Consider the following 68,111-nt stretch of genomic DNA (forward strand, 5'->3'; position numbering starts at 1 on the left):
GGTGCTGTGTTATCATGGCTCCCCTTCACACAGCTGTTCTTGAGTCTGGAAATGCAACATGTCCTAGCAGAATATTAAGTGGAGGGGAGGCCAGCATGCCTGTGTATGATCTCATGTTGGGGATGACCGTTTCACTCAGCCTGCAATTGCATCAGACTGGACCCTCCCTCTCAATTCTCAAAGAAAATCTATTCTGTCATTTTTACATGAGAACAGTATAAAGTCCCTATAAGGTTTTAGTTCTGAAGGCGGATACACCACAGTTGGCCTTTAGTTTTTAAAACAGCATAGTAACTGCTACTCAGCAGAACTATATTCAGCTTTATTGGTCCTGTGTTTCCTCCCTGTTAAAAGAATGATCCGGGCTCCAGCTCACTGTAAAACACAGAAAAGTTGTGTGTTTCCTTACAAGTGAAACAAATCATTTGTTACTCTCTTAATTTGCTGCTGTCACCTCTTGGTATCAACTTGTACAAGAAGTGGTTTATATGGAGAGTTTGCCCTGGCTCACACTCCTTTCAGGAGTACAGACACTTCAGGAAAGGAGCAAGAGCTTTTCATTTGTATGAAACAATGGAGTGAGCTAAGGGGGAAGGTGCAAACAAAGGGTCATGCACAGCATTAGTACTGAACTTTGAGCTGTGCTGGTTAGAATTAGGCACCAAGTTACTGTCTGTGCAATCATGCAGCCGCTCTCTGCGTCTTTTCACAAATCCCTAAAAGCCTTTTCCCAGCTGCCCACAGTGATTTCTCTTACTGGACTCCAGAACTAATGGCATCCCCTACCAACTAGCAAGGGCAAGTAGAGCTCAACTGCTAATTCTTACAGCTGCAGAACAAATGCCAGGCACTCAAGTACATTCCAATTAGACTTTGTATGTTCCAATATCCTAGTAAGTCAAAAGGTCCATTACAAATGAAAGGAGCTGTTACATACTGCTTAATTACACAGTACCAAAACTGGACTATTCCACCACTTACATCGCCAGTATTATAGCTAATAAGCCCTCATGAAAGGATTGTGTACTACATTTTGTCGTACAGGAAATCCTGACTCATAGCATGTAGGTAGAAGAAGACTGACCATTAGTCATGCACAACGTAGAATGGAGTGCCCCAAGGTTTCAGAGTAACAGCCGTGTTAGTCTGTATTCGCAAAAAGAAAAGGAGTACTTGTGGCACCTTAGAGACTAACCAATTTATTTGAGCATAAGCTTTTGTGAGCTACAGCTCACTTCATCGGATAAATACTGTGGAAAGTGTAAAAGATCTTTTTATATACACACAAAGCATGAAAAAATACCTCCTCCCACCCATTTGTGCTGGAAATGGCCCAACTTGATCATCATACACATTGTAAGGAGAGTGATCACTTTAGATAAGCTATTACCAGCAGGAGAGTGGGGTGGGAGGAGGTATTTTTTCATGCTTTGTGTGTATATAAAAAGATCTTCTACACTTTCCACAGTATGCATCCGATGAAGTGAGCTGTAGCTCATGAAAGCTTATGCTCAAATAAATTGGTTAGTCTCTAAGATGCCACAAGTACTCCTTTTCTTTTTGCTCCAAGAAGGGTTCTGAATGCACATAGTCAGTTTGTGGGGCAACAAGAATTCATCTAGAAAATGCTGGTCAAGAACAAAAGGTGCTTTTTGGCTCATCATTCCATTACTATAGAAGTGATGTGAACACAAAATGAATCACACCTGAGAAGTGATTAAACAAGAAAATACATACTTTATTAAGGGCAGTGTGAGAACAAGGGCACTTCTGGAATCCATGCATCATTTTCTTTATGTTTATTTTTGTCCTGCACGCCAACTAAAGATGCTTAAAGATGAGGGGCCCAGTTCAGTGGAGTTGTTCCAGTGCAGAATCTGGCTCAACATCTCACCACAACTCTAATTACATCTGCTAAACAGGTGCAAGATATGGCTGTGCATTTCACAGATATGCACATGAAGGCAAGGATTAGCAGAACTGAAGAAGCCATGTGCTTCTGGTTTAGCAAATCACGGTGAGAATTTTTATTTCCTGTTTGCTTTCTCTGTTGTGATCATTTGCTTTGTCAGATGAGACAGATTTGTAAAACTAGTAGCACTGCACAGAGCAAAACCAATTGTAAAAATCAAAGCAATGAAACTTCTAGTATTACATTAGTAAGGGAGTCAAAGCGAATCCAAACTACAAATAGGAATCCAATTTTGAGATCAGAAAAAGAGGGGAGTTGACTGAATTTTGAAATGGTGGACCAAATAGCTAATTGTCTTTTCTTGCATGATTCTTTAAAACAAGATAACTCTGCTAGCATAGTTATCACTGGAACACAGAAATGTTTAATTTGTACCACACATACACTGCACTAAGATTAACAAGACAAAATGTAAAAGGTTATGAAATCTTCACATAGTATGCAATCACAACTGTAAGTGTTAAATGTCAAATGTTGCTTTTTTGCAGAAAACACATAAAAATAGCCAAAAATTTCCTCTACCGGACAGAAAAGCTGTGTATAGATCTTTTATAAAAAATGAAGTACAAGACTTTAAAATTACCTTATCTGCAAGAGATGCAAGTCTTAGGACTAACATATAGCACTTCGAATTGTTTACAAGCATATTTAAAATCAAGACCAAAATGGCTACTTATTTACAAATGAAACTCAGAATTTTTTTTTTTAAAAAGGAACATTCCTTGAAAAAGAGGATGCACAAATAAAGGCAGATCCAGAGACATTTTAAGTGCTTTAAAAAAAGGCATTAATCAATAGACAGCCACACAAACTGTGATACATGGATAGAAACGTATCCATAACTATAGTGTGCTCATACCTTTTCTGCTGTTATAGGGGTGGAAAGTTTCATTTCAGCAGTGCTGGCAAACTGCTGCATCTTGCAAGAGGGAAGACTCCATTTTAAGAAGCCACTGACCTGATTTTCAGAGATATTGAGTATACACATTGTTTTACTTGAGCAAATGGGAAGAACTGAAGGAGCAGTCTGTGTGGCTTCCAAGAGATTCCAACTTACAAAGCTATTGGCCACAAAGCAAGTGGTAAGGGGCCATTTTCCCTGCACACCCAGTGCCAGGGACCCTTTTCTCTAAAGGGAACATCACCTCAGAGAGTGTGTGTGACTGATGAGAGGTAACCACTTCTCTGGTGAGTGATAATCTCACAGCCCTTCCAAAACTGAGCTTGTCACACAAAGTGGTCATACCATTTGCAAACAGGATGTGTGTGCAGGTAACAAAAGCTTGTGATCCACAGGAACATTAAAATAAGCATCTATTTTAAATTAAGAGTAGAGTTTGTTTATATAAATTGCAGAAGATTTTGATCAGTCACATTCACATACACACTCAAGTATCACACACAAAAAAGGCCCCCTTAAAGATCCCCTCTGCGAACATTGCTTTAAGCTTTAACAGCTAATTTGGTTTCACAGATCAGCCCTGCTGGGGAAGATCCCTCTTCCACTACATCCCAACAAGTTTAGCATTTTGCACCTATGATGCCCTGCAGCATGTCTATGGGCAGGGGGAAGACTATGGTGGAGTTCTTCTCTGCAGCGATTGTGGTCAGAGTCTGAAGGTAGCGAAGCTGAAGGGCAGCAGGGGACTCTGAAATAACTATAGAGGCTTCTTTCAGGGCCCTGGAGGCGTTCATTTCACCCTCAGCCGCAATTACCTGAGGAAGAAAAATGCATGAAACAGCAGGTCTACCACAGTGTAAAATGGAGGCTAGTTTGACTATTTCAGTCTCTTCAGTTGTAAGACAAGACAGTGCTAAAAAGGGGGAGAGTTTCAAACAAAAGTTTTGGGCACCCTTTGTGCAAATTTGGTTTACAACCTAAGAGATTTGTACCTTATGAATAGGGCCCTACCAAATTCACGGTCCATTTTGGTCAATTTCATGGTCATGGGATTTTAAAAAATAAAAAATTTCATGATTTCAGCTTTTTAAATCTGAAATTTCACAGTGTTGTAGGGGTCCTGACCCCAAAAGGAGTTGTGTGTGTGTGTGTGTGGGGGGGCGTTTGCAGTACTGCTACCCTCACACTGCCTTCGGAGCTGGGCAGCTGGAGAGCGGCGGCTGCTGGCCGGGAGCCCAGCTCTGAAGGCAGAGTCACGGCCAGCTCAACGCAGGAGTAAGGATGGCCTGGTGTGGTATTGCAACGCTTACTTCTGCGCTGCTGCCTGCAGAGCTGGGCCCTCAGTCAGCCCTGCAGAGCTGGGCCCTCAGTCAGCAGCCGCCACTCTCCGGCTGCTCAGCTCTGAAGGCAGCGGCACAGAAGTAAGGGTGGTGTGGTATGGTGTCGCCACCCTTCCTTCTGCGCTGCTGCTGCTGGCAGGGTGCTGCCTTCAGAGCTCGGGACCCGGCCAACAGCTGCCGCTCCCTGGCCACCCGGCTCTGAAGGCAGCGCAGAAGTAAGGGTGGCCATACCCATGACCCCCCACTAATATAACCTTGCAACTCCCTTTTTGAGAACACTGGTCTCCCCCGTGAACTCTGTATAGTATAGGGTAAACGCACACAAAAGACCAGATTTCATGAGGGGAGACCAGACTTCACAGTCTGTGATGCATTTTTCATGGCCGTGAATTTAGTAGGGCCCTACTTATGAAACAGCTGCCAGGACCCTGCCAAACAACCCCCTTCAGCATCCAGCAGAAGGGACTATAACACACGCTGCTGCACCTTGTAGGCACTTTTTGTGGAAATTGTACTACAGAAACCTAAGCAGAGGAACCAGGAGGGGCCAATTAAACCTGAATCCACTGCAATAAAGTTATACATTAAACATGACTCCTACTGTAAGCTAAATCAAAGCAGCATGTTCATGGACTTTACTGCTAGATGCCCCTGGGAGGGATGGGATGGGATGGGATAGAGAGGAATAAAACTTATCTTCATATTTCAGTGATCTAAGATTCACTTTGAATATCAAGCTACGGAACAAGCTGAGAGGCAGATATAAAGTGGCTGTCCTCAGATTTAAGGGTGATTGCAACATACTAAACAGCTAAACCAACAACATCAGAACTCACGATTATAGACCTCACCAGCTAGTAATCCCACCAGGGGTCCAGATCAGAGACTGTGCATCAATACCAGATCCCTTTAAACCCACAGAAGCCAGACTAGATAGGATAAGGGTGGTGGCATGGTGAATTATAGTGTACTGGTTCCAGAGTGGGGCAAGGTAGGTATGTGGAGGATACTTCTTTCTATATAATCTAGTTCACTCTGATTACTCTTGCAGTGGTTCTCCATCCTTTTAACCATCAAACTAAGTTAAATTATTTGCAGATTGCAAACTGTTTAGTTACCGCAAAACAGGTCTAGGAATCATCGTTTGGAACATACAAGTTATTGCCTAGAACCAAGGTCTTTTTCTAGCTGCCCTCCCAAGTCCATAACTCACAGCACCAGGGTCTAATGAAATACAGATTTGCTTTTCTTTTTATTCCCCCACGGAAACATAAGAGAGTCTGAACAATTTTTAAACAGGAATATACAAGTGGCTCAAGAGGGCTCACTAACTATTTCCCTAGGTGTGAGTCTCTCCTCTGTTTGTATATGATAATTAAGACTGCGATTTAATCATGAGTATTTTTAGTAAAAAAGTCACAGACAGGTCATGGGCTAAAAACCAAAAAATTGCGGCCCCTGACTTGTTCATGATTTATACTAAAAATACTCACCATTGAATCTTGGAGGGGGCTGCTGCGGTGGGAGGGGTCGGGGAAAGCTGGGGGCCTGCTGTGAGGGAGGAACCCCAGGAGGCCCACCGCTGCTCCGGCCCCCACTGGGGTGGGGGGAGGTGACCCGTTGGGGGGGGGGGGGAGTCCCCGCTGCCGCTCTGGCCCATGCCAGGAGGAGGAAGCCCTGGGGGGCCAGCGGCTGCTCTGACTGCACCAGGACCTGGAGTCCCTGGGGCCAGCTGCATCGGCCACTGTCTCAGACTGGAATTCTTAAACACAACCTGCAGTTTCACATTCAAGCTACCTCAGTAAATATAGGTTTCAGAGTAGCAGCCGTTAGTCTGTATTCGCAAAAAGAAAAGGAGGACTTGTGGAGCCTTAGAAACTAAACTAAATTTGTTGGTCTCTAAGGTGCCACAAGTCCTCCTTTTCTTTTCCAGTAAATATAGAGCACACAAAATGCTTTCCGGGTTCCCCAGAGGATCGGGAAACCACCAGAGGGAGCAAGTTCCACAGCACAAGGTCCTTTCAAGTGAGAAAGCTTCCCTGAGGTAGCAACAGGGCTGAGTTCCACCTATCAAAACCAAAAATCTTAGGGGATCTTAAAATGCTTTACATCAGATTTTCCCACCCTGCATTACAAGCAAAAGGGAGTACCACAACCAAATGGATTAAGAGGGCTGCGGAAATGCAGAGGAGTGCACTGTACTTTACAAACATTTAGCCTCATGACCTCCCTAATGCATTATATAAATATATATATTTTTCCAAATGGAGAAATGGAGACAGAATATAAAGGCCTTGCCTAAAGCCACAGTAAGTTAATAGAAGAACTGGAAACAATGCAGAAGTCATGATAGTCTCACACTTCAGCCACTAGATCACATGATCTCTCAAGACTCCATTCTATTTAAGTTTTTCAGAACTTGCTCTTGGGGGGAAGGTAGGGATTTCAGGGTTCACAAAGGTGAGACAGATGGTGTGACCCAGGATGAGTTCTGGCTTCCAAAGACAGCTCTACCAACAAATTTTGCCCTGCATACCCCATGCTAGTCTGGCTGAAGATCTCCATCCTCAGAGAGAGTTTCACGTGAAGTTATTGATGAAAACACAAAGTATGTTGAAGCTACTGTATTACCTTGGCTCTTGCCTCCCGGGCAGCTTCTGCTTCAGCAGCCATTGCTCTCTGTAGCTGGACTGGTAACTTCACATCCTTAATCTCCACACGTTCCACCTTAATCCCCCATTCATCTGTTGCCTCATCGAGTGTGACCTGTTAAAGAGGCAGGACAAAGATGCTAGATTCATTTACTTGGCTACCTTACAAAAATCATAGGTAAAAAAAAATAACATTTTGTTTAAACAAAGACACAGAACACATGACTTGAGAGTCAATAATATTAATACTCGGACTACTCCTTGTATCTGAGGATCTCGATGCGCTTAGCTGATTGTTGTGTCATTGTTGATCCATGTAATAGCAAACATTTTGGGAAGGGTGCACAATCTGGTGGTCATCTCTTCGAACTATAACATAGGCCTAAAATACTGGTGCAACCCACCCTTCAGACAACTGGGATCAGCACAGTGGTCCTCCCTCTGTCCCAAGATTCTGTCTGCACCTAGCTGTGGAGGGTCTTCTCCAGGGTCTATGAACACAATTTAGCATCCCACTGCAGCTGTCTTCACAGCTCAGGGCAGGACCTTTTTATTAAGAGTCAGGCAGTAGTTTTCCCTCTTTGGGATTATTTTTCTTTACTCCACCCTCCCACTTACAATTTTTAAAGCTAAAAACTAGATCTCATTGCATCACTAGCCCATTATTGCCTTATTTGCTCCTTTTAAAATTTGTATGCTGTTGCAACAGCTCTCATGGAAACTTTATACAAAACCCCAAATCCAAGGTTCACCTAGATATGCTCAGCTCTTCTCTGTACTGGTGTACAAGCCTGACCCTGCAAGGGGCTCATAGCCCTATAGTTTAGCTTTTCTGATTTGAGAAGCAATGCACCCAACATTGCTCATACCTGCATGCTGTGTGCAATTTCTTCTCGATCAGACAGGATCTGAGAGAGGTTCTTGGTCCCCAGAACGTTCCTCAGGGTGGTTTGTGCCAGGAGCCGGGTGGCCGAGTCAGCATTTGTGATATTTGCAACAGCCAGGGTGGCATTCTGAACTTTGTAATAAACCACTCCATCCACATTAACTGTCACAGAGTCCTTGGTAAGGATCTATAGGGAGGTAAGAAGGCTAATAATTAAGCAGAACAACAACGACGAATGAAAAAGGCGCCTATTTGAGCGAGGCCTAGTCTATAAGTTTCTATTTTCTTTAGGTTCTGTAAACTTTTTCTTCTTCTTTTAAGCTTAAGTAGGATTTATAGTAATAGAATCTGACAGGTGTTTTGCTTTGAGATGACCTTCATCCAATGAGGTCACCAATTGTTAGCGCTCCAATGCTTTGCCAGCAAAAAGCCCAGAATATTTTAAGGAATACTAAGGGAATGAAATATGGATGAGTCTAAGGCCACATCTACACTACCCGCCGGATTGGCTCCGGAACTCTACCAGGGCGAGAGGCGGAAGCAGAGTCGACGGGGGAGTGGCGGCCATCGATCCCACGCCGCGAGGATGCGAAGTAAGTGATTCTAAGTCGATCTAAGATACGTCGACTTCAGTCACGCTATTCTCGTAGCTGAAATTGCGTATCTTAGATTGATTCCCCCGCTCCCAGTGTAGACCAGGCCTAAGTATAAGTGAAATAAGAAACAAGAAGCTATTACATCACTGTTCACATCAAGAACGTATAGAAACCCAGAGGTACTTGACAATCTGTAACTCCCCAGACAAGGTACCGGGGGCGGAGCCAAAAGCACAGCTGTGGGGTTATCTCCTGTTGATCTGATATTTTTGGAGCATGTCTGGTGACATATATTCTCAGACTGCCCGTATGAGATGGACTTTTCGCACTGGCCAGAGGTCAAGCTGTCCCACCCTCAGCCAGACCTGTAACCCCTGATATACTCTGAAAAGTTCTGGGGAGCTGCCAAGGGGTGGAGCAAGCTATAATCACAACATTTAAGATCCAGATAAATGCAAAAGATGGTGTGATCATCCTTGGCCATCACAACACTAAGAAGGGCGGCTGCTTCTCCTTCTCCCAGGAAGGAAAGGACAGACCATGTCAGCCTGACCAGCCAAGTGCCTGGAGGAGTTGCCAGCCAGTATAAAGTATTGAGCAGCGACAACATCCTCTGGTTCCCTGAACTGCAGTCCTGCCTCTGAAGTTCTGAAGACCAGTGAACTGAAGAGTCACTCTCTGTTTTTTATTTGAACTTTTTCTTTTCCCTATTGTGGTTTGCCAGGGAAGCCTATTACCCCAATTATGATTTTTCCTCTAATGCTTTCTAAGATGTGAATGAGCAAGTATGTGCGTATGTATGCGTGTAAGAAATAGCACATGCATATCCAAATTCTAAGACCTATTTTAAATCACTTTGTGTTAACCTGGACAATACAAATGTGTCTGTGCAAACTATTCTGCTCCCAAAGGGAACTTACAGGCTGTTAATCACTGTGCACCTCAGTAGAAATAAACTGGTCAGGGAATGAGTCAGCTGTAGAAGTCACCTAGTAACAGGGAACCTCCTTAGGTTTCCAGGGAGTGTAGGTATAAAACTGATCATGTGTTACATTAACTTCATGAGTCATGTCTTGATTGTATTCATTCAACGAGCTGGTGAATAGTTGATTCCATTCTAACTGTAATTTTGATTTGATACTTGTGCTGTTTAATCCTTAATTAGTTCAGTAAAAATTATAGTAGGTAGGAGTTTTGATTTTAAGGTTGCCTTTTATTAATTTGTAATAAAATCCATAAAAATAATAAAGCTGTTTTTTGTTCAAAATTGCATCAAGAGTCACAATGTTTCTCCCAAGGTTAAAGGTAATTTAGTAAAGTATTTAACAGCTACTCAGGTCTGTACCTAAATTTATATCTTTATCCCTCACAAGTATATGCTGGTAATACTATGTGGGGAACAATCCAGAGTCTGCTAGGAGGGGGTAGTCCTAAAACTGTAGGTTGTTTCTATCTCAAAAGAATACAATATGTAGGGGCACACATGTGTATGTATATTTATATATACACATATGTGAATGAACCATCTCAGGCTTAAACTCCTTTAGACTAGGAGGAATTTGAGGTCAAGCCGCTTGTCACTGAAAAGTAACTTTTTGCTAGGTTTGCAATAAGGTGTTATTGACCTCAAGATCATGAGGTGTTAAAAATCCCCATATAGGTAAACAAACAAAAAAACCCCACTCATTAAAAAGAGAGATTTACACTAAATATACCTGTCCTGCAGATGGGAAGCTTTGCTAGTTCCAGGATATTTCCCAAAAGCAGAGCAGACTAATCTGTCATAAGCAAAGTTGCAAGATAAAAGGACAGATACCATATATCAGCGTGTGGGCAAAAGCTTATATTAGCACCCTGGACTGAATAGTAGCGTGAGGCAATGTACATCATTGAGTGCCCAAATCCTTACGTCCTTCTGGCAGGGGAGGCTCTGAGAAAATTCAGAAAGCAATAGGGCTGAGAATACTCCAAGGTTTTTATGTTTTTGTTTAAATGCAAAGGTAGGAGTTTGGACCATTCAATTTGCACATGGTTAAGAACTGCTCTCTGGTTAAGAGCAAAAAAGCAGACTATCAAAATAACATATAATGACAGATGACTTGTTTGATATTTGTATATGTGGGGAGGTCACTTACAACATGGATGCCATCTCATAGCAGATATAGGGTGCTTGTGATTCTCACATCCATGGTACATTACTTATGAGACCACACTCATCAGATAAGATGCACCTGACTGTGTGTGTCAATATATAAAACAAGAACAAAGTAGGTGACCTACTTAGTAACCAGATAGGAAAAAAGGAAGTGTTATTTTCACTCTGCTCTTTAAAAGGAATGCCTCAAAACAGTAATTTCCATGTAGGTGTGGGTAAAACAGAAGACAATGCCATTAGTCAGTGCTTATCTGATAAAATGGAAATGGCCATATAAACCAACCTAGCCTGTGACCCTATCTCAGCAGTGGCCAGTGCCAGCTTCTTTAGAGAGAAGTGTCAACCCCCAAATAAGATACCTTGCCTTATAAAGTTATACAACAGAGAGAGGTTTCTGCCAGTCAGTCAATGCCCAAGCCACTGACAATCCTTGCAAGTATTTTGCAACTGCAGATGCTTTTCTTCTGAATAATCCTTTTTGCACTCTTATAGCTGTAGGACATTATGGAGACAAATAGCTCAATTACATGTTGCCTAATCCAACACTCCAAGTATAGCAAGAGGCAACCAATTTACGTCAGTTTATAACACCACTATCACCTACTTTACACAGAGAAAGGACTGGAATACTTGTGGCACCTTAGAGACTAACCAATTTATTTGAGCATAAGCTTTCGTGAGCTACAGCTACATCGGACTTTGACTTTTTCCATTCTACTCTTTAAAGCACGTGTTACAAAAGTGCATACACAGGAAAAGGAAGGCTCAACACAATACCTAACTGTGCTCTTTCCTCTCTGAGCATAAAACAGTTTTGACCTTGGCTGGATGAGGTGGTTTTAAATTGCTCTACCATTCTATGTGCATAAATACAACGTAAATTGCAAGCACTCATACGACAACTTAACCAGACCCGTGGCAGAAGCCCTTTCTCGGCTTCAGGACCAAGTGTTTATATCGCTTCTTAACGGGTTCAAAGGAGAGAGGAAAATACTGTGGTTTGCCAAGAAACACAGAGCTCTGCATTCAGATGCCTCCACAAAGATTAAAAGAGTAGCTGGAATGGTGCTGCTTAAAAACAGCACTTCCCAAGCAGCAGCCAGCCTTAAAAAAAAAAAAAATGCAAGAAAAGAGAAGAGGTAAATATGGCTCTTCAGGGGTTTTGTGGGATCTTTCAGCAGTGTGATCTCTCTGAATAGTAGGAACAAACTGCAGCAAGGTTATGACTTTTTTTTTTTTTTTAATTGTTAAAGCACTGAATTTGGCTCTCCTGGTAAACTGGAGGAATGGGGAAAAACACTCCAAAACTACTCTAGAAAAGCTTGCGAGGAACCATTCCCATCACCTGGCTACTTAAGAAATTAGTTTTGCCAGCAAGAAGTCCCAACGGATTTCATCTGCCTGGCACCAGCTTTATTGATTGCTTTTCTTATGGATGTTGCTAACTGAATGAGACATGGATTTGCTGAGCATCCATTGCTTGCTTTTAATTGGACTAAAAAGTTATATCTGTATTGCAGTGGGAATGGTACGCTGCAGCGACTTTCCAAGCCAAGTTCTAATGATCTATTATGTTTGTATTATTTTTTTAATATTTGTAAGCAGCGCAAGACACACACTTGGCACTTAATTGAGAGAACAAAGATACCTCCTCTCTCCAAGGAGTTTATAGTTAAGGATAGATACAACAAAGTGTGATTTAGGGAGAGATGATCTCTGGCAAGGGAAAATGACATACAAAATAAAGTCATGAGGCTGCTTATAATATTAGTTTATTTTAAGATGATGATAAAAACACATTGCACTGTGCAGGGCTGGGAAAAGTAGAGTCCATGTCTAAGGGATTGTGGCCTTTGGCAAGGGTCATAGAGGAGGAGGGGGCATGTGGTCTGCTTGGCCAGCTTCACTTGCTGCCCTTACACCCCAGAATACATTAGTTACAAACTTGTTGGAGCAGTAACATCATAAGGAAAGAGTTTTGAATGTGTCAGATCACACTGCTCAGAATCCAACACACATAGTTCCATTGGCATGTCTTACAAAACTGATTTGATCAACACCAACAGATTGGTTGGCTGAAAAGGGCGGGAGTTGGGAGTGTTTTGTTTCAGGTGAGCCTGGCTGTTTAAAAAAGCCGGCGCTCCGCAAATCAGCTGAGCGGCGGGGAACCAGCAGGGGACGGCAGAGCAGCAAACAGCAGGAGTTTGCCTGGGGTGAGCCCACGGAGGCTTACACCCTAATGGCTTCTCGGAGTAATTACTGCATCTCCTGAGGAAGCTCGTAGTAGGAAGGTAATATGGATGGGAAGTGTTCAGCTGTTGTGACCTGCACTGGATGTGCCATGTTTGTCTTTCTTCCACAGGACAGAAGCGACTTTGCGTGTACGAAGTGCAAGCTGGTCTCCATATTGGAAGAAAAGGTTCAAGGTCTGCAGCAACAGGTATCGACCCTGCGTTGCAAAAGAGAAACTGAAGATTTCCTGGACAGACGTCAGGATATGCTTCTACGGGCACAAGGTTCTGAAGATTCAGAGCAGGCTGCGCAGCGGGGACAGGAGGACGGTGAAGGAATTTGGCAACATGTGACCTCCAGAAGAAGAAGGGGGAACATCCACATACCAGCAACGCAGATACAGGTAAGTAACCGTTTTCCATGTTCTCTCCACAGGTACCATTGTGGGGAGTGGATACGTCTGGGGGAAGGGAGCAGAAGGAGACTCCACCAGTTGAAAGGCATGAGATGCACTGTCCTAAGGTTGGGGGTTCCACGACCACCACTCCCAAGAGAAGGAGGAGGGTGGTGGTGATCGGGGACTCTCTCCTCAGGGCGACTGAGTCATCTATCTGCCGCCCTGACCGGGAAAACCGAGAAGTCTGCTGCTTGCCAGGGGCTAAGATTCACGATGTGACGGAGAGTCTGCCGAGACTCATCAAGCCCTCAGACCACTACCTCTTCCTGCTTTTCCACGTGGGCACCAATGATACTGCCAAGAATGACCTTGAGTGGATCACTGCAGACTACATGGCTCTGGGAAGGAGGATAAAGGAGTATGAGGTGCAAGTGGTGTTCTCGTCCATCCTCCCCGTGGAAGGAAAAGGCCTGGGTAGAGACCGTCGAATCGTGGAAGTCAATGAATGGCTACGCAGGTGGTGTCAGAGAGAAGGCTTTGGATTCTTCGACCATGGGATGGTGTTCCAAGAAGGAGGAGTGCTAGGCAGAGACGGGCTCTACCTAACGAAAAGAGGGAAGAGCATCTTCGCGAGCAGGCTGGCTAACCTAGTGAGGAGGGCTTTAAACTAGGTTCACCGGGGGAAGGAGACCAAAGCCCTGAGGTAAGTGGGGAAGCGGGATACCGGGAGGAAACACGAGCAGGAGCGTGTGAGAGGGGAGGGCTCCTGCCTCATACTGAGAATGAGGGGCGATCAGCAAGTTATCTCAAGTGCTATATACAAATGCACAAAGCCTGGGAAACAAGCAGGGAGAACTGGAGGTCCTGGCAAAGTCGGGCATTATGATGTGATTGGAATAACAGAGACTTGTTGGGATAACTCGCATGACTGGAGTACTGTCATGGATGGGTATAAACTGTTCAGGAAGGACAGGGAGGCCAGAAAAGGTGGGGGAGTTGCACTGTATGTAAGGGAGCAGTATGACTGCTCAGAGCTCAAGTATGAAACTGCAGAAAAACCTGAGAGTCTCTGGATTAAGTTTAGAAGCGTGAGCAACAAGGGTGATGTCGTGGTGGGAGTCTGCTATGGACCACCAGACCAGGGGGATGAGGTGGACGAGGCTTTCTTCCAGCAACTTGCAGAAGCTACTAGATTGCACGCCCTGGTTCTCATGGGCGACTTCAATCATCCTGATATCTGCTGGGAGAGCAATACAGCATTGCACAGACAATCCAGGAAGTTTTTGGAAACTGTAGGGGACAATTTCCTGGTGCAAGTGCTGGAGGAACCAACTAGGGGCGGAGCTCTTCTTGACCTGCTGCTCACAAACCAGGAAGAATTAGTAGGGGAAGCAAAAGTGGATGGGAACCTGGGAGGCAGTGACCATGAGATGGTCGAGTTCAGGATCCTGACACAAGGAAGAAAGGAAAGCAGCAGAATACGGACCTTGGACTTCAGAAAAGCAGACTTTGACTCCCTCAGGGAACTGATGGGAAGGATCCCCTGGGAGAATAACATGAGGGGGAAAGGAGTCCAGGAGAGCTGGCTGTATTTTAAAGAATCCTTATTGTGGTTACAGGGACAAACCATCCCGATGTGTAGAAAGAATAGTAAATATGGCAGGCGACCAGCTTGGCTTAACAGTGAAATCCTTGCTGATCTTAAACACAAAAAAGAGGCATACAAGAAGTGGAAGATTGGACAAATGACCAGGGATGAGTATATAAATATTGCTCGGGCATGTAGGAATGAAATCTGGAAGGCTAAATCACACCTGGAGTTGCAGCTAGCGAGGGATGTTAAGAGTAACAAGAAGGGTTTCTTCAGGTATGTTGGCAACAAGAAGAAAGCCAAGGAAAGTGTGGGCCCCTTACTGAATGAGGGAGGCAACCTAGTGACAGAGGGTGTGGAAAAAGCTCAATGCTTTTTTTGCCTCTATCTTCACGAACAAGGTCAGCTCCCAGACTACTGCACTGGGCAGCACAGCATGGGGAGGAGGTGACCAGCCTTCTGTGGAGAAAGAAGTGGTTCGGGACTATTTAGAAAAACTGGACGTGCACACGTCCGTGGGACCAGATGCGTTGCATCCGAGAGTGCTAAAGGAATTAGCGGATGTGATTGCAGAGCCATTGGCCATTATCTTTGAAAACTCATGGTGATCGGGGAAAGTCCCGGACGACTGGAAAAAGGCTAATGTAGTGCCCATCTTTAAAAAAGGGAAGAAGGAGGATCCTGGGAACTACAGGCCGGTCAGCCTCACCTCAGTCCCCGGAAAAATCATGGAGCCTGATTTTCATGGTAGTAAGGTCCTCAAGGAATCAATTCTGAAGCACTTAAATGAGAGGAAAGTGATCAGGAACAGTCAGCATAGATTCACCAAGGGAAAGTCATGCCTGACTAATCTAATTGCCTTCTATGATGAGATAACTGGTTCTGTGGATGAAGGGAAAGCAGTGGACGTGTTATTCCTCGACTTTAGCAAAGCTTTTGACACGGTCTCCCACAGTATTCTTGTCAGCAAGTTAAGGAAGTATGGGCTGGATGGATGCACTACAAGGTGGGTAGAAAGTTGGCTAGATTGTCCGGCTCAACGGGTAGTGATCAATGGCTCCATGTCTAGTTGGCAGCCAGTATCTAGCGGAGTGCCACAAGGGTCGGTCCTGGGGCCGGTTTTGTTCAATATCTTCATTAATGACCTGGAGGATGGTGTGGATTGCACTCTCAGCAAATTTGCGGATGATACTAAACTGGGAGGAGTGGTAGATACGCTGGAGGGTAGGGATAGGATACAGAGGGACCTAGACAAATTGGAGGATTGGGCCAAAAGAAATAATGAGGTTCAACCAGGACAAGTGCAGAGTCCTGCACTTAGGACGGAAGAATCCAATGCACCGCTACAGACTAGGGACCGAATGGCTAGGCAGCAGTTCTGAAGAGAAGGACCTAGGGGTGACAGTGGACAAGAAGCTGGATATGAGTCAACAGTGTGCCCTTGTTGCCAAGAAGGCTAATGGCATTTTGGGATGTATAAGTAGGGGCATTGCCAGCAGATCGAGGGACGTGATCGTTCCCCTCTATTCGACATTGGTGAGGCCTCATCTGGAGTACTGTGTCCAGTTTTGGGCCCCACACCACAAGAAGGATGTGGATAAATTGGAGAGAGTCCAGCGAAGGGCAACAAAAATGATTAGGGGACTGGAACACATGCCTTATGAGGAGAGGCTGAGGGAACCGGCGATTGTTTAGTCTACGGAAGAGAAGAATGAGGGGGGATTTGATAGCTGCTTTTAACTACCTGAAAGGTGGATCCAAAGAGGATGGATCTAGACTATTCAGTGATAGCAGATGACAGGACAAGGAGTAATGGTCTCAAGTTGCAGTGGGGGAGATTTAGGTTGGATATTAGGAAAAACTTTTTCACTAGGAGGGTGGTGAAACACTGGAATGCGTTACCTAGGGAGGTGGTGGAATCCTCTTCCTTAGAAGTTTTTAAGGTCAGGCTTGACAAAGCCCTGGCTGGGATTATTTAGTTGGGATTGGTCCTGCTCTGGGCAGTGGCCTGGACTAGGTGACCTCCAGAGGTCCCTTCCAACTGTGATAGTCTATGATTCTGTGATTCTATGATTTTAATAGTGTAATAGCTGGGGAGAATTCCTTGGAAAACATCTCCTAGCAAATCAGGAAGTAGTAAGGGGGTTCAGAGAACCTGAAAGAGAAGAAAGGGGTACAGAGTTTTGAACTCTGTTTACATTTGATAATAAGTAAAGACGACTTAATAAAAGGGAAAACTTACCTCCTGAGGAGGTATATCAAATGAGATTGTCCTCATATCCACCTTGATGAAGCTGTCTGTGCAGGGCAGGATGAAGAATAGACCTGTACACAAAAATCCATCCCACACAATGAGACAGTGGACCATTTATACACGTTCATTTTAGCAGCAATTTGTGATCATCTCATCCTAATTCAACATTTCTAGATAGTGCTGCTATACTTGTCAAGATCCTGGCAGCTTTTGATATTTTTTACTAACAAGGTTTTGTAGAGCAGTTAGTGGATCTTAAATTGGGTTCAGACATTATTAGGGGCCAGATTTTCAAGAGTTTAGCACTCTCACTTAGGATTTTCAAGAGATATCAACAATGTGTGACAATGCATTCAACTCTTCTGCAAATCTGACTCTGGTTTAGGGAGCTGAGCTCTTTTGAAAATCTGGTCCCAAGTGGCTACTTGTAGGAACTAGTTCTTGGAGGCAGGCGTTATTAACATTCTATGGCACCGGGGAGGGGATGTCATTATTTACTTCCAATGTGCCAGACATGGGGAAACATTCCAGAAGCACCAAGATTGTGGGATGATACGACAGGAAATGAGTGCTTCCGCTCCTCATTCCCAGCATTAGGCTTGACAGCTGAAAACAATGTTGTAATCCTTTAAGGTCCTGGCACACTTCTAAAATACACAGATAAAGTTTTCAAAAGTGCCTAAGGGACTTAGGAACCTAAGTCCCATTTTCAAAAGCATCTAGGCTCTTAAGTCATGTAGGCATTTTTGAAAACTTTACCCCACATATTAATTTTCAAAAAAATGCCTTAATTTGATTAGATTGCTTGTTTCATACATTGTTCCCTATTCTCCCCTAAAAATATGCATAGCCCAAGGAGGGCTGGATGAGGCTCACTTCGTAAGGAGGAGACAGGGAAGCTAGGGAGTCACTGCCTGTAACATACTACTCACTGGATAAGCAGAAGCCTTCATTCTCAAGGGCTATGAATCCAGTGCCTTTAATGGAATTAATTTAAGGTTAAACTACAAGGACTCCTATTGTATTACTCCCTACAAAATTACAACAATTTATAATTTTTATGTATTTGTTAGGCAAGTTAGCCCTCAGACCCTGAGCACCCTAAAGGTAGAGCATGTTCCAAAAGAAATTGCACCCATTGTAAAGAGTAGAATTCTATATATCCAAATAGCCTGGGGGACAGGGAATCTCTGTATAAACAAAGAACTATTCAATGTAACCAATGCAAGCTGAAGACCTTAACTCCACTAGATATAATTGGAGCTACTTGATAAGAGGAGTTTTACTGAAATTAGTTTGAAAGACACGTCCAACACCATACAGTCCCTCCAATAAATTAGAGAGGGAAATAAAAATTTCTTCAGTTTTGCTCAGAAAATTACCACCATTAAACTCCAGGGGACCTGACATGTAATATAATTTTGAAATATTTTATTTTCTAGGCAATTAACATTTACTTTAAGCTAAGATAGGCCACCCAATGCCTATTTGTTTGAGTTAAATTTCAAAGAAATCCATTCATTCATTCTGGTGGGTCAATTTAAAAAAAAAAGTATCAAGCTAATAAAGTGCCTTTACATGGCCAATGTGCTTTCATCTTGCAGATCATCCTATAACTGAATTACATGCCTTATACTGGATCCTACACAGGACTGACCTGGTCCTTTTGCTCCCCCCCTTCCGATGCGTCCAAGTCTAAAGATGATGGCTCGCTCATATTCCTTTATGATCTGTAATGAGAAATCAGATGTTTAATACAAAAGTCTCCATCAAGAATTTAGATATAGTATCTTGGATTTCAAATATATTAAGGATAACTCTGAACAGTCTCTGGTCTTGCAGAACATAGCATGCATACTTTTCATGTCCTCACCCCACCTGTTCTAAGCAACATATACTAAAAATATTCTAAAGGATTAAATCTTTTGGGGAGTGGAGTAATTTTCTAAGGATAGAGGTGGCAGCTCTGTCACCTGGAGGGGGACAAAACATTGGAAATACTATCAGGAGCACTATTGCACTGAGGCGGGCAGACGGACTAGATAGGGTCTAATGGCCTTTCCATTTCTAAATTTTCAAGTTGTGTTGTGTTTTTTTCTTTTTAATAAAAGGATTATAATTTCCTCTGCCCCAATTGAAATGCATTCAAAATGCATGGTGGATTTAGATTAAGCCAAAATATAAGCAGAAGTTAGCATTTCCCTAGGGTCCAGAAACCCCAAGCTCAGGGAACTGAGTGATGACACAACCTTGTAAATGCTTGTCATTCCATTATAAATGTAAGGAGTGTATCTTCAAAATTAATACTTGTTCTTGCTATTATTTTGACCCTCCAATGCAGTTTAGACAGGGATGAAAATTTGGGATTCCTCTCTCCTCCTGCAACCTCTCAGCATTTTCCCTCTCCTCTTCCTTCCTACAGAGCAGTAATTGAGATGCCACTGAAATTAGCCTTATGACTGATATTACAGAAACATGGCAATTCTTGTGCTTGAATACCCTGAGATGTTAAGGACTGTCCTAAACCATGTGTTATGGTCAAAGTAAGAGGGATCAGGAACAGCTGGGTTTTGAGACAAAACAGTAAATTGGACAATGTTGTTAAATTATTAGGAAACATCCTGCACCTTTTAAACTTTAGATCAAGCTTTCATGTGAACGTCTTTACCTTTATGCACAGCCAGATTGAGACTGGAAAGGTAATAAGGACGAAGAAGAATGAAAAGATCACTAGCAGCCATCCACACACACCAAGGCCAGGGTTGATCTCTTCTGAAAGAGAAATGTAGATATTTTAATAGTTAAAGCAGAACCATCTTTGTTCTATTACATTATTGCAATTTAAAGATACAACTACATGTTCCATGCTATAAGGCATCATGAGAAACATCCCTTAGGACAAAGCCAAACCCCATTAGAATTAGAGAATGTTGGTCACATTATGGACTTAATTCTGCTTTTGCTTCCAGTGACGTCACTAAAGCTGCATTTGTAATGCTCTGAGATGTAATGCCTTTAATGTAATTCATTTAAGGTTAAACAACAAGGACTCCTATTTTATTACTCCCTATAAAATTTATAAACCTCTGAGATGTAATGCCTTTAATGTAACCTATCTGAGAGCAGAATTTGGGCCAATGAATGAAAACACAGAACTGAAGTATGTTTAATCCACATACCTTAAAGATATAAAGATTAAATTTAAGGCACTGCAATATTTTACCCAAATCAATTTCCTCTCTCTCTGCCAAGAGAGACTGTGGAGTAATAATAGAAACCTGTCTATCAGGCTGATTTAGAGGCAAGATTGCTATGTTTGCCAAAGAAAGGGGTAAACACCAGTTGCTTCTGCAAATAATTTTAGTGATTTACACCACTGAATCCTGAGTAACTTACCACAGAAGGTGCAAAGTGCTGCAGTTGCCCCCCACCCCCAAAATCACTGAAGACCAGAGAAGATGCCCATTCTCAGAGCTGTCCTATCAAAAAATATTCTAGAAAGTAGGATGAGATGCAATGCTTAGGGAGCTATCTTGACCCCTCAGCAAAGGACATGATCCTCCTGCTCAGCACTTTCCTGCTGAAGGGTCCTCATATTAGAGTAATACATGCTAGTCCTCTGCTGTGAAATAGCTGCTCTCTCTCTCACCCACACTTCATGAAGAAGGCTTCCTGGAGCAAAGAAGAACAAGAGCCAGTAGTTCTGAATGGTTCAGGGCTTGAGAAGCGTCTGCCAACTGCCACCAGTGTGATGCTGAGCTGTCCGGTGCAGACAGTGAAAATGGACACTCATTGAAGAGGAAGTTCCCTACCATTCCCAGCTAAGATTCTCAACTAGTGGCCAAAAGTCTCTGTTGCCAACTGTGGAGTTCCCACGGTGAAACTGATCATGGGCAAAGGGTGCATTAATACTAGCAGATTAAAATCACCACCATGCCACTGAAACGCATCCCCACCATCACCCCAACTCCTGAGCCCTTTAAAATCCTTAAAAACAAAAGTTCTGACATGTAGTACAAGAACAGCTATACAAAAATAAATAATGAAATAAAATAAAAAAAAATCATAATGCTAAGATGTCTCTGCTAAGATACACAGAACACAATCCTTTAACATCTAAATCATATGACTTTCCTTTGGACCATGCTTCTGGGTTTTGCTATATTCCACAAACATCAAGATGGTGCATGCTCAACTGTAAAGAAAAAGAAAAGGAGTACTTGTGGCACCTTAGAGACTAACATTTATTTGAGCATGAGCTATAGCTCACGAAAGCTTATGCTCAAATAAATGTGTTAGTCTCTAAGGTGCCACAAGTACTCCTTTTCTTTTTGCGAATACAGACTAACACGGCTGCTACTCTGAAACGTGTAAACAAAAAGTCATTTTATCCTGACATAATTGCCATTCTACACAAACTCCGCTTTTCAATCCATTTCACAGGACCTGGGATTTATTAAGCAATGGAGTGTGCTAATCAGATATTGGAGTTCTAAGAATAGTGGTCAGAGAACCTATCAGCTTCAGCTGGGTTTTATTTGAAGACTTCTGTGTCTTTCCCCTCAAGATACACAAAACTGATTATTGTCTGTACTCAATAAAACTACAATTCCCTACATCAGGGGTGGCCAATCTGTGGCTCCGGAGCCACATGAGGCTCTTCAGAGGTTAATACGCGGCTCCTTGTCTAGGCACTGACTCCGGGACTGGAGCTACAGGCGCCAACTTTCCAGTGTGCTGGTGCGGGTGCTCATTGCTCAACCTCTGGTTCTGCCCCCACTCCACCACTTCCCAGAGCCTGCGATGCCCTCGCTTCTCTCCCCCCCACCCCAGCCTCCTGCACGCCACGAAACAGCTGATCGGGAGGTGCGGGGAGGGAAGGGGAGGCGCTGATCAGCGGGGCTGCCGGTGGACAGGAGGCGCTGGGAGCAGTGGGGGGAGCTGATGTAGGGGCTGCCGATTACTGTGGCTGTTTGGCAATGTACATTGGTAAATTCTGGCTCCTTCTCAGGCTCAGCTTGGCCACCCCTGCCCTATATATAGTTCCTACAGCAAAGTAACTCAACAGCTTCACAACGGATTAACCCGCATGTTCCCTGCTCCCCGCTCTATCAAATCCTGCAGGTAAGTATGGTTCCCTTTCATAGATCGGGGCCCTCTTAGAGAGGTTAAAGTGTATATTTTCAAGTGTGTCCACTGATTTTGGGCACTTAACTTTAGACAACTAGGGCCCGCTTGTTAGAGGGGCTGAGCACCCAGAACCCCAATTGAAATCAGTAAGAGCTGCATCTATTCAGTGCCTCCAAAAAATCATGCTCCAACAGTCTCAAAAATTGAGACACCAAAAATTTGAAAATTTAGGCCTAAACTGATCTGACCAACCTCACACAGGAAGTCAGTAAAAGAAGCCCTGAGGCTTAGTTTCTACCTTCAGTCAACAGATCAGCTCTGAGGTATTCTTTGGCCTTTCAGCTAAGACCATGTAACTAGCTTGCTCTTGATGGGGGATGGACGTCACAATCCAGTATTACTCAGAAAGGTGGGATGAACTGATTAGCCTCCTGTCCTTAGCCAAGAATGAAAAGAAACATCAAAGACAAGTTTGCTCAAGCTCAAGAATGTGCTCACAATACCAATTCAGGGCTTCTTGAAGGAAAGATCACATGACCTGTTGCTTAGTAGCTCTGAGTAATAAGGTTATTTGTGGGTAATGGGGACATATAGAGGACAAAGAAACTATTGCTGCAGTTTGGTAATCAAGGAAATGATAAACGACTGTGCACAAAACTATTAAGCAACAAGCTGTCAAAAACTGGCCATTCAGGGTGTGTTCACAATGCAATTAATAATGCACAGCTGGCCCATGCCAGCTAACTCAGGTTCACAATTCTCAGGCTCAGGGGTTGTGTTTCATTGCAGTGTAGGTGGTCAGGCTCGGACTGGGTCTCTGGGACAGCGATTTCAATACCAATTGGTGGCACTAAAGTCACAGGGGGAAAAAAAAAGAAAGATGATATTGTGATATGTTTGGTGCCCCGTCTCAGCCCTGTGCCTTTTGCTTGGACAGACTCTACATGTCCTGAGATCAAGTAGATTTAAAAAAAAAAGACTTCACACAGCTTTATATACACCATTCACTCCTGGACTCAGTCCACCTCCCACACACTTTTAACAGATTCTAACAACAGTAACATAGTGCTTGGCAGAGGGTGACAAAGAACAAATCATTCTTTTCACTAAATGCCCACCAAATAATCGACAACAGAACTGCTAAGAAAAAAGGCATGCAGCATACTAGGTTCCAGGATGAAAGCAGCAGCAGATGAATAAAGACACATGTTTTGGTTTCAGCACAGGTAACTGTAGAATGGAGTTCCAGTTCCACTGGAACAAGAGAATCGGATCAAGACAGATTAATGGAATGAGCTAGAAATGGGCAGAGAGGAAGAATGGTTTGTGAACTGGACCAGGATTCTGAGAACTGGGTTCTGCTCGTTGTCCTACCACAGCCTCCCTGGTGCGACTGAAGCTGCCTCACTTTCATATCTGTAAAATGACACTCCTCCCATCCCAGAGGCATATTGTGAGGATTAACCTGTGGGTCCATGAGATCATCTAATACTGCAGCAGTGAGCACCATATAAAAGCTCATCAAAAACAAATTATTATTAGTTGTATTAATGTAGGGCCTAGGAGTCTTAGTCATGGACCAAGACCCCATTGTGTTAGGTGCTGTACAAATACAATAAACCTCTCTGCCCCAAGAAGCTTACAATCTAAGCATAAAATAAAAGTCAACAGATGGATACAGACAGGGGAGCAGAAGGAAACAATATTGGTCAATGTGATTGGCAGTGTCCCCAGCACACAGCAATCTAACCTAAAATAAAGGATTTAGCTTTATCATACAAAATATGGAAATCCATACTTTAAACCTCAGTACAAGAGAACCCCATTTATCCAATCTAATTGGGACCGGAGCCAGAATCCAGTAAACTGGAGAATTGGAAAATAAATTGCTGCAGTGCCATCTAGCGGCCACAGGAGAGATCACCTGCTTCTGGCCCTGAAGTCCTGGTTGTCCGGTTAGTGCAGAGATCCGGTTAATGGAGGGTCACATAAATGTATTGGTACAGTAATGGATTTACTGTATCTAGTAAATAAGAGGGAGTCTCTCCCAAATAGAAACAGGTGAGCAGAGAGAGACTGAATTCTGCAAATTCAGAGCAAGTTTATCGTTTTTTTCCACGAAGTAGTTCAGTGAAATCTGGTTTATGCAACCAATCAAAGTGACAAAAATTGGCTGCTTAAACAGGAGGTGGAAAAGAATTTTACTCAGTATATTTTGGGCCACATCTTATACGAAGTAGTTGCCTAATAAGGATGAGTTCCTGTACAGGTGTCACTGTACTGAACTTCAATATTCTGCTCTCCCTACACATTTGGAACTCCTGTGAGGGGAATGCCAACGGGATAGCCACTCTTGCCTGCAGGGAGAGGGGGAGAATACCAAAGGGGAGTATTATCATATAAGATATGAGGAGGATTTTGCCTTAGATTCTTTCCACAAGCTACCACAGTCTCCAAAATCTGACAGAAAACACACACAGCTAGAAGCTGATTTTACAGGTTTGTGGTCCTCGCACCCACACATAATCACTGCCTCAAGTGCATGTTATCTACAACGCTTACTTATTAGATTAACTGATTACATAAATCCCCGCTCACTATGTCAAATTATGCTGAATATCTTAATTTTCAATCAATTTGTAAAGCTGGTGAATTTGATTATCTCTTCTATTAAGACAGGGAAGGTGGGAAAATCAGCTTGTGCAGTTGTTACTCTATTTACTATATTATCACTTTAGTTATATATTGAGAAGTAGGTTACCAAAAACTAACTATAATAGATATCCATATGTTCACAGTCATTTATGTCATCTTACTGGAGATGCAGAACTGGATGTAGATATGATATATGTCAGCAGCTAAAGTGCTGCAATCTGTCCTTCTCAAATTTGGCCCTTCTAGTTTCTAAGAGCCTTCAAAATGTAACATCTGTATCTTCCTCTTCCTTCTCCTCCACAAAGAAATTGTGTATAGTGGACACAAAATGCCTGTATATTCAGGAAGGAAATACAGTTTGCCAAACCTGCAAACAATTTTCTGTAGTTCTTGGGCAATCACTGGGTTATTCAACTGTGTCTTGACCCAGTGTATTTAGTCTTTGCTTGTGAGTTCAGATTTTGAAAAGGATCATAAAAGGTTTTGGCTTAAACCTACTAAGGAGAAATCTGTTGTTGTATAGAATCAGATTTTTCAATGACTAGACAAGCTTTTACCCTTCCCCAATCCTAGGAAACTTTTCCCACAATCAGACTTCCAGTCCCACTGCTGCTTCTCAGAGCTACCAATAAAGAGGTTATGGAAAGATCTTTTCTGGATGGAAGTTGTTGAACATGTGTTTGAGAGTTCAGCCTTCTTTTTAAAAAGGCATTTAAAAACAGAATGTTTTAATTCACTTATCCAAAGTCAAACCCAATATAAAACTGGGTAGAATACAGCTCTGCAATGCTAATGGAATTCACCTGAACAAACACACTTTTATTGTGAGAGCAGAAAGGTTGTTTTCGTCAGTATTTTATTGCTGTAACAATATTTAATAGCATATTTCAGTGATAGGATGCTCATGAGATTACAAGAGAAGTTGTCAGGATGAGCTCAAGAGGCCATTCAAAAACAGAGATAGTTCATGCCCTGCTTGGCTTTTTATACCCAATTAACGCTCTGGAATTAGCTCATTTAGGAATTCCTACCATTTATCACAGGATTCATCAGGAAAGGAGTGCTCTGACTAGTCAAATATTTCACAATCATACACAAGTTTCAACAGCATTTCATATGAAATATTAGTAGGAATGAACATTTCCATATCACTACACAGTCAAACCTGACAGGACAAATATTGTCCCACTCCATCTCAGGAGAAGAAAAAAATCACACACACTGTATGATCACTATCATTTATTGCTCAGCATACATATTTAAGCTTTAATATACAGGAATCTTTTAGACAACTGCTGAAAAACTGACTTTAATTATAATGAACAAAGAAAAGCTGTAGGATAAAGAAGGATAAAGGAGTTGGAGGCGCAAGTGGTGTTCTCGTCCATCCTCCCCGTGGAAGGAAAAGGCCTAGGTAGGGAGCGTCGAATCGTGGAAGTCAACGAATGGCTACGCAGGTGGTGTCGGAGAGAAGGCTTTGGTTTCTTTGACCATGGGATGGTGTTCCATGAAGGAGGAGTGCTGGGCAGAGACGGGCTCCATCTTACGAAGAGAGGGAAGAGCATCTTTGCTAGCAGGCTGGCTAACCTAGTGAGGAGGGCTTTAAACTAGGTTCACCGGGGGAAGGAGACCAAAGCCCTGAGGTAAGTGGGGAAGCGGGATACCGGGAGGAAGCACAGGCAGGAATGTCTGTGAGGGGAGGGCTCCTGCCTCATACTGGGAATGAGGGGCGATCAACAGGTTATCTCAAGTGCTTATATACAAATGCACAAAGCCTTGGAAACAAGCAGGGAGAACTGGAGGTCCTGGTGATGTCAAGGAACTATGACGTGATCGGAATAACAGAGACTTGGTGGGATAACTCACATGACTGGAGTACTGTCATGGATGGTTATAAACTGTTCAGGAAAGACAGGCAGGGCAGAAAAGGTGGGGGAGTAGCACTGTATGTAAGGGAGCAGTATGACTGCTCAGAGCTCCGGTACGAAACTGCAGAAAAACCTGAGTGTCTCTGGATTAAGTTTAGAAGTGTGTGCAACAAGAGTGATGTAGTGGTGGGAGTCTGCTATAGACCACCGGACCAGGGGGATGAGGTAGATGAGGCTTTCTTCCGACAGCTCACAGAAGCTACTAGATCGCATGCCCTGATTCTCATGGGTGACTTTAATTTTCCTGATATCTGCTGGGAGAGCAATACAGCGGTGCATAGACAATCCAGGAAGTTTTTGGAAAGCGTAGGGGACAATTTCCTGGCGCAAGTGCTAGAGGAGCCAACTAGGGGGGGCGCTTTTCTTGACCTGCTGCTCACAAACCGGGTAGAATTAGTGGGGGAAGCAAAAGTGGATGAGAATCTGGGAGGCAGTGACCATGAGTTGGTTGAGTTCAGGATCCTGACGCAGGGAAGAAAGGTAAGCAGCAGGATACGGACCCTGGACTTCAGGAAAGCAGACTTCGACTCCCTCAGGGAACGGATGGCCAGGATCCCCTGGGGGACTAACTTGAAGGGGAAAGGAGTCCAGGAGAGCTGGCTGTATTTCAAGGAATCCCTGTTCAGGTTACAGGGACAAACCATCCCGATGTGTCGAAAGAATAGTAAATATGGCAGGCGACCAGCTTGGCTTAATGGTGAAATCCTAGCGGATCTTAAACATAAAAAAGAAGCTTACAAGAAGTGGAAGGTTGGACATATGACCAGGGAAGAGTATAAAAATATTGCTCGGGCATGTAGGAATGTTATCAGGAGGGCCAAATCGCACCTGGAGCTGCAGGTAGCCAGAGATGTCAAGAGTAACAAGAAGGGTTTCTTCAGGTATGTTGGCAACAAGAAGAAAGCCAAGGAATCTGTGGGCCCCTTACTGAATGAGGGAGGCAACCTAGTGACAGAGAGTGTGGAAAAAGCTAATGTACTCAATGCTTTTTTTGCCTCTGTTTTCACTAACAAGGTCAGCTCCCAGACTGCTGCGCTGGGCATCACAAAATGGGGAAGAGATGGCCAGCCCTCTGTGGAGATAGAGGTGGTTAGGGACTATTTAGAAAAGCTGGACGTGCACAAGTCCATGGGGCCGGACGAGTTGCATCCGAGAGTGCTGAAGGAATCGGCGGCTGTGATTGCAGAGCCATTGGCCATTATCTTTGAAAACTCGTGGCGAACCGGGGAAGTCCCAGATGACTGGAAAAAGGCTAATGTAGTGCCAATCTTTAAAAAAGGGAAGAAGGAGGATCCTGGGAACTACAGGCCAGTCAGCCTCACCTCAGTCCCTGGAAAAATCATGGAGCAGGTCCTCAAAGAATCAATCCTGAAGCACTTGCATGAGAGGAAAGTGATCAGGAACAGCCAGCATGGATTCACCAAGGGAAGGTCATGCCTGACTAATCTAATCGCCTTTTATGATGAGATTACTGGTTCTGTGGATGAAGGGAAAGCCGTGGATGTATTGTTTCTTGACTTTAGCAAAGCTTTTGACATGGTCTCCCACAGTATTCTTGTCAGCAAGTTAAGGAAGTATGGGCTGGATGAATGCACTATAAGGTGGGTAGAAAGCTGGCTAGATTGTCGGGCTCAACGGGTAGTGATCAATGGCTCCATATCTAGTTGGCAGCCGGTATCAAGTGGAGTACCCCAAGGGTCGGTCCTGGGGCTGGTTTTGTTCAATATCTTCATAAATGATCTGGAGGATGGTGTGGATTGCACTCTCAGCAAATTTGCGGATGATACTAAACTGGGAGGAGTGGTAGATACGCTGGAGGGGAGGGATAGGATACAGAAGGACCTAGTCAAATTGGAGGATTGGGCCAAAAGAAATCTGATGAGGTTCAATAAGGATAAGTGCAGGGTCCTGCACTTAGGACGGAAGAACCCAATGCACAGCTACAGACTAGGGACCGAATGGCTAGGCAGCAGTTCTGCGAAAAAGGACCTAGGGGTGACAGTGGACGAGAAGCTGGATATGAGTCAGCAGTGTGCCCTTGTTGCCAAGAAGGCCAATGGCATTTTGGGATGTATAAGTAGGGGCATAGCGAGCAGATCGAGGGACGTGATCGTTCCCCTCTATTCGACATTGGTGAGGCCTCATCTGGAGTACTGTGTCCAGTTTTGGGCCCCACACTTCAAGAAGGCTGTGGATAAATTGGAGAGAGTCCAGCGAAGGGCAACAAAAATGATTAGGGGACTGGAACACATGAATTATGAGGAGAGGCTGAGGGAGCTGGGATTGTTTAGCCTGCAGAAGAGAAGAATGAGGGGGGATTTGATAGCTGCTTTCAACTACCTGAAAGGGGGTTCCAAAGAGGATGGCTCTAGACTGTTCTCAATGGTAGCAGATGACAGAACGAGGAGTAATGGTCTCAAGTTGCAGTGGGGGAGGTTTAGATTGGATATTAGGAAAAACTTTTTCACTAAGAGGGTGGTGAAACACTGGAATGCGTTACCTAGGGAGGTGGTAGAATCTCCTTCCTTAGAGGTTTTTAAGGTCAGGCTTGACAAAGCCCTGGCTGGGATGATTTAACTGGGAATTGGTCCTGCTTCGAGCAGGGGGTTGGACTAGATGACCTTCTGGGATCCCTTCCAACCCTGATATTCTATGATTCTATGAAAACCTATTAGATAATTCCTCCACAGTAAAAAGAAAAGGAGTACTTGTGGCACCTTAGAGACTAACCAATTTATTTGAGCATAAGCTTTTGTGAGCTACAGCTCACTTCATCGGATTCACTGAATGCATCCGATGAAGTGAGCTGTAGCTCATGAAAGCTTATGCTCAAATAAATGTGTTAGTCTCTAAGGTGCCACAAGTCCTCCTTTTCTTTTTGCGAATACAGACTAACGCGGCTGCTACTCTGAAACCTCCACAGTAAGAGACTCAAAAACTGAGAGTAGTTTTACATGCTGGCAAAAATGCCTGAGTACCATCTGCCACCATGGCTACCGCTTACAGAATTGCATCATTTTTGAGAGCCATAACTCTCTAGAGCGGCCAAGGTCTACAAAAGTCAGTACCTGTATTACAGCAACTACCAGCAATAGTTCAGCTGCACCAGCAACAGCAAGCTGTTTACAACAGTGCTATCAACCTCCTCAGAGCAGAGTTATTCACAGGCAGAAGTACCGGAGTCCCATGTGTGCTAGCAGCTTAGCACAGGTGAAACTTCACCTATTGTTGTAATACAAATTCTAATTCTTCCGTGTAGTTACATCTTCAGCATGTGAAGAGGGGAAAAAAAAAACTTGCTTGTCAAAAGTGCATAATTCTTTGAAAGGCAGATCCTGCATGTCCATTAAACAGCTTCTGGGCCATTTCATACCACAATGGTTCTCAAGCTTTCCAGACCACTGTACCCCTTTCAGGAGTCTGATATGTCTTGCGTACCTCAAGTTTCACCTCACTTAAAAACTACTTGCTTACAAAATCAGACATAAAAATACAAAAGTCTGACAGCACACTGTTACTGACATATTGCTTATTTTCTCATTTTGTCTCTATGAAATTTTAGTTTGTACTGACTTTGGTAATGCTTTTTATGTAGCCTGTTGTAAAACTAGGCAAATATCTAGATGAGTTGATGTACCCCTTAGAAGACCTCTGCATACCCCTGATTGAGAACCACTTCCATACCATATCACTTGTTTAGCATTCTTAGCTTGCTGTTGATGTCTCCTGTAACTTTTCAAAATACATATTATTTACAAACAATACCATTTGTTTTGTATTTTATTTCTGTCTATTGTTTATTAGAAGAGACATTTGCAAGAAAACAAGGTCTGTTTCATTAACAGTTGGTCTTCTGTTGCTTACTCCTTATTTAAAAATCAGTCATCCTCTGTTTGTAACATCACATCTGGGTTTTGTAGAGTTATGGGACCGTAAACATGAGTAAGAAGTCAGGTCAGCATTCAGAGATTTAAGGATCCCCTCAGGATCAGAAATACTCTGACCACTAGACAATATAGCAAGTTTGGCAGTCTCAGTCCAGCTAAGAATAGAGAGTTGTCCATACCACAAAAGCCACCACCACTGGCACCAATTTACCCCCTTAGCAGCAAGGCAGAATAGGAAAGTAAGGACTGAACTATCCACTCATCCCTAAAAGAAAGTCTCTCTATAAGCCAGTGTTGGGGAAGAAACTTACATTTGTATTGCCCATGCTGTACCTGTACTTAAGACAGATGACTTAACTCTCCAAGTAGGTCAGTTCAACACATTTCACGAATATCAATTCTAAAAAAAGTTAAGCGGATGAGGACTGAGTATCTGTCCCTCTAGGATGCTTCCATCCTATTGCGGCACACCCACTGATAACTACTGGGTTTGTTCTTTGTTCCCTTGCGCAAGTTTGTTATTTTGGTCTCTAGTGAACAATTACCACTACTGAGCCTCTCCTAGCCAGTTGGGTATGATCCTGTCAATCAAAAGGACAAAGACAAATTTGTACCCTTAGCGCCAAAAACAGACCTTTTACACAAGCTTCTCTATTTCTCCTTGGTTACAGTTAAGCAATTCTATCTCCTCATAAGCAATTAATACTCCATTCTGCATTAATGGCTGAAGCAACGAATGGATTTAATGATGGCAAATTGTACTGAATCAAAATAATTATAGACATTAGTAAGTTGTAACAATTTACTGTATAAATACTTCATTTATGATGGCAAAAATAATTTACAGCCGGTATCTTAGCCTCCATAAGAACATAAAACATACAGTAACTTCTGAATGATTGATAACTTGGAATATGAAAAGGTAAGAGAGATATTCACTTAATCTTATTCCAGGCATTTATTTAAAATGACTGGTTGAGTTATTAACATCCAAGATACACAAAAAATGATATAGATCCTTTTAGTGGATACCAGAACTAGGCGTTGGTCACATGCCTAACGATACAAACGGGCATGCTGATATTTACACAACACTAACTGCTCAAGTAAACCTTTATATTTAAACAATCTTATGAATAATTCTCTCCACCCCAAACTGGCTACAGTGCAGAACAAACCCATATTTAGTTACATTCTGGCAATCTCAATCTCCATTACATCATGTATTTAATAACAAAATAAACTGGTTTTCAGTAGTCAAATTAGTATTGTAGGATGATAAGACATGGAAAATATCTGTTATATTGAGTTCATCCTCTGAAAACCAACTCTGAGAGGTCATATGAGATGTTAAAGTGATAAGAACAGATAATATATGCCAATGACACCCAAAAGACCAAAGAATGTTGGATATTCTAACTTTTTCTAGTATAGCCCAAACGAATAATATAAAGCACCACTGAGAAACAGAGGAAAAAGGTGGAAATTGAAGAAGACTGATCTGTCTCTAGTGATGCAAGCGTGTATGTGTGTACGTACAAATTAATATTTGGTTAAAATAAAAGTTCTGTGAACTTCCACTATGATTATTTTGAAAATCTTGCTGTCAGAGTTGTTTCACATCCCACCAATCCTGTGGAACCATAAGCCGCTTCCTAAATTATAAGCACGTGATGCTATTTTCACCATCTCATCCTAAATAAAACAGCTTGTTGTTTTAAAATCCACTATTATACTGAATAATCTGGTTAGTCAGTATCATCCATCTAACATTTTGCTAATACCAAACACATTTAATGGCGCAAACAAATCAGTTCTTCTTATTCTCATTTACAGTTAGAATTCCCTACGGGGGAACTAGCTTTGTTGACAAGGATCTTAATTATACATTGTTTCACTTCTTAGTGATGCAGCCATGTTATTTACTATCCAAAAGAAAACTGCAAAACTGGTACATCATTCTACTGGTCATTTGCTAATGACACGAACCCCTTTCCCTACCTTCTTATTCCCATTACTACAAGTTCATAGAATCACAGAATATCAGGGTTGGAAGGGACCTCAGAAGGTCATCTAGACCAACCCCCTGCTCAAAGCAGGACCAATCCCCAAATCCCTAAATGGCCCCCTCAAGGATTGAACCTTGAGGTTTAAACCTTAAACCTTGAGTTTAGCAGGCCAACGCTCAAACCACTGAGCTATCCCTCCCCCGCAAGATATAGTTTATCACCTGACCAGGGATCTGAACCCTGGACCCTCAGATTAAAAGTCTGATGCTTCATCAGCTGAGCTAGCCAGACTCACAAGTTGACACCTCATACGAGGAACTGTGAAAACTTTAGATTTATTAAAAAATTTAACCCAATTTCAAACCTCCGGCTCCTCCATTTTTGCTGTGCACCCCATTCTGAGGCAGCCAGTCTTAGAAGAGGCCTGTGCCACACATTTTGCTCTTGGGCATACAGCAGAACCTCAAAGTCACGAACACTTTGGGACTGGAGGTTGTTCGTAGCTCTGAAAAGTTCGTAACTGAACAAAACATTACAGTTCTCTCAAAAGTTTACAACGGAGCATTGACCTAATACTGCTCTGAAACTTTACTCTGCAGAAGAAAAACGATGCTTTCCCTTTATTTGTTTAACACGGCATTGTACTGTATTTGCCTCCCCCCCCGTCTCTGCTGGGGCCTGAATGGCCGGAGGAAAGTCTCCAGGCTGGCGAGCCGGGGAACCGGACACAGGGCGGCGAGGCCCTGCCCGGGAAGCGTCTGAAGCGAACTTTACCCTGGGTCCGCCCCGCAGGGAGCGGCTACCGGGGGGGGGGCCGCAGGCTCCGCTCGAGACCCCCCCCCGCCGCCCTGGCAAGCGGGGCCCGGGGTCACACGGGCCCCCTCCTGACCGGCCAGCGGGGCAGGCGGCGCCCTGAGGGGAGAAGGGGGCGCGGAGCGCGAGGCCCTGCCAGCACCTGGCTGGGTCCGCAGGGGCCGGTCCCGACTGCGCGGGAAGGGGCGAGCCGCGCGCGCCTCACCGCTGAAAGTGTCCGGGACCTGCCGGCTGCGGTCCGCTCTCGCTCCCTGCTTGTCCGCCATAGCCGCGTCCCCTGCGAACCGCTACCCGCCGCTCCGCTCCGCTCCGCCGGCTGGCCCCACGCCGCCGCTTCCCTCAGCACTGAGCGCCCCGGGGCCGGCCCCGGCGCCAGACCCCGCCCCGAGCCCGGCGGGCTCGGGGCGGAGCTCGGGGCTCCTCTGGATTCAGGCTGCCTTGGCGGGAGCCCCTCATTTTCCCCCTCCGGTGAGGGGGTGTGCGGGGATATGGAGTGAGGCACAGGGGTGTCAGGGATGGGGGGGCAATAGGAGGCGGGGGTATGGGGTGTCAGGGATGGGGGGGCAATAGGAGGCGGGGGTATGGGGTGTCAGGGATGGGGGAAACAGAGATGGGGTTTCAGGGATGGGGGGGCAATAGGAGGCGGGGGTATGGGGTGTCAGGGATGGGGGAGACAGAGATGGGGTTTCAGGGATGGGGGGGCAATAGGAGGCGGGGGTATGGGGTGTCAGGGATGGGGGAGACAGAGATGGGGTGTCAGGGATGGGGGGGCAATAGGAGGCGGGGGTATGGGGTGTCAGGGATGGGGGAAACAGAGATGGGGTTTCAGGGATGGGGGGGCAATAGGAGGCGGGGGTATGGGGTGTCAGGGATGGGGGAGACAGAGATGGGGTTTCAGGGATGGGGGGGCAATAGGAGGCGGGGGTATGGGGTGTCAGGGATGGGGGAGACAGAGATGGGGTGTCAGGGATGGAGGGGCAATAGGAGGCGGGGGTATGGGGTGTCAGGCATATGGGGAGACAGAAATGGGGTGTCAGGGATGGCGGCAATAGGAGGCGGGGGTATGGGGTGTCAGGGATGGGGGAGACAGAGATGGGGTGTCAGGGATGGGGGGGCAATAGGAGGCGGGGGTATGGGGTGTCAGGGATGGGGGAGACAGAGATGGGGTGTCAGGGATGGGGGGGCAATAGGAGGCGGGGGTATGGGGTGTCAGGGATGGGGGAAACAGAGATGGGGTTTCAGGGATGGGGGGGCAATAGGAGGCGGGGGTATGGGGTGTCAGGGATGGGGGAGACAGAGATGGGGTGTCAGGGATGGGGGGGCAATAGGAGGTGGGGGTATGGGGTGTCAGGGATGGGGGAAACAGAGATGGGGTTTCAGGGATGGGGGGGCAATAGGAGGCGGGGGTATGGGGTGTCAGGGATGGGGGAGACAGAGATGGGGTGTCAGGGATGGGGGGGCAATAGGAGGCGGGGGTATGGGGTGTCAGGCATATGGGGAGACAGAAATGGGGTGTCAGGGATGGCGGCAATAGGAGGCGGGGGTATGGGGTGTCAGGGATGGGGGAGACAGAGATGGGGTTTCAGGGATGGGGGGGCAATAGGAGGCGGGGGTATGGGGTGTCAGGGATGGGGGAGACAGAGATGGGGTGTCAGGGATGGGGGGGCAATAGGAGGCGGGGGTATGGGGTGTCAGGGATGGGGGAAACAGAGATGGGGTTTCAGGGATGGGGGGCAATAGGAGGCGGGGGTATGGGGTGTCAGGGATGGGGGAGACAGAGATGGGGTGTCAGGGATGGGGGGGCAATAGGAGGCGGGGGTATGGGGTGTCAGGCATATGGGGAGACAGAAATGGGGTGTCAGGGATGGCGGCAATAGGAGGCGGGGGTATGGGGTGTCAGGGATGGGGGAGACAGAGATGGGGTTTCAGGGATGGGGGGCAATAGGAGGCGGGGGTATGGGGTGTCAGGGATGGGGAAGACAGAGATGGGGTGTCAGGGATGGGGGGGCAATCGGAGGCGGGGGTATGGGGTGTCAGGCATATGGGGAGACAGAAATGGGGTGTCAGGGATGGCGGCAATAGGAGGCGGGGGTATGGGGTGTCAGGGATGGGGGAGACAGAGATGGGGTTTCAGGGATGGGGGGGCAATAGGAGGCGGGGGTATGGGGTGTCAGGGATGGGGGAGACAGAGATGGGGTGTCAGGGATGGAGGGGCAATAGGAGGCGGGGGTATGGGGTGTCAGGGATGGGGGAGACAGAGATGGGGTGTCAGGGATGGGGGGGCAATAGGAGGCGGGGGTATGGGGTGTCAGGCATATGGGGAGACAGAAATGGGGTGTCAGGGATGGCGGCAATAGGAGGCGGGGGTATGGGGTGTCAGGGATGGGGGAGACAGAGATGGGGTGTCAGGGATGGGGGGGCAATAGGAGGCGGGGGTATGGGGTGTCAGGGATGGGGGAGACAGAGATGGGGTGTCAGGGATGGGGGGGCAATAGGAGGCGGGGGTATGGGGTGTCAGGGATAGGGGGAGACAGAGATGGGGTGTCAGGGATGGGGGGGCAATAGGAGGCGGGGGTATGGGGTGTCAGGGATGGGGGAGACAGAGATGGGGTTTCAGGGATGGGGGGGCAATAGGAGGCGGGGGTATGGGGTGTCAGGGGTGGGGGAGACAGAGATGGGGTGTCAGGGATGGAGGGGCAATAGGAGGTGGGGGTATGGGGTGTCAGGGATGGGGGAGACAGAGATGGGGTGTCAGGGTTGGGGGGGCAATAGGAGGCGGGGGTATGGGGTGTCAGGCATATGGGGAGACAGAAATGGGGTGTCAGGGATGGCGGCAATAGGAGGCGGGGGTATGGGGTGTCAGGGATGGGGGAGACAGAGATGGGGTGTCAGGGATGGGGGGGCAATAGGAGGCGGGGGTATGGGGTGTCAGGGATGGGGGAGACAGAGATGGGGTTTCAGGGATGGGGGGGCAATAGGAGGCGGGGGTATGGGGTGTCAGGGATAGGGGGAGACAGAGATGGGGTGTCAGGGATGGGGGGGCAATAGGAGGCGGGGGTATGGGGTGTCAGGCATATGGGGAGACAGAAATGGGGTGTCAGGGATGGCGGCAATAGGAGGCGGGGGTATGGGGTGTCAGGGATGGGGGAGACAGAGATGGGGTTTCAGGGATGGGGGGGCAATAGGAGGCGGGGGTATGGGGTGTCAGGGATAGGGGGAGACATATACAGGGCTATGAGGGGCAGGGATATGGGAGGCATCTATAGGTGGAGACTAACAAGACACAGGGTTATGGGGGTACTGTCAGGGATGTGGGGCCTGGGCAGAGATATGGGTTACAGGAATATGGGGTTGTCAAGGATATGGGGCTGACAGAGATACAGGGATTTGAGGGGCATATCCTGGGGGCTCTCGGGTTGGGTTTGAAGCCGTGTCCCTGTTAAAAGTTATCCCTTTTGCTTGTCACTTTTCGTGTTGGGTAGTCACCCTTGGAGCCCAGTGCAGGCTGGAAGGGAAGGCAGGGCTGAGACAGGTTTGCAGGGAGCAGCCAGAAAGAATTATTTTGCTACTGAGATGTGAGGGTGGATTAATACTAGGGTGACCAGACAGCAAGTGTTAAAAATCAGGACGGGGGTGGGCGATAATAGGAGCCTATATTAGAAAAAGCCCCAAACATTGGGACTGTCCCTATAAAATCGGGGTATCTGGTCACCCTAATTAATACCCCCTCTTATCCAGTTACTGTTCACACTGCGGGCAGCGCACTTGGGGTGACCGTTGGGGAAAGGATGGAATTGTTCAGGCCAGAATATTCTGTGGCAGTTACGATTCCCTGGGTGGGAATTGGGCAGAGGGGCCCTCCAATGTGGTGGGGCAGGTGACAGCAGTTGAGTGAGCTGGGAAACGGGCTGAAGGACCATAGGGCGTGGTAGGAAGCTGACACAGATGAGGCAGTTGGGAAATGGGCCTTAAGGGGAAGGGAAAAGGAGAGGCATATGGGCACTGGGCCATTAGAAGAGGAGAGATTCTTAAGAAAGTGCAGTGACAACAGCAGAGCCCCCTTGATGAGGGGTGAAAAAAGTGAGATAAATTTGAAAGGGTGTAAGCTTAAGTATGTGAGGGGAGCAGAGTCAGGGACATGAACAGGAGGTGAAAAGAAAAGAAAGGGAGAGGACAGAGAAGAAACCAACCCATCCAAAGAGAATATGAGAACACTGAAAGTAAACAGGCTGTGAAATTCCCTGGGAAGGTGGGTGAGCCTCTAGTTTGTTTGAATATGAAAATGAAAATTTCTGGGTGTTTAATAGTAAATGTTGTTTCCAGCGAAGGGATAAATGGGCTCAGGGGAGATATTGCTAGAAGTAAGGTGTTTCTCTGGGGGCTTGGAGTGGGCTCTTGGTCATTCAGTCTGTCTTTTACATAGAGTCCATGGCCATTTCGGATAGGATTTTCAAAAAAAGTGCTCAGCATTGTAACACTGTTCCTGCTGAAGTCAGCGGCAGGGTGTGGGGAGGGAAAAAGAGTTTACTGTTTTCTTAAATGGGAGGAGAGTTAAGGCAGCTTGAGCACTTTTGAAAATTCCACCTATAGGGTCTTGGCCTTAAGTGGCCCATGAGGTTCTTGCTGCTTCTCTCTCTTACTGAGATGCTGCTGGAGACACTGCTTGCTTAGTGTAGTAAAGTGCTGATCCTATATCCCCCCCCCCCTTTTTTTTGCAGAAAACAAAGCCATGATCTTTGCAGCTTTCCTATGAGATTCCTCCCATGGTAACAACAATAGAGCCATAAAAGCAGGTAATTACATACTCAGCTGCTGCACTGTAGCAACGCTGCTGTGCAAGGTGTCACACCTGTAAACATTTCAAGGCTCAGTCCTGGCATTAGAAGTTGTTAGAGGGCTATACGTGACCTGTGACTATTCTTTAATCACTCTTGGATTATGGGGAATAAACGTTTTCCACAGCTATGAAAGTGGGGAAGGAACATACACATATAATGATGCCACACAATAAATATATTTACAGTTTATAATTACTAGCTTGCTGGGTAACTTTGCTTCATTTTCTCCATCTGCAAAACTGAGATAATGATACTTAGCTCCTTTGGAAAGTATTTTGAGCTATATGGATGAACAGTGCTATACAGGAGATAGGTGTTACTAGGTTAATTCAAAGGCTTAATGTGAACTATAATATATAATAATTCCTCTTTGTTTGAATCTTTCCTTGGAAATGCCCTGGCTTTTGCTTTCCATTATGTGATTAATAAAGCCATGGGGACTAGAGTTTCCTGTTTATGTAGCGTGATTTGTAGCTAAGTAAAACAAATGCATGGTAAGTGATATGTAAGCTTCTCCTCTATATATGGGCAAGAGAAATTACATTCTTTTTTAGTTAAAATGAAAGATTTTTTGTGTCCACTGCAACTTTATTTCAGGAGCATGTGAATCCCAAGATGATATGAACAGCATCGCTGCAAGAGCATAATGGTAAAACTCTTTCCCACCGGGCCTAAGATGCCTGATAAACAGCCCTTCTCATCATCAATTGGCATGAATTTCTAATTGCATCACTTTGCTAGCAAATTCCAGACTAGTTCTAAGTAGCAAAAAATCCTCAGAACAAATCAGGGATAAATGAAAACAAAGACCAAATCTATTTTATTGTCCTTGAGTCCTGTTAACTTTTTTGAATCTCCCTTTTCTGACCACCACTACTAATATGCTTAAGAATATTGTCTGTAGAGAGCTTGGATTAATATGTTCATAGCTGTTGTCACCGAGGGAGGGTTCTCAAGCTGGTAGTGCTTCTATGCTGTTTTTCAGTTTACTGTTGTGTAAATTTACCTGTAGTTCTTCTTTCAAAAGATGTCAGACAAACAACCTTGGAAACTGTATGTCTCTTTATCCCGAGAGCAGCTACAGCAGGATATCAACATGACGTAGTCAGATGCCTAACAGTTTAGGGCGGCGAGTTCTATGACTGTATTCATCTTGAATATGGAGACCAGAAGTCCCAACATACATTACTGCATCTTGATCAGAACAGATCTTACAGCAGACTGGAACGCTGTATATTGGGGCATTTAGTATCAAGAGGCTACACCACCATATTAAAGATGAAGGAGACTGCAGTCTTCTCTATTTTGTTTGTACAAATTAAGTGCAGTCCCTTGGACTTCTGAGAAGTTGTCAGTGCTGATCTCTTTTGACAAAATGGAGCCATCTCTGCTATAGGGGATCACTGTGCTGAAAGTGTTGACCAGTGGTAAGGACAACTCCTAACAGTAACCTCAGTAGGTTAAGAGGTAAAGAAGGATGCTGCTGAAATACAAGGAATAGATACTGTGAGCTGATGATTTACTTTAGAGCGAGTTTCAGCAATGAATAGTAAGCAGATGACGGCTAGATCCTCTTAAAATCAATATCAGTAGTTAAGGCTTGGGCCTTTACACCTTAGTAAAGCTTAAAAAAACCACTTCATGAACACTAAAGTATCAAGCTGTTGTATGGAGTCTCATTAACATCTCATGCATTTAGCTACAAACTAATACATATTTATTACAGCATTTTGCTCAAGGATTTTAGAGTAGAAAGCCTTTTATCTGATTTCTTAAAGAGGATTTCATCCCATTCCTATTAAAGTCAAAGGGAATTTTGCCAGTGACTTCAGTAGTACTCCTTGGTGATGGAAAAACTTGGGGATGAACACAAAGGTATTGTTGTTCTGTGGATGGTTGCTGCCATCGGGTGTCCCATACCCTGTACAACATCCATATATCTTCCTATTGTATTTTCCACTCCATGCATCTGATGAAATGGGTTTTAGCCCATGAAAGCTTATGCACAAATAAATTTATTAGTCTCTAAGGTGCTACAAGTATTCCTTGTTGTTTTTACATCCATGTAATTGCTAGAAAGTTGACCAGTCTAATCAATATTTTGTTTTTGTATGTATATATTTTTTTCTTTAAACTGTGTAGAAGTGATTTATGTTATCATAGTTGTCAAATATGTTGTTTTCACCCTTCCTAAACATATAATACTTAAGAGAGGCATGCAATAATAAACATGTCCAGCTACTTCCATCTATCTATACATAGGTCTGTCTTTCAACTTATCCTTTCTACTTAGATTCATTTGAAGAAGGCTGCTGATGTTTGTAAGTAAGAATTATTTTCTCGAAAACTGATTTTTACAAATATAAATTTATTTCAATTTTAAAAAGAATCGATCATGTTCTCTAAGTATATACGTTTTAAGGACATATTAATTAGTATTAAAAACTGACTATGTGAACTAAAGCATTCAACAATCTCTCCAAAACCAAAACAATTGGCAGAGTACCCTGAAAATCAAGAAGTCCACACAGCTTCCTTCTCCTCCCGCCATTCCTATCTATTCCCTCACCTGTGGCTCTTGTCCCTTTCTCCCTTCTCCTATTATCCACCCTCTGGCTTCAGCCCCTACCCTGACTCTTATGCATTCCAGCGAGGCTGCTTTCTCCGAGACGCTGTCTGGGTACCAGTAAGAGTGCATCATCCTTTTTCTTTGTGCTGCCTAAGTGTCACCGTGGGGGGTGGGAGCTTTGAGACCACCAGAGAGTCAGTCTCCCTGCTGCATTTTCAGTACCCAGTGTCATAGCTGGAGGAGCAATTGCAAGGAAAGTCATGTTCTGCCCCCCGGCAGCCCCAGGATGGAGCATAATCAGTCCAGTCACACATAGGCAATGTGAAGAGTTAAGCATGCTCAGTTCAGACAGAATACTCAGAGAATTTGGCTTCTAAACTCTGGCATATCTCTGAGTATGCATGAACTGAAATTTTCAGAGGCTCATAACTTATTCACATTTGGGCAGATTTTCATGGAGGCAACAAAAGGCACACCCCTGTCACTATGGCAAATTTCCAGTCATGTAGGTACTAGAATTTTTTAACATGGCAAAACAATGTATTTTTCCTTAATCTCAGTCTGAGAAGCAGCTGTACAGTTTTTACTGAAATTTTCCAAAACAATTCACTCTGAAGCAACCCTCTGACATAGAAATATGAACTCAAATGGTTAAAGTTTGGCAACTGAAAAGAGGGTCTTCTGCAAAGTTTTGAGCAACCTTAACTATAGGTATTGCTACCTGCACCATCTACGCTTAAATAATCCTAACATACTTAACTGCTCTGAGACTAGAAAAAAATGGTCTTTTTAAAAATCTGAGATTCATGGAAGACTGGGGTATGAGAAGGAAGCTCCCCTTGGTTAATATAATTATAGAGTATTGAAATTAGCCAACAATGTTACTACTCTTTACCCACTGATATCCAGAAGCCCATTTGTATGATATGGGGAAGCCTTTATAGGGCAAGTATTCCTGGAATTGCTAAACTTCAAGTGAGTTTATTATAGCTGTTACTACTATCAATTTCAGCCCAGAAAACTCAGGTCTAAACAAATACAATATTATGGGAGCTGATTTACATACAGAGTAAAGGCAGAAGAGTTCTAATACATGAGATGCATGTATTTAACATTTACAATATCACTCAATAAGAATACCTATATATGTAATAAGGTGTTTCTGTAGCACTGTAAGTGTGTGATGGTTTATAGCTCAGTTTAAAAAAAAAAAAAAAAGCAATTCTCCACCAAAAATGTTATGCTTATAAAAACCACACAGGATCTTTTATAAGGGAAAAGGCAATACGTCGCATTTATTGAAGATACAACAATCAGCATATGCATTCAGTTACCACATACACCCACCCACCAGTTGATGTTATAATTACCAGTCCAGAGTCTGGATCAACCTAGTGGCCAGCTAGGTTGATCACTGGTAGGGAGGAGCCGGGTTCCATTGGTCATGACACAATGCTCCGGGGAAGTCTTGGCAGGACGAACCCAAAGTTTTATGGCAAGGTCCCCTGTTTCTATAGTGATTTTCCTTCATTGGGACCAATGAGTTTTGCACTGTTATGCTGTAATCAATTGTTATTTGACGAGTGCTTGTTTTCTTAAATTGTTCTTTTCATTCTTTATTACAGCTATTTTGTCCCCATTGATAGGTTCCTGTCTCATCTTTAGAGTCGTCCATCTGCCCTCCTCTGACATTTTAATAGGGGCATGTTGCAGTGTCTTGGCGCCCTTGCATCTGTTTCTGGTTCCTCCCATGTACATCTGGTTCAGTGATGGCTTTCATACTTATCTTTTAACACACACATTTCTCATTCACACACAAAACAAAATTAATTTACACAGAACATTTTGAACAGGAACATCACATTGCAATGCAAAAATACCCCAATCATTGCATTCTTTTCCTTATTTTAAAATGCTACATCTACAATAAATTGGTGACCCTTTAAAGTCTGTCACTGCTTTTGAAATCAGCACAGACACAGATTCTGGCTGATGCATCTTTACCAAATAGCCTATTAGGCCGTTCCTTTCTACCATTCAAAAAGGGTGGCTGGCAAAATATAATCAAATCATACACTAATACATTTAATACATGCTACATTATTATCTCTTTATTCTTTATTCTAAATTATATAAAATACAAACATAAAATCCAACTACTACACAAGAAGTATACAATCTGTTAGGGTATGTCTACATGCAGTTAAAACCTGCAGCTGACCCATGCCAGATGACTCAGACTTGGGCTAAGGGGCTGTTTAATTGCAGTGTAGACGTTGGGGCTTGGGCTGGAGCCCAGCCTGTAGGACCCTGAGAGGTGGAAGGGTCCCAGAGCTTGGGCTGCAGCCCGTGCCTGAACCCACAATTAAACAGCCCCTTAGCCCAAACCCACGCCACCTGGCATGGACCAGCCACAGGTATCTAATTGCAGTGTAGACATACCCTTAGAGTACAAAAAGGGACACAAACAAAGGGTGGGAGGGCTTGGGAAAGACAAGTGTTACAAAAGCAAAAGATTGTGTGACCGCCTTCTTACTTTAAGTTAATATGTAGTCATTACAGTATGTAGGAAGCAGTGGTGGAAGGCTAATAAAAAGGATCTTTAAGGAGGGATGCAATTCAGTGTGGGTAGTATTCTTTATTCTTATTGTATATCATTGCAAGACACATAATATGAGTGCCCTATGTAAATAAAGTAGCACCCCGTTTATTTGACCCTCCATTACCTGCCTCTCTGTATTAATAGAAGAGCCAGCGCACGCAGGTCCAGAAGCGGGCAATCTCTCCTATGGCCACTAGATGGCACTGCAGCTTCGCACTTTTCCATTCTCCAGTTTATGTGAATTTTTGATTATCCAATCTGGCTCTGGTCCCAATAAGATTGGATAAACTGGGTTCTGCTGTACTCTAAATATTTTATGATTTGCAAATGGCAGTACATAAAACCAGTAAGCTACACTGGTAGGATAAATTGATCTTTTAAGTTTTATATATAGTGCACATCATCTATAACTTAGCCTCTAAGCAATGGCTCCCTGCATTGTACTGGATAGGATCACAACATCTTTTTGAACTTTGATCTTTTTTAAGTTTTATGGTATTCGCCAAATGTAGGGAAAATTTATTCTTGAGCATGTCTGCATGGGGATACTCAGAAAAGTTAAGATGAACTAACTGTAGGTGTGAATTTAAAGAGCATTAAACCCTTGTGTGGGCTTTCTCCTTCAGAAATAAAGTGTCTTTTATTCACCTTAATTTAATCCTTTTAAAGGAGATTAAGCTACTGCTGACTTTTATATATTGCACATGACTGTGTCAATGCTGTGTGTCTTAGAAATTGACTTAGGCCAAGCTAACTTTGTAATGTAGCCCAAGATTAAGACTTGAATGCTAGCAAGGTTTAATTATGACCTTGTATTTATACAAAGCTTATTTTAGTCATTAATGGCATTTTCAAAGAGTAAGACAATTCATAGTAACAGAACCTGAACACACACCTGAAGTCACACCGGATGGCATTGACCCATTGTTATGATACAAGTTGAGCAATGAAAGCCTGTCATTTGAAGTGAGCTGTAGCTCACGAAAGCTCATGCTCAAATAAATTGGTTAGTCGCTAAGGTGCCACAAGTACTCCTTTTCTTTTTACATTTTCTGAGTGTTTCAACAGAGGCCTTCAGCCCTGGATCTAGGGTGACCAAATATCCTGATTTTATAGGGACAGTCCTGATATTCAGGGCTTTTTCTGTTACTCCCCCATTCCCTGTCCCGATTTTTCATACTTGCTGTCTGGTCACCCTATAGATGCCATGAACAACGATACATTTTAACAGTGCAGGACAGGCTACTTCAAAGCACTGTACTGACATCCATTTTGCATTGCATATAATATTAAATAATGTAAAATTTTCTCACTGGGTGCAGTACTTAGCTGCATAGAGGGGAAACACTAGGATTCTTTTAAACATGTCTGTGTGGTTTTGGTGCAGGATTAATTCCCAAGATGCACAGAGAGTGGGCCTTGGGAATCTGCAGCGAATTTTGTGTACTTTCCCAGACTGACTGCTAGGTGGTACTATTGTGTAATGCAATAAATATTCCGCTGCCATTTCCCATAAGATGGCAGGTTAAACAGGACCAGTCACCAGTGCCTGTTTATTTTAATTTTCTTAAAAAACTGAATTCAGGGCTGGCTAAAGGTGTCATATAATAACATCTTTTCAAAGTGATGTCCAGAGAACAGCTATAGTGTAGACCATAGCAGTGCAGGTTTCCCTACACCACTCACTGCCCTAGAGTGACCACTTTTAGGCATGACAGAGTAGTTCAGTCTCCATGGCTATTAAATTTTGTTCCCTTGCCATGAGATTGCCAGTAAGGGTATCAATTGTGATGGAGATTCTTGTGGTGTGATCACCTGGTCAAGTCAGAAATGGACTGCGACCCAAAAACTCATGGCACATAGGACAGACAGCCATCAGGTGATAGTTTACAGGTAATCGGTCATACAGGTCACCATCCACCTCCAAAACACCTTTTAACAGAAATACATAATAACCAAACTAACAATTTTTGATAAAATAATATTTTTTAACATTCAAGATTTACAACAAAATAAAGCAAATAATTTAAAAAACATTGTCAATTTGTATTTTAGGAAGAATTTTTAAAAAAAGAAACCTAAATTCAGTAACTGTTAGAAGATGATTTAAAGCCCTTAAATTCATATAGCCATATCTAAGACTATATACAAAACTCAATATTATCTCAAACATTCCCATCTGTATTCCAGATCCAGTCCCAGAATGACACTGTTGAGGGTGTTTCCTGCTTCCCATCACTCCATGCTTATTAAAACTCAAGTCGACAGTATTTTTAAATATCCATTTAAGGTGCTCAGGTACTATGGTGCTGGAAGCCATACAAGTATCTATATACACAGGAAAATCTCTCAACACGATTCTATTTTAATATGGTACATATCAGCCTTCCAGATATAAGGCCTCACTGATGCCATTTAATAAAGAAAGAGCAGCCCCAAAATCTCCAAGAAATTTTGTAAAAGGAATTAACTTCTTTACTTAACAAAAAACTCACGCTCCACCACAAAACAAAAGAAATATTATATCCTTCCCATGTTTCTAGTATTCCGTTTAATAGTTTTGCTAGGATTTCACAGTTTCTTGGTGATAAAAATAATTTCACAATATAGTATATAAAAATACAGTAGTATGAAGTCATCACATCAACTTTCTTATGGTCATTTTATGGTCATTTTCTGGACCAGGGCTAAAACAGTTACTTTTCATACCATGATCTCATGTTCAGCTCCTAATGGACCTCTTCAAATGTGCCTCAGCATCCTTTGCACTGATTCCCACAGCACTTCTTGTGGTGTACTTCTGGCATATGAAGAGGATCATCGGTTGCAGAGTCCAATTTAGTGAAATGCTGGAGCCAGGGAATGGAACAAAGGCTCAGTGAAATCTCCAGAGAGCTGATAGCAATCTCTCTGTTACTGGAAGCTACAGATATGGAATGCCTGTTCTAGGCAAACATTCTGTTAAAGCAGAGAGAAATCCAGCTGCTTGTGCCCTAACCTGATGGACTATAGAATGAGAACATCACTGAAAGAAAAACAGATGGTTCTCTGAAGACGTCCACGCAGTATGCAGCAGCAGTCAAAAAAGCAAACGGGATGTTAGGAATCATTAAAAAAGGGATAGAGAATACAACGGAGAATATCTTATTGCCCTTATATAAATCCATGGTATGCCCACATCTTGAATACTGCATAAAGATGTGGTCCCCTCATCTCAAAAAAGATATACTGGCATTAGAAAAGGTTCAGAAAAGGGCAACTAAAATGATGAGGGGTTTGGAACAGGTCCCATATGAGGAGAGATTAAAGAGGCTAGGACTTTCAGCTTGGAAAAGAGGAGACTAAGGGGGGATATGATAGAGGTATATAAAATCATGAGTGGTGTGGAGAAAGTGAATAAGGAAAAGTTATTTACTTGTTCCCATAATATAAGAACTAGGGGCCACCAAATGAAAATAATGGGTAGAAGGTTTAAAACAAATAAAAGGAAGTTCTTCTTCACTCAGCGCACAGTCAACCTGTGGAACTCCTGGCATGAGGAGGTTGTGAAGGCTAGGACTATAACAGGGTTTAAAAGAGAACTGGATAAATTCATGGAGGTTAAGTCCATTAATGGCTGTTAGCCAGGATGAATAAGGAATGGTGTCCCTCGCCTCTGTTTGTCAGAGGGTGGAGATGGATGGCAGGAGAGAGATCACTAGATCATTACCTGTTAGGTTCACTCCCTCTGGGGCACCTAGCATTGGCCACTGTTGGTAGACAGGATGCTGGGCTGGATGGACCTTTGGTCTGACCCAGTATGGCCGTTCTTATGTTCAGGGACTGTAGCCTGTTTCTGGATGGTTTAGCCACTTAGGAGTACATTTTCAAAGTGTTGTGGGTGGCATTTTAGGATCAACATAAATAGGAGTCATGTGATTAGACCTCATACTACAAGAATCTCTCTACAGTGGTTACTCTTCCCGTCCACTGCACGCCACTCAGTCCCCCTTTAGCTGAATGGAGGTTGATTCAGGGCAATCATTTCTTCCATCTCTTTGGTGCCCTGTTCTTGTTCAAAAGAGGAGATGTAATAGTGCCTTTGAAACATCAAATAATCCTCAGCATCTGTATGAGGTAGTTATATATTGTAATATTCCCATTTTACAAGGGTAAATTGGAGGAAAGGATAAGCAAGTTGCCTAAAGCCACACAGCAAATCAGTACTTAGAACTCAATTGCTCCTCAGTCCCTGATCTGTACTCAGGCTGTAGACCATACCACTCTGATTATAACAAATAACAGAGGAACATGTAACTTTCTAAACACAGTGTTATACTCCAGAGACATTGAGAAATCACACTGTAGGCAGACAATGGATAACTGCAAACTCAAAAGCAGTATGACAGCTTTGCTTTTTTAAGAGATTTCTACTGTTGAGTCAAAGGCATCTTCTCCTTTTATGAAAGTGAGAAGAGATGTGTAGAAGACTTGGACAGCAGCAGTGGATCTAATCAGTGTAAATTTTTTACCCAGTATTTTCCTTTCCGCCTTGCCCGCTAGCATAAATTAATTTTATTAAATCGGATTTTTACCAAATCTCTGCTGGATGTGTTTTTCATGATAAACAAGGTCAAGTGTTTTCCATCCCCTACCAATATGTTCTAAAATTACTTTATATTTACATATAATTCTCCAGCATCAGTAAATTATTCAAAAAGATGAGGAATACATTTTGGCTTATCTTGCAGTTTATGGAACTACATTTTAAAAAAATGTTAATTTTTCTACCATCTATTGGTCATGTCATGATCAGACTCTGAACTACAGCAGATTAGACTTTCCAATGCTACTCTCCCAGGATCCTTTATAAATTAGGAGTTACTTCTGACCTCATCATATTTCTTTGGCATCCATGATAACTTTACATTTTTTATATCACTATTTTTGCCAATTTTGTAATCCCAGCAGTATTCCGGAGATAACAGTTTAGTAGGCTTGTTTATAAAATAATATTTGTTTAAGTGGCTTTCATCATGCCATATTGCCTCAGTGTTCCTTTCTTTGTCTTTTTTAATGCCTTCATAACATTCCCTGGTAAGGTTGAAAACACGAAGAGGAGTACCTCCAAAGACAGCAGCATGATAATAATAGTCCCCCTGCATCAACGGAATATAAGCTGTTGACTGGGGATTTCTCTCATAAGTGAATTTCTCTTTATCTGCCTTGTAAAACCAAGCTTGGAGCTGTGCTACAGACTCATCAAGCGTCTCCAAACCATAGTCACTCTGGAAAACTTCATCCACGTCCATACAAAACAAAGTCTACTTCATACTTGATGTGGCTTTCAATAAGGTCCCCTATGGTCTTAGCGCATCATACTTATATCTTGCCATCGGCTTTCTTTATTAACTTGGAATACTTTAGATGTCCGCAGGGGTCCCAGTTCTATCAAAGGCATTTTCGAGAGATCATCCACCATAACGTAGAAAATCACTTTATGGCCAACCATGAAGAAACTGTCTGCAGATATTAAGAAGGTTTTTAAATACTTATCGAGATACCTAGAAAAAAATGGGAAAATCATTAACTTTCTTTATCTACAGTTGGGGAATAAACTAGAGTCAGTAGGCCACATTCATGTTAATGTAATCCTGTTTCAACAGTATTTCCTTAGAGCAGTGGTTCTCAAACTTTAGCAACTCAAGGATCCCCATTTTGATTTAAAATTTTGCTGCAGACCCCCAAACCCCCCACTCCATCCCTTCCCCCAAGGCCCCAGCCCTGCCCCATCTCTTCCCGCCCCTGCTCCACCCCTCCTCTTCCCTGCCTCTTTACACACCCTTCCCCGCCCTCTGAGCTTTTCCTGCATGCTGGGAAACAGTTGTTTCCCAGCTTGCAGGAGATGCTGGGAGGAAGTGGAAGGAGTTGATCAGCGTGGCCTGCGGACCCCCTGGAATACCCTCGTGGACTCCAGTTTGAGAAACGCTGCACTTGGGAACTTTTAGTGCATGCCAGCAGGGTCCGCCTGGGCCAGGTTAGTGCATAACACAGTAGTGTACACTAGAATTTACACCCCTCTGGTGCAGACTAATGCACCATGTTGACAATCCTTCAATTTCTAGAAATTATTTTTCAGAGTATTAAGCATTATGTAGCACTTCATACGTTCAAAGCACAGCTTCCATTGACCTCATTTACAGATGTGAGTGCTCAGCACTTCTGCAAGTCAGACCCCAGCATCTCAAGACAGGCACCCAGAAAATGAGGACCCAACTGAGGCAAGTTGGGTTTAAGAGAGTTGCATCACACAAACTCTGTGGTAAAGGCAGAGATAGAATCTAATTCTCCCAGGCCCCATTCAACTGCCTTAACCATGAAACTGTTCTTTCTCTTCCTGCAATACCCTGCCACATTCTCTCCATATCTTCCAACTAATTAGATTGTTGTCTGTAGGCCCCCTACCTCCTTTACTAAACAATCCTGGTTCTTCCCTTGAGCAGATCCATCCTGTGCATTGAATGGAGTAGGGGTCCTAGCATTTCTTAACTACTGAGTCCCTGATTTGCAACCTTAAGAATGTTCTTTTCATATAGGTTGTGTGTGTAATTTCCTAGGTATTTAAAAAAACAAATTGAAAAAACAAATTCCATCATGGGGCATCATATTCACACGCTCATGTTTGATCATTAGAACTGGAACCTTTAGATCCACCACACAGAACTCTGCTACTTGGTCTAACAGAGTGACTGATGGTAGTAGGTCGTCATCCTCTATGTGGACCAGCACTAGGAGGGGGATGAGACATATTTTTGCCAGTGGTTTTCACAGATATTTGCTGACAGCAGAAGAACACTGAGAATCACGGGTTCTATTCCAGGCTTTAGTGGGCATAGACTCTTCTGCCCATTTGCCCCAAAGCTTAACCTCTTCTGTTTCATGCTCTTCTGTCTCAGTCCTGTCTCTTCATTAGCTGGTCCCAGTCTCTGCTCCTCAGGCTTCTTATCCCAGTCCCCTTGCGCAGCCAGCTCCCCTCCCACCCCCTACTGATGTTCCCATTTCTCATCTCAAAGTCCCAATCTCAGTGTCCACTCAACTCCCATCAGCTCCTTGGCCCCATCTTTTTGACCAACCAGTCCCAATTCTCCCACACACACACTGGCTCACCATTAGATTTATTACGCTCACTTCTACCCCACTGGTTCCTAGTCCTACTCTTTGCCCAGCCAGTCCAAGTATCTCCCACCAGTTCCTCATCCAATCTCAGTCATTTGCCCCCCAATTTCCTCCCTTGGCTTCCAGCCTCCCCCAAACTCTCAGATTCTTTTTCTCTCCCCCCCCCCACAACTACCTCAAGTTGCTTGTCCAATTTACTCCCCCATCTGGCTCTTTTCAGAGCCAGAGAGTATTTTAATGAGGCAACTTCCTCCTTCTCAGTGCCTGGGCGCCAGCTGGGGGACCACTGAGAACACAGGAGACAGTTTCCCTGCTTTCATTTCAAGTACCAGACCCAGCTTGGCCTGCAGCTCATCAGCCACCTATAGCCCTGGTCTGCAGCATGCTCAATGTGACCAAATCTTCAGATTTTAGCTGTAAAGCTCTAGCAAATCTCTACTTAGCATGTGCGAACTGCAGTTTTTCTAAGGTTGATAACTTGTCCAAATTTGGGTAGATTTTCATGGATTAGCAAAAGGCACATCGATGACACAATGGCTATCTCCTGCCAAATTTCAAGTTCCTCCAAACCATGGAAGTGCAAGACGTTCTCAAAGAAAAGGACACCACATTTTTTTAACATGGGCAAAACAACATTTTTACAAAGCTTAATTTCTGGAAACAGCTGAAACATTTTGGACAAAATTTCCAGCTAGCATGGAAAATTGCAGCCCAAACAGTTTAAATTTAGTAAAGTTATGTGGTGCTAAAAACAGTGTTTTATAATGGGAAGTGTTGGGCAATTTTATTAATTGGTGGTGTTACCAGTTCCACCTATAATGTCAAACTGTTAACTTATAACTTAATTATTAATGTTAGGGTAGTTAGTGAAGTAAAGTAAAGTTGCATCATCATTCTACTTTATTCTTATTAAACTGTAAAAATTACTATAGTTTTAGTTGCTCCTCTTTGGGCCTGTTCTGCTCCTATTCATACCAGTTGGAACAGAATAAAGCCCTTTATTTTAAAATGTATCTATAAATGTGTGTAGCTCCAGAAAGGTTCTCAGGAACCATATGTCTTTGACCTTTGTTTTCTGGGATAGAGTGGCTCATTGGAACAACAGTATAGATTACTGGAACACAAGACTCCCTGCTTTCATGCCTCATAATTTCCAAGAACAAACAACTGTTTTTAAGGCAGCAAACCTGCCATGTTAAAATGCAAGAAACTGCCAGCATCTGCAGCCATCTCCATTTGAATCCAGACAGCATCCCTGAACTTTAAAAAGCTCTTGCAAAACCTTTTTAAATGGAACATGTTGACTTTATACTTCTGTATATTCAGAAAACCATTTCTGCCATTGATCAAAAATGTTAATGTCTTGGCTTGTAGCTGAAAAATACGGACAGAAAAGTGACTTAGTCTGAATTTACAGCAGGTGGGGGATAAAATGATTGCAGTCTTCAGATCTTGTTAACGAGCTTGAATTATCTGCTTAATGTTCAAACAGATTCCTTGGAAACCACCAGAGAGGGTAATAATAAAAGAATTTCCATGCCAGAAATTCCTCACTAGATGGAGTGGGAACATTTTAGGAAGAATTGGCTACTGGAAGTTTAGTTTGTGACTGCAATAAGTTTCTAACAACTCAACAGGATTTTTTCCTCCCTTAATTATACACTTGATAAGTGGGACAATTTGGGAAATCGGTCTGTACTCGTGATTTCTGGTTGATATTATGAAGGTGTTACTATGAAAATTGCTGTATCACTGAAAGCCTCTATATAAATGTGGAATCCACCATAGACTGGCAGGGTCGTGTCATGTCTCTGCCAAAGCAAGGACAATGGTAGGGCCATCAGCTATTCAAGGGGAAACACCTTGGGGACAATGAGCTTGCTAGTCTGGAGAGTGGAAATTCTCCAAGCAGGACAAAAAGAGGTGACAAAGTGGGCGGTTATTAAAAGGACTCAAGGGGGACGACTCAGAGCCACACAGGAAATTTTGGACAGGAGAAGAGGAGGAGATGGACCAAAGTCACAGAAGATGAGCTAGGGCAGTGGTTCTCAAAACTTTTGTACTGGTGACCCCTTTCACATAGCAAGCCTCTGCGTGCGACCCCCACTCCCTTTTAAACTAAAAACACTTCTTTACATATTTAACACCATTATAAATGCTGGAGGCAAAGTCGGGTTTGGGGTGGAGGCTGACAGCTCGCAACCTGCCTTGTAATAACCTCACAACCCCCTGAGAGGTCCCAACCCCCAGTTTGAGAACCCCAAGGTTACGGGGAAGAGGCTCCCTGTCTTGGAACAGAAGTTATGAAGCTGTCAGGGAAGGATCTTGGATCTCAGAGAGGACCCTGACACAAGCCCAAAGAATGCTCTGGATTAGTGAGGAAACTGAGGCAGGAAATGCATATAATGTTTATTATTTTTGTATAGATGTCTATTTCTTTTACTATTAAAGAGCAATAACACGTTAGAATGTTGTGCAAAGTGTCTTATGTTTCACGTTATACCTATCACATTGCTCTTGAAGTTACAAATGGTAAATCAGAAGATTCACATGGTGGAGTTCTGGGAGAGGGCGTGTTTAAGAGATTGCAGGGGCAGTCTGAGGGCTCAGCACTGGTTCCAGGGAGTGACCAGGTCTTTTGTTGCACTGCCTCCTGAGAGCTGCACCCCAAAAATGTGCTCAGAGACCCTAAGACAGGGGCATAGCCGTGGCTCCATTAAGACTCTGAGGGCTTAAAACATGAGATTCAGCAGCTGGATCCCCTTACAGCTGTTTGACAAGAGGCCAAAAGTGGGTGCTGGACTATACCTGTAACAATAAGAAACAGAAGAAAGCCAAGAGAGGTTTTAATTTTTTCCCTGGAAAAGTGAGAATAGATTTTGGTTAACAAATTTACATAATTTTTCTGTTCTTATCTGCTTTAAAAATTGTTAAATAGAAGCAGCCAAGGGGCTGAATTTTAGCATGTTCAGAAGATAACTGTGGGCTGTTAAATAAGTTTTATTAAATCCAATCCCTTGTCCTTATGAAAGCAAAAATTCCACTGAGTTTGAGAGATTTGAGAGACTTCTGTAGAAGTTCAGGGTCACACCCATTCCCAAAGCTGAAATTCTTGCATCAGTATTAACTCTCCTTTATGTCCCTGGCAGAGCCTGTACTTACATAATCTTTTCTTGAATTCTGATCTCTTTACTTTTGTTTTTTTAATAGTCAGCTTATTAGCCACAGTACTGTGTTGAAGCAGAGTGTTCTAGAGACAGTTTCTCTCCTCCATCAAATGTAGTTACAGCCCATATATGATCTGTTAGAGATATCTGATCAATATATGGTTTATAGATACCAGTTGCTGTTTCTGTATTGTCTTAATTAATACGTATGTGGTTACTGTTTGTAGATGAGTTTTCTTCCCCTATGGAGAAAACACTGAGGACAATTTGTGTAGTGGCCACTAGTCTTCTTTGATGGCAGTTGATTTTCTTGCCTGAATCCGGGCTTTGGAGGCTTTGGAATTGTCCTGGGGACAAAATTTTTCAGCACAGTCCTGTGAGGGAAAGTGCTCTGCTGGAGTTCTTGGGGGTAAACTAATTTCAGACATCTCAGAGGGACAACGCTAGCATTCATAGTTGTATCATTTGCAGTCACTGGCATCTAATGCTCATGTTATAAAATAAATACAGTGGAGATTTAACCCTCATCCAAAGTGTCTCATTTGGTTCTGCCTAGAAGGGGGAACCCCTCCATTCCACATGGAAGGGCCTCTGTCAGGTTCAGAGATGTGTGGCAACAGGGAGTGGAGATAGGAAGGTGCTGCTTTGCACAGCACTGTGCCTTGCAGAATGCAAGATTTCAGCAGATTAGTGTTCTCTTGTGGTCTTTACACAAGAAACGTAACAGGAAGGAACCACACAGGCATGGTGGGATCAAAATAACTGTTTACACCAACTATATACAACATGCAAGGCCTAGTTACATATACTCGTACTCTGGCAGGGTTCTATGAAACTTAGAAGACGCTGTACCCCTAGACGTTTCAAAAACAATTTAAAGGGATATTATCCAAGTCATATACATTACAGGAAATAATGGTGAATTACGTCTCCAAAGAAGAGCTGTGGGGGACCCCATGCAATCTTAGTATGGCTCCTGCTAGAGCTGTCTGTCTGGGAGGAGAAGCGGACAAGTGGAGTGGCAGGTATTCCTGCAGGATGACTCCTATCTCTATGAAGACCTCTAACGTTGGGAAGGGCCATGGCCTCCAAACTCCTCCAGAGGGGATGGGTATAGAAAAACGGTGAGGTTTTTGCAAGGGGAGGGTTTTGACTCCACATTGACTTTTCTTACACCAGTCCTGCCTTTTTTAAAAATCACTTGGCTTTAATAAAGTTCCAGTTCATGATTATGGAACCTTGACATGGCTCAGAACTACTGAACAGTAACTATAAAACAGGAATAGTAGGATTTGAAGAAAGTCAGGGGAGGAAGAATGGACACTGGATCTTACACTTCTCAAACAAGATGAGCTGGGGAAGCTGCATTATTTTACAACTTTAGCGTGCTGCTCCTGCTACAACCCCACCCTTCTGTCTTCTCAGTGTAAATTGCATCATCTACCATCTGTCACTTCTGAATTTGGTCCTGTAATATTTCATAATAAACTCCAAACTGTGCAGTCTGAGAAAATTAAACTTCTTGGGTGCTTGTGATTCAAGATTGTCTCAAACATTGCATGTCTGATATATAAAGAGTGGGTATATAAATGTATGTACATAATATAGAATTGTGTGTGCTTGAAAAGTGTTACATATCCATGTCAACATGTAACAGACTGAATAATTAAGAAAACTTTCTTAGAATAACAAGAAAATAGTGGAAAATAAACCAGCAGTTAGGTTCTAAGCTTTTAGAAGTCTGAGCTTTTGGGGTTTTTTTTAAAAGAGGAAATAGTGGTTGATTTTAAAAAATGGCAACCATATTTTGAATAAATCAAAACAAAAAAAAATTTGTTTTTGACTTTGAGCCATATAATGCAGAATTTCTGAGTAGAGAAAACATTACAGTTTAGTTATAATTACCTTCTAAAACTTGCTATTTATAGTATGCTAGCAGGTAAATACAATTTCGTTTTACACAATAATATTTAAGAAGTGGGGTACATGCAAGTGCTGTGTATACTCTATACCAGGGGTTCTCAAACTGGGGGTCGGGAGGTTATTACATGCGGGGTCGCAAGCTGTCAGCCTCCACCCCAAACCCGCTTTGCATCCAGCATTTATAATGGTGTTAAATATATTGAGTGTTTTTAATTTATAAGGGCGGGTCATACTCAGAGGCTTGTTATTTGAAAGGGGTCACCAGTACAAAAGTTTGAGAACCACTGTTCTATACAAAGGAAATCTTCTAAGAGTTCTACCCTCTGTTTTTCATCAGATGTTCTTCTTACATGCCTGTGGCACATAAGCTAATATAGACAGATGGTTATAAGGTATATTGTGGAAAATATGCTTGTATTCTCAATATGAGCCCCTTACGTTATTGCATTAACCATATCACGTTGGCCATCTCTGCTCCTGTATATATGCCACAATAAGTAGAGATGAAATTGAAATCTTTTTACATTAGAGTATGTTGTGAAGAAAGAGGGAGGAAAAAAGTGAGCCAAACCTGATGCAATCTTCAAACCTGGGCAAGCCCAATGTAGTTAATAGGGGTTTGTCGGCATGTAGCCTGTTATGGTCCAGCATGCAATATTCAGTTTATTCTGACATGGAGAGGGATTCAGCAATTTTTCAAAAAGAGACTAAGATTTCAAGTCAACTGGAGAAATGCCTTAAATATTAGGCTTCATTTTCCATATATTAATGTATTTATAAAATATCAAATGACAGCGGGAGCAGTAATACTGAGTCCAATTGTTGTCTGTGTCAAAGGGTTAGATAGCTCATTAGAAGATAGCACAAGTGAAGAGTTAAGAATCTGGATTTTTGAGATCATGCTTTGAGAAATGTCTCCTTATGGAAAGTGGAAGGGGTACCTACAGAACTGCAAGAAGAGGAAGGGTATTATTGCTTGGCTACTATGGACCATGCCATGCTGATTCAGAAATTAAAGTTTTGGCTAAAGCCAAAGTATTTATTCTGGAAGTGCCATCCCTAATTCATTTTCAATAATTTACTTGCTCTTTGCATTATTAGCAAAAGTTTTTGTAAAGTACTGTAAAAAGCAATTTCAGAAAGAAAAATCTCAGCAGGTTTCTCTAATGCTGGGAGTGGCAACTTTATGGGCAATTTATGTAAACTGTACAGTGCTCAAATAAAAAGCCCAACAGGCTACTCGCACTATGAGCTCTGAATACAGCACAGGATGGAATACCAAGAAATGGAGTTCTCAAATATAAAGGGAAGGGTAAACCCCTTTGAAATCCCTCCTGGCCAGGGGAAAGCTCCTTTCACCTGTAAAGGGTTAAGAAGCTAAAGGTAACCTCGCTGGCACCTGACCAGACCAAAATGACCAATGGGGAGACAAGATACTTTCAAAAGCTGGGAGGAGGGAGAGAAACAAAGGGTCTGTGTGTCCTTCTATATGCTGGTTTCTGCTGGGGATAGACCAGGAATGGAGTCTTAGAACTTTTAGTAAGTAATCTAGCTAGGTATGTGTTAGATTATGATTTCTTTAAATGGCTGAGAAAAGAATTGTGCTGAATAGAATAACTATTTCTGTCTGTGTATCTTTTTTGTAACTTAAGGTTTTGCCTAGAGGGGTTCTCTATGTTTTTGAATCTAATTACCCTGTAAGATATCTACCATCCTGATTTTACAGGGGGAATTTCTTTATTTCTATTTACTTCTATTTTTATTAAAAGTCTTCTTGTAAGAAACTGAATGCTTTTTCATTGTTCTCAGATCCAAGGGTTTGGGTCTGTGATCACCTATGCAAATCGGTGAGGCTTTTTATCCAACATTTCCCAGGAAAGTGGGGGTGCAAGTGTTGGGAGGATTGTTCATTGTTCTTAAGATCCAAGGGTCTGGGTCTGTAGTCACCTAGGCAAATTGGTGAGGCTTTACACCAAACCTTGTCCAGGAAGTGGGGTGCAAGGTTTTGGGAAGTATTTTGGGGGGAAAGACGCGTCCAAACAGCTCTTCCCCAGTAACCAGTATTAGTTTGGTGGTGGTAGCGGCCAATCCAAGGACAACAGGTGGAATATTTTGTACCTTGGGGAAGTTTTGACCTAAGCTGGTAAAGATAAGTTTAGGAGGTTTTTCATGCAGGTCCCCACATCTGTACCCTAGAGTTCAGAGTGGGGGAGGAACCTTGACAGGAGTTCTAAACCGGGTTCTGATACCCGCTCTTTCTGTGGCTTTGACCACTCACAACCTCTCTGTCTCCATTCCACCATCTTTGAAGTGGGAACAATGATCCCTTGCTTCAAGGAGTATTGTAAGAAATAGCTAATGTTTGCAAAGCACTCTGAAGTTGAAAAATGCACACATAACCTAAGTATTGTTATGAAAATATAGCATCTTAAACTTGGAAGTTTAAAAATAGACTTTAGTCTTCTAAATATTTTTAACACTGCTAGCTGTCAGCTCCTCACCTGGCATCTTACTATCCACCTCTTCTCATCTCCTGTTGCTCCTCCCAAGCCTTACTGCCTTCTTTCTCTGCTTTTCCCCTCACTCTTTCATGGGGGTCCCTCCTCTTGTCCTCTAAGATATACTTCCATCCTTTCCTCCTTAAAACCTACTTCTTCCACACCCTTATACTGCTCTTTCATCCAAATCTGAATGCCAGCCCTGATATTTCTGTTCATAACCTTATATGTTCCACACAGGTGGGACCACATCACCTTGTTCATTTTAAAAAGTGCTGTGCACATTTAAGCATTTTATAACAGTGGAAAGGCTTCTAATTTCCTTGCTGTAAATTACAGCATGCTGGTTTTCTGTAGCAACCCCAAGGTTTAAAAATAAGTCCAGAGTAGTAACTAGCAGTACCTACTTCCTGATGGCAAAAACTGTCAAACCCACCGTGACGTTTCTCTTGCTATAATAGTCTTCTAGCACAGATCTCTTGAATGTACCATCCCATACAATTGGGGCAGACCAGTCAGTCAAAGTTGATACCTCTGGTCGCGCACTGCATGAAAGAACCAACAGATTACCAAAAGTTAGCAGGAAGTGAGTCCCCCAAGAATATAGATACAGGTGATTTCTGCATTCTCTCTTCCTTATTTTCAGAAATGTTTCTACATTACTCAGTTCTGCAGTCTTAGGATGGGTGGCAAGACATGATTAGGTTATGCATTTATTCAGGTTCTGTTTACATTGTATGTTATTTATTCTTTCCGTAGCACCTTTAGGTGGGCTAGGCACTTTAAAGATATGTAAGAAAAAAAAAGACATCAGCACAGAGGGCAGTGGAGAATGCAACAAAAAAGCAAAATGATTGGGCAATTGAGCAGCACCCTCATTTTATAAATTCCAAGGGGCTCTGTAGTTTAACATAAGCCAAAGTAAAAGGGTGGAAATGCTAGCCCACAGAACAGAGTGAGGTTGCTTGGCATAATGGAAGAGTGAGGCTTTTCCAGGTTTGAGGAGGTTACAGATTCTGAGGGTATGATGTGCCCAGAGCTACGGATAGGACCATTTTAATTAAATCCTAATCAATCCATTCACAAGAGGAAGTGGTGAGAGAGCCAAGAAGTAGGCAAGGGGTTGCCCCATATAAGACTTCTATGGTGAGATTGAGTTTGATCTTGCTGAAGAATGAGACATGAACCCAATGGAGAGATTTGAGAACTGGGATCCACTAGGTGAAGTGGTCAGTATTGGGCAAGATAGTTTTAGCTGCACTATGGTGAATGGGCCAGAACAGGGGGAGAAAATAGATGTGGAGATCAAAGAAGAGACAGCACTATTTCCTTAGCAGATGACTCACCCTGACCAACAGTAAGATTCTCCCTCCCCTTCCTCCACCAAAAGTAATTTGCTGCTTGGCTCTTATCCTAAGTGTGGTAATGATGATGATGGGCGATCACTCGTTACCGAGTATGATCATCTTCCATGGGAGTTATGGATCCTCTGGTGGCTAATAAGACCAATCCTTGAACCACAAGTTCTATTGCAATGATGGCAGATGTTTTCAGGCTCAGCAGGAGGCTGTTGACCATGACTGGAAGTCAGTCTCTCCTTCCTTCTGTGTTTCTTGTCCTCTTCAGCTTGTTGGCGAACAAGTTCAAAATGCAGGGGACCATCATGTAAGACTTCACTCCATTTTAAGCAATCCTGGGCAAGTGTCTCCCAAGTGTCAATGTCAATATTACACGTTTTTAGGTTGTCCTTCAATAAGTCCTTACATCAATTCCGTTGTCCACCCACGTTACGGTACCCTTCTTTCAGCTGAGAGAACAGGACCTGTTTTGGGAGGCAATGGTCTGGCATCCGGACAACATGTCCAGCCCAGCGGAATTGCTGACAGATGATCATTGCCTCGATACTGGTGGTCATTGCCTCTTCCAGGACACTAACATTGGTGCACCTGTCTTCCCATTTGATCTTCAGAATCTTACGAAGGCAGCGTTGATGGCACCTCTCAAGGACTTTCAAGTGGTGTCTATAGGTTGTCCAAGTTTTGGACCCATACAATAGTATTGGGGAGACTAACGTCATGATAAACAAGAAGCTTGGTGTCTGTTCGAATGTCGTGATCTTCAAAAATCCTGTGCCGTAACCGAGAAAAGGCTACACTGGCACAGCTCAGGCAATGTTGAATTTCTGCATCAATATCTGCCTTGGATGAAAGATGACTTCCAAGGTAGAGGAAATGATCGACATTCTGCAGTGCCACTCCATTGATTTTTGATAGATGGGGCATGTAATACCTTATTTGGAGAGGGCTGATAGAGCACTTTAGTCTTCTTGATATTAAGAGTGAGACCAAGACATGCGTAAGCATCGGCAAACACATTCAAGATAGTTTGAAGATCTTTCTCAGAGTGGGCAAAGATTGTGTTGTAATCAGCATACTGGAGTTCCACAATAGATGTTGTGGAGATCTTACTCTTGGCTTTCATCCTGCTAAGCCTGAACAGCTTTCCGTCCATTTTGTAAGTGATTTCAACGCCAGCGGTAAACTTCCCAGCAACTAGGTAAAGAATGACGGTGATGAAAACCGCAAACATGGTTGGAGCGATGATACTGCCTTGTTTTACTCCTATTTGTACTTTGAAAGGTTTGCTCTGGGAGCCAGTGCTGCTCAGAACAGTTGCTTTCATGTTATAATGAAGCAATTTTAGGACATTGATGTATTTATCGGGACATCCAATCTTAGAGAGTACAGTCCAGAGGACACGGCGATTCACTGAATCAAAGGCTTTAGTTAAATCAATAAAAGCCATGTACAGTGGTTGGTTTTGCTCCTGACACTTTTCTCGCAGCTGCCGTGCTTTGAAGGTTATATCCACAGTTCCACGACATGGTCGGAAACCACTCTGTGACTCCGGTAAAATTTCTTCTGACAGGGGCAGAAGGCGAGTTGCAAGGATCCACGCCAGAACTTTGCCTGCAATGGCTAGGAGGGAGATACCACGACAATTTCCACAATCTGCTTTATCCTCTTTCTTGAAGAGAGTGACAATCAGGGCATCCCTCATTTCACTGGGTATCTCCTCCTTTATCCAGATTTTAAGGATAAGCTACCGAATTTGCTCTGGTCCACCGTCTTTAAAAATTTCAGTGGGGATCCCTCTAGACCTGCTGCCTTGTTGTTCTTTATCTGCTTGGTGGCATTGTGTACCTCAGACAAATTAGGAGGTCTCTGAGCTCATCCCTAAATGGTCGTTGAGGGATTTACTCAAGGACTTCATCTGCAACCATAGAATTATGGTTAAGGAGAGCTTCAAAATGTTCTTTCCAGCAAGAATTGATGGCTTCGTTGTCCTTCAGAAGTGTGGTTCCATCCTTAGAGAGAAGAAGATTCATACCATGGCAAATTGGCTCATAAAACAGCCTTGGTGGCACTAAAGAAACCACATGTATTGTGGATGTCCGTGAGATGTTGGAGTTCTTGCGCTTTCTCAGTCCACCATTTATTCTTGAGTACTCTGGTTTTATGTTGGACTTCCGCCCGGGCCTTGGCATGGGCTTCTCTCTTTATATTACAATTTATGTCATTCAGCCAAGCACAAAATGCCATTCCTTTCTCATTAATGAGTTGCTCAATTTCAGCATCATTCTCATTAAACCAGTCCTGATGTTTTCTGGTTTGGTAGCCTATGATTTCCTCACAGGCATTGATGATTACAGCTTTCAACTGGCTCCAGTGTTCCTCAATTTCTTCTGGAAACTCTGATGGCAACTTTTCTTCTCAGACTGCTTGGAAGTGGTCACGCTTAATAGGTGCCTTCAAATCTTGAATCTTCAACTTGCGCCTGACCTGCTTCTTTTGCAGCCTCCATTTGGGAGCGATCTTAATTTTCATTGTGGTTCGAATAAGGCGATGATCAGTCCAACAGTCATCAGCACTTGTCATTGTTCCTGTGAGAAGTACGTTGCTATGATCTTGGGCACAAACTATAATGTAGTCGAGGAGATGCCAGTGCTTTGACTGTGGATGTCTCCAAAATGTTTTGAACTTTTCCTTTTGTGGGAAGAGAGTGTTCGTAATAATAAGTTCATGTTCAGCACACTTGGTCAGGAGCAGAATTCCATTTGAATTGCTTTTGCCAACTCCTTCTTTCCCGATTGTTCCCTTCCACAGGTCTGAGTCTCGTCCCACACATGCATTGAAATCCCCCAGAAGGATGTTCTTGTCTTCTGTAGGGGTCGCCAATAAGTTGGTTTCCAACTGCGAATAAAAATCTTCCTTTACATTCTCATCGGCATCCAGTGTTGGTGCCTAGGTGCTCACAATAGTTGCCTGTTGATTTTTGGTGAGCCTCAATCGGAGTGTCATAAACCGCTCATTGATGCCAACTGGTACCTCAGAGACGCACCTTACAAGTTTGTTCTTTATAGCAAAGCCCACTCCATGCAATCAAGATTCATCAATAGATTTTCTTCCAGAAATAGGTGTATCCTCGTTTCTTCTCCCTCATCTGTCCCTCATCAGCTCTTCTAGTTTCAGACAAAGCAGCAATACTGATGTTAAACTGACTCAATTCACAAGCAATAATGGCTGTATGTTGCTCTGGTCGGTCGCTGTTTGAGTTGTCCATCAGGGTACGTAAGTTCCAAAGTTGAAGAGTTTCTTACATTTTCGACCGCTGAGGTGGTGATCCTGCTGGATGCGGCTATCCAGCCAGGAAAAACAGAGGCAAGACTATTTTTAGGGTACCTTTTCTAACCCCCTCCCCAAGTGGGGCGAGCAGAATGGATCCTAAAAAGGACTGCTCAGTCGTGGGTGCAGCTGCCGAGATGCTCGATCCGCCTCAAATCTCGAGCAAGATGATTGTAATATACACCCACCGCCTGTGTGTCTTCCGGATAGGAACTTCCGGATTTCACTGTCCTGTTCCCATCGCCACTCACCGATTGCCACCGGACTTTTGACTTGTGCAATATTATTTTTCCCAAAAATTGGAAGATGCCTGTCTAGGACTTGTTTTTTCCTCTCCATGGATCACCACCTTTTAGTGGTGGAGAGGCTTGCGTGTCTCAATGACCCAGAGAGCGATGCTGCCTGGAGTAATGTACTCCCTTAGAGCTACCCATGGCACAACAGTCAAGGGCAAGGGTTCCAGACAAAGTGTGATCCAAGAAGTCCCTAACAGCAGAACAGAGGGAGGATAACTGCACAATGGAAGTGAAATTGTTGTGTAATGTTACGACTATGAAGGTGGATGAAGACTGCAGCAAATAGAGGCTGTCCAAACATCATGGTGCCCATGCCATTGGTTTCAAGTTCCCTATCTATCAAGGATAGTGTGCTGACTGTTGTGCACCAGTCTCCCCCACCAGTGTGGCAATGCATACTTGCCATCCCTATTAACTATAGGAGTGTATAGGTGAACCCTGTATCAGCAAGATACTTAAGTACTTTGCTGAATCCAGGCTTTAGTCTCTGCAGGGCAGATGTTCCACATCACATTAAGCATTGGCAGTAGGCCTCTGTGCACATAATTTGGAGACATGAGGAACAGTTTTATTCATAAGCACGTTGCCTGGGATTAGTCTCCCCTAAAGCATCAAACTTGAAATAAAACCTGAATGTTCATCTGGCTAACATTTCTCACTGTTATGACTGTCTGTACTTAATTTTAGCTGGATATTTTTGTATTGTGAGATTGTTTTTCAGTGGAAACATAACTTTTTTTTTTTCAAATCAATATCAAGATAGGAATAGCCCTATTCCTAAGAGTGGGCCCATATATCAGCATTCTGTATTTGGGACCATGTTGCTCATAGGCCTATCTAGCCACAGATAGACATTGAAAGGTACACTTGTAAAATTTCTTATCATTGGGCTGCCAGAAGTGGGGGAAGGTGCATGCACATGTTCTCACTCTATAACAAACATACACTTACTGAGCACCTCTAAAAATGCTTTACAAAATAAGTATTTAGAATCTATTTTGCAAATGAGGAAACTAAGGCACCATGCTGACAGGTAAAGTTTTCAAAATTATGTAAGAGCAGGTTTTTAAAGGTATCTAGCAGTTGCATAAAGATGCTGATAAATGTCTTGTGAGATTTTCAGACTGCCTACGCACTGAACTCCCATTGAAATCAATTATAGTTTGGACATGTAGGTGCTATTGAAAAGTTCCACTTGGAACCTATCTAAATATAGTACTTTCAAAAAATTGAGCCCTAATTAACTTAGGCTACCAAGTCCTATTGACATTGGGTTTCACAGTGAGCAGCTGAGAACAGAATCCAAGTTTTGTTATTTCCATTTCCCTCTTAGTTACTAGAGCATACTGCTCCTTTCTCATCTGACCTCTTCAAAGGGGACTGGATCTCAACCCCGGAAGAATTCCAACAATCTCTCTCACATACTTTCTCTAAGAATATCCTGGCAACTGTGCCCTCTCGGTTATTCTCCAACTTTGCCTTACTGTCTATTTGAGCCTAGGATGAGCAGCTGTCTTGTGTTTTTGGGAGATAATACTAAAATAGCAAAAAAATAAAAATAAAAAAAAAATCACAATTCCATTATTAAACAGGAGAAAACTGCAATGACTAGACCAACACAACCGATTCCCCTTTTCCAAAAAAACAAAAACATCCTTCTTTGCTGAACTTTGCACTCTCCAAACTCACAGCCAGCAGTAGCTCAGGTAAATGGACAGTTCAGTTTCTGGGAAGAATTTTTCATGTAATACTTCTGTCCTTGTTGGAATGGTCATGCAGTCTAATCTAAACAAGTACAATTCCAGAGAATTGCGTGCATAGAAAACAGAATGTGTCTCAATTGCCCAACCACACTAACTCCTCTGGGAGCTGATCTAGTTGATGGATGGTGTTAAATACATTGCCTCTTTCCCTCAGTCAAAGGGGTTATGTTTCTGTATACATAGAGAAAACATATGTTCAGTCTAAATGATTTATTTTAGGTTAAGAGACTGCACCACAAAAATAAAGTGGGTAAAATGTTCAAGAGCGCCTAAGTGACACAGGCACTTGGGTGAAATCTTGGCCATGTTATAGTAAATGGAAAAACTCCCATTGACTTCAGTGGAGTAGAATTTAACCCCATGCGCCTAAGTCATTTTTGAAAATTGGAACTTGGGCTCCTAAACAACTTAGAAACCTTTTAAAATTTTACCCAATATCCATAAGAGCTCACAACGTGCACTTTTCTTTTGTAACAATCAGCACAGAACACAAAAAGGCTTCCCGTTTCTAGAATCTGAGTCCTTAGAGATTTAAAGATGCATTCTACAGAAACAGTCAAAGTTACGTAGCTTTATATACAAGAGAGGGAAAGATTTGAGATGTCAGTACTGTTATATTAATTTAGATGGAATAAAGAGAACCAAAAAGTCAAAGGTGTTGTCAACGTTCCTCCCCCACTCTGAACTCTAGGGTACAGATGTGGGGACCTGCATGAAAAACCTCCTAAGCTTATCTTTACCAGCTTAGGTCAAAACTTCCCCAAGGTACAAAATATTCCACCTGTTGTCCTTGGATTGGCCGCTACCACCACCAAACTAATACTGGTTACTGGGGAAGAGCTGTTTGGACGCGTCTTTCCCCCCAAAATACTTCCCAAAACCTTGCACCCCACTTCCTGGACAAGGTTTGGTAAAAAGCCTCACCAATTTGCCTAGGTGACTACAGACCCAGACCCTTGGATCTGAGAACAATGAAAAAGCATTCAGTTTTCTTACAAGAAGACTTTTAATAAAAATAGAAGTAAATAGAAATAAAGAAATTCCCCCTGTAAAATCAGGATAGTAGATATCTTACAGGGTAATTAGATTCAAAAACATAGAGAACCCCTCTAGGCAAAACCTTAAGTTACAAAAAAGATACACAGACAGAAATAGTTATTCTATTCAGCACAATTCTTTTCTCAGCCATTTAAAGAAATCATAATCTAACACATACCTAGCTAGATTACTTACTAAAAGTTCTAAGACTCCATTCCTGGTCTATCCCCAGCAGAAACCAGCATATAGACAGACACACAGACCCTTTGTTTCTCTCCCTCCTCCCAGCTTTTGAAAGTATCTTGTCTCCTCATTGGTCATTTTGGTCAGGTGCCAGCGAGGTTACCTTTAGCTTCTTAACCCTTTACAGGTGAGAGGAGCTTTCCCCTGGCCAGGAGGGATTTCAAAGGGGTTTACCCTTCCCTTTATATTTATGACAGGTGTTAACATAACCTAGTCACTGTCCAACATTAAACAGTGTCAAACAAGAGACCTCAGCCTGCTTAGTGTCATGGCAAATAAACAGATTTTTATGGTGTAACCTTTCATTAAGGATATAGAAAAGGAGAAACAGTTAAAGCATTTGAAATGTAAAGTATTAAGTACAGCTAATTTTAACAATATCCTCCATTTCCTTTAATTGGACAAGTTTTTAGAAGGAAAAAAATCCCCTTTGTTTGACAGTCTTTTAGATGGAAATAACCAATGCTTAATTTGTGCCATGAGGCTTGACAGTTCATAGCCCCAGCACCTCTGGGCTTCGTGCGTCAGTTATTAAAGTAAAAAAAAATTGCTTGAGCCCCAGCACTTCTTTCATTACAAATTAAGCACTATCCCTTTTGGGGGAAAAGTTAGTTGAGATGGGCTGGAGCTGTTATTACCCTTGTTAAAGTCCGATCCTGTTTCCTAGAAAACAAAAGAAACACACACAAAAGGGAAAAGGAAAGAACAGCAAACATAGAAAATGCAGATTCTGTCTCTGGTTTTGACCCATTTGCAACCTCACTGTTGGAAAAAATAAAACAGGCACAGCACACTGTCTTCTCAGCCACTTCGAGACCTGGCAAACTCCTTTCAGCATTGGACTGTTTAGGCCGTTGCTTTCATCTGCCTTTCTAGCACAGGCTGTCACGGAGTGTGGGGGAGTCCAGGCCCTGCACCCCTCTTCCTGGGATTCACCGAGACTCTCAGCCAGCCAGTAAAATGGAAGCTTTATTGGACAACAGGAACACAGTCCAAAACAGAGGTTGTGGGTACAACCAGGACCCCTCAGTCAAGTCCTTCTGGGGGAGCAGGGAGCTTAGACCCCAGCCCTGGGGTTCCCTGCGTTCTTCCACCCAGCACCAAACTGAAACTAAACCCCCCCCCCCCCCCAGCAGGCTCCCTTCTGCAGCCTGTCTTCACATTCCTGGGCAGAGGTGTTACCTCCCCCTCCCGGCTCAAGTTACAGGCTCTCAGGTCTCCCATCCCCAGGGCACATTCCCAGGTCAACAATCCCCCCTCCCTGCTGCGTCACATCGTCACACAGGCTTACAGCAGTGTTGCAAAATATGCAATCTTGGCTGGTTAAGGCAAACTCTTATTATACAGAAAGAAAAGGAGGACTTGTGGCACCGTAGAGACTAACAAATTTATTTGAGCATAAGCTTTCATGAGCTACAGCTCACTTCATCGGATGCATTCACGAAAGCTTATGCTCAAATAAATTGGTTAGTCTCTACGGTGCCACAAGTCCTCCTTTTCTTTTTGCGAATACAGACTAACACGCTGTTACTCTTGTAACCCTTCTGCCCGTCAGAGTTGGCAGCAACAAGGGCCGGGTTCAATATCTAGGGGTTCCATTCCAATAACACAATGCAAACTGGCTCGAGCCCCCACCCAGTGACCTGGGACAAATATATACCACCCCCGCTGGGCGCCTCCAAGAGGCAATACTTCCCCTCTCGCAAGCACATAGTCTGAGTGTAGCAAAAGTCTTTTAATAACAGAGAGAAACAATGTGGCATTATGTTGGGGAAACACCACCAACCGGATTCATAACACAACCCATGAGCAAAAACAACCCACCCCAGGCAAATTGGGGCATGCCCTTTTCCCTTTGGTTCTTGAGTCCAGCAACCCCAAAAGTCCAATGCCCCAAAAGTCTCTGTCCCTGGTCAGGGCAGCCCCAGAGTTCGAAA

General features: G+C 43.4%; 2 protein-coding genes across 3 annotated transcripts; both read right to left on the reverse strand.

The window, feature by feature from the left end:
* Positions 1-1,717: 1,717 nt before the first annotated feature.
* STOM (stomatin) lies at positions 1,718-33,774 on the reverse strand. Of its 2 annotated transcripts, none has more exons than XM_073314077.2 (7): positions 33,603-33,774; positions 19,644-19,744; positions 18,633-18,705; positions 16,964-17,046; positions 7,734-7,937; positions 6,845-6,979; positions 1,718-3,688 (listed from the first exon to the last, which is right to left on the reverse strand). In XM_073314077.2, the coding sequence occupies exons 1-7, from the start codon at positions 33,661-33,663 to the stop codon at positions 3,494-3,496; spliced, it is 852 nt and encodes a 283-aa protein (XP_073170178.1). In that variant the 5' UTR covers positions 33,664-33,774; the 3' UTR covers positions 1,718-3,493. The 2 variants fall into 2 exon arrangements, with proteins under 2 accessions (XP_073170178.1, XP_073170177.1); XM_073314076.2 differs by having other exon boundaries at positions 19,644-19,747; positions 33,603-33,772.
* A 14,404-nt stretch (positions 33,775-48,178) lies between these two features.
* On the reverse strand, positions 48,179-59,727 carry LOC140899389 (N-acetyllactosaminide alpha-1,3-galactosyltransferase-like). The gene is given in 5 exon segments (XM_078849134.1): positions 48,179-48,704; positions 48,706-48,756; positions 48,758-48,949; positions 58,557-58,694; positions 59,603-59,727. Coding segments are annotated over 5 exon segments (951 nt in total). The 3' UTR covers positions 48,179-48,259.
* Between the last annotated feature and the right edge of the window lie 8,384 nt (positions 59,728-68,111).

This window comes from Lepidochelys kempii, chromosome 16 (assembly GCF_965140285.1).
Source record: "Lepidochelys kempii isolate rLepKem1 chromosome 16, rLepKem1.hap1, whole genome shotgun sequence".
Taxonomy (NCBI): Eukaryota; Metazoa; Chordata; order Testudines; family Cheloniidae; genus Lepidochelys; species Lepidochelys kempii.

Coding starts and splice junctions, on each gene's coding strand:
- STOM (XM_073314076.2), bottom strand. CDS start 33,663: ATGGCGGACAAGCAGGGAGCGAGAGCGGACCGCAGCCGGCAGGTCCCG. Junction 19,748..33,602: donor GGTCCCGGACACTTTCAGCG/GTGAGGCGCGCG, acceptor TTTCTCTTTCAG/AAGAGATCAACCCTGGCCTT. Junction 7,938..16,963: donor TTGATATACCTCCTCAGGAG/GTAAGTTTTCCC, acceptor ACCTCCCTATAG/ATCCTTACCAAGGACTCTGT.